Here is a 71651-nt window from a genome sequence, read left to right as displayed (position 1 = left end):
GCATACAAGAATTGCTCTCATTAAGATTTGCTTCTTTAAGTTGGCAGAATAATATTACTTAGATTCTCTTAGTAAAAGATCAGACATGTCAAGGGGATATGGGGATATATGTATAGGAATAGCTGATTCACTTTGTTATACAGCAGAAACTAACACACCATTGTAAAGCAATTATACTCCAACAAAGATGTTAAAAAAAAAAAAAATGTAGGATCTAATTCCCATCCAGAGGAAAGACCTTAAACATTTAAGTGTTGTTTCAGATAGCTACCTGTCATTTTATTAACTGGTGGAAGATGAGTCTTTTCAAGTTTGGCTGTTTTCTCTTGGTTTAAGCTTTCCTGTTTACTTTTTCATGTGATTATCATAAGAATAGAGCTTGTCAGATGTTTGTTTATTGGTGTTGGGTTGCCTTTAGTTTGGGGTGCTTTTTTCTTTCTTTCTTTCTTCTTTTGTGGTTGATGATTGTTTTTTTTACTCAAAATTAACCACATAGCATGAGGAATTGCATGTTGTGTAAGGTCTGTCATCAACCAGGATGGGGTTCAAATTTCACCCTAGCAGTGTTACTCTAGATAAACCAATTCCTGTGACTCTCTTTCCTCATCTGTAAAATGGAGATATAATAAATTTGGCTTAATCTGGTGAGCAGATTAAAGGAGACATGACTATAAAGCATTTGACACATTACCTTTTATATATTAAGCAGAGAATAAATTTTATCTATTATTATAATTCTGCATATTTTGCCTGTGTATTTGTAATCATTAAGAGTGCATATCCTATTTCAATATTATTACAGCAGCTGCATAACAATGAATATCAAGAAAATATTTTATACTTCCATTTCCTGTTCTAACTATTATAAGCAAGAGTTTGATGAACATTTTCGAGCATAACCTTTTTGGTACTGAGAATGGATTCCTAGAAGTAAAAATTAATTGGTCATGGGTTATAAAAAAATCTCATGGCTCTTGATACACATGGTCAAATGAGTTTCCAAAAGGGTTTTGCCAACGTACCCTCATCTCAGCTATACAGGGTGTCAGTTTCGCTGCTCTTTGGTGAATAATGGGAATTCCTATTTACCAGTAATAAAAAGAAAAAAATTAAAATAATGAAAAGACTCTGTATACGTAAGCCATTGTGTTTCCAGATCTAGGAAAAAAACATTCTTTGAATGGTACACATTTCCATTCCTTCAACATCAGCAAGTTTCCGTCCAAGTGTTTTCTCAAAGTGTTATATTCAACCTCTCAGGAACTTTTCATCCTACAGTCACACACCTTGTAGTTTTCTGGCTGAGCGAAGTCACAGAAGGGAAGGAGAAGTTTCCTGGTTTCCTGCCAGCTGTCCAGTTGTCCCATGAAGACCAGCGATTCACTGCCTGCCGCTGGCATGAAAACACTGCACGCAGGACCATTCCCAGAGGAAATGGGACCTAATGAGACTCATACATAAATATTTTCTTGCAAAGTGGAATACTATAGAATGACACAGCACACATCAGACCACAAAACAGGGAAGGTATAACCCAAGGAGGCATATCACCTGAGCCCTGAAAGGGATAATCTGAGGAGGAACAGTTGGTTTGTGCCGCTTTGCAAGAGACCTAAATAAGAGCTGGTTTTGTGGCAAGAGAGAAAAAAAAAAGGAAAGAAAAGAAAGAGAATACTTTGGCCTTTGGTAGTGAATTTATACACGTGAGATGTGAGGGATTGACAATGTTGAAATGGAAATTTTCTAACTCGAGGAGATCAAGTAGAAGCTTTTTCTTCCCTTTCTTCATTAATGTCCTGCTGACCCCCTCTTTCTCTTTAAACAAATCTTGAGGAGCCCCAGAATTTCATTTGAAATCTATGTGGGCATTGTTCTAATAAGAAAGCATCTGACCACCCTCCACACCAAACTGTCCGATGAGAAATCTCTTTTAAGATGCTGTCACTTAGAAGGCTAGTTCAACGGCTTCTCCTGGCTCAGTTACAATGCAGTATTCACATAAGGCGCAAATCACAGTTGGGCTCTTTCGACATTTATGGATGGTGTAGCATTATTTATTAAATTCCAGAATCTGGTGTTGGTTAAATAGGCTAAAATGATTAGTGACTCCAAAATGGAGACCATTGGCATGACATTTTATCCTGGCTCCATGGATGTCTGCACACGTGGGTGTGAAGCACACCTAAAAGCAGGCAACAGGGTAGAAGGGATAAAGACTCAGCCTCCTATCGCTACTACCTGTGTGACCCTAATCAAGCAATGAACCTCTCTGGGCCTTTGCTGCTACTCTGTTAAATGGAGATAGTAACACCTGCCTTGCAGAGTTATGTGAGGAAAGCGCCAGTTCCCAGTACAGCGGAGATTCACTGTTGTGGCCTCTCCCGTTGCGGAGCACAGGCTCCAGACGCACGGGCTCAGCGGCCATGGCTCACGGGCCCAGCCGCTCCGCGGCATGTGGGATCTTCCCGGACCGGGGCACGAACCCGTGTCCCCTGCATCGGCAGGCGGACTCTCAACCACTGCGCCACCAGGGAAGTCCCCGGGGAGATTTTTATGTCTACACACATGAGCACACACACACGCATATGTGAATATGTGTGCGTGCACTTGAGTTTTTGAAAATCAATTACACCTCTCCATTTTTATAGCTCACAAGGTGAGTTTTGAAAAGTCAATCAAGAAAGGAAGGAAAGAAACAGATTTTCCTTTCCAACAAGAAAAAGCAATTAAACGTCAAATATGAACTGTTCCTGGGAGTAAATTTTTTTTAATGGATTAAAGACTTGGCCATTATAGACCTCCAATATGTAATTTCTAAGAAAGGACCAGGTAATATATATATATATATTTTTAATTAAGTGGAAGATAAAACGCTAGAACCAGTGGATCCATTCAGAAACCACTTTTTTAGCCATTTTCCAGAGCTTCCCGATTGCATCATGCCTTTTAAGAGGCCCGATTTATTTAACAGCACTTTATTTTAAACCTTCATTTGTGAAAAGCATTGATTTACGATGGGCTGATTAAAGCAATGGTATCTTAAGCAATAATTATTTCAATTATTGGACTTTCACCAATGTGCATTATTCTGGCTTGCTCTCCATTCTTTCCCCATTTTGATTCACTATAAGAGAATATGGTAGGTGACTTAATTTTGAAAAATTCCTGTACAAATGTAACATGAGAAAGAAAGGTATAGACAGATGGACCGCTGTACCCTTTTTGATGATGTGAGGGTATGGTATTTTAATATGCTCTGACAAACTTGAACAAGTCCCTGATGGGCTCCTACTCAATATCATTTGGATTATTCCAAGCTCCAAGCCTGCTCTATTCTCCCTGGAGCACAGAGGAGTCATAGGAATGTACATACTAAAGATGACCCCTCGAAGCCTAGTACTTAGAATCTTGCCTTCTCTTTTCATGGACCTGGAGAAAACAGTTAAGCTCGCACTCAGATCTTTAACTCAATTCAAAATTAGCACTGATATAATGCAGACCAGATATTCTCTCCTGATCTGAGAGCCTGTCCCGTGGACCAGGCTGGTAAATAAAAACAGTGAAATTGGCCTGGAGTCATATGCTAGGGAATAGTGGCAACTTGGAAGGGACACTGTATAATGGGGGCAGCTGCTCCTGGGACCCAGCTAATTGTCACCAGCTGTGGCCCAAACGGTCCCACATCTTTAGATTTTTCAAAAGAATCCAGAAATCCATACTGTTGTGTGAAGTTGAAGTTTCTCAGTTTCTAAAGGTTAGAAAAGCACAGGCCAAATTTAGCCTGTAGGCCACCTCTGCTCTACTTCCTAGTTGGTGCACAAGTGGTCAATCCATCTAGTTACTGGGGAGAAGATATGCCACACATTTTTTAAATTAACAAAGTATTTTTATTCCACTATTTCACAAACATTTAATGGAAATATATTATGTGCTAAGAACTACATGCTGGGCACTGGGAAAGCAAAAAGAAAGTAGCACCTAGTATCTGCCATCAAGGAATTGACAGTCTAGCTTTTATGTATATGAACCATGAAGGACTTGGGGTTTAAAATCTTAAGAGGAAAAGCAACCTAACATTGGGGCTCAGTCTATCACATTCCTTTTTGTACATAGCTCCTTTGTTATCCTTCAGGTAAGTTAGTTTGTCCCTATGTTCTGCTTTGAAGCTCTCTTTTAATTTCAGGACTACTCCCATGAATATTAAAGTCCACGTCACGCACATTCCCATTAAAACCCCCAACAGCAATTGGAAGGGAAAATTCCATTTGTACCTTGACAGTTTATCTCCATCAAATCAACTTTACAGATTTCTTAGTTTGGTGCTATTAACTAGACTCTTGCATGATTTGAATCTAGTTATTCTATGCTGCTGTAGTTTTTATGAGAGCTGATCAGCAAATGCTTTATATATTAATCCCTCTGGAAAATCACCTTAATAACTTTTTTAAGTTTTGGGGGGGAATTATAGAAGTCCCAAGGCACAAATGAAAGCGTTTGGGTCCAGCCATTAGAATTTTCAGTTTAGCACTTGAAAAATGATGCACCTAATTGCTTTACAGAAGAAAATCAGATCAAAGTTAAGATTCTTTCTTCTTAAACTCTGTAATTATTTCTCAGACTCCTACTTGAAGTGCCTTAAAGTACTTCCATTGAAATGTATATGGGCTTTTTCCCTCTTTCTTTTAAATATGCCTTGACTTTGCTGGGTCGCTTTTCATTGCCCTCTTTGATGGCACGACCTGAAAGGAAAGTCCTCAAACATCACCATCACTTGCATGGTATAGAAACAGACAAAACAGGTGGGGTGCAGTGCTAAGAGCCAGGCATTGCACCAATTTAAAAACAGCATTTGATACAGTCTGCAGCTCAAAAACAGGCAATTACAGGTGGTCTCATTTCCTTCTTTGCGTATAATTCCCAGTCAACCCTTTGCATATAGATCCCCTTCCCATCCTCTTTTTCCCAGCCCATCCCCATAGCAAGCTCAGGTATGGCTTCTCAGGGAGCATTGAATCATGGGTAACATGCTCTGACTGCTGTGGGTACTGGATGTTGGGGGACATTTGACGCTTCTCATTTGCTTAACACAGCAGGCAATTCTTACAAGGTCACTGACTTTCTCAGTTGAAGCTACTGTGCTGATTCATTGCCAAACCCAGTATTTGACAGATGAAGGAGAAGAGACTGAGAGAAGGGAGGTGACTTGCCTCGGGTCACAGAGCTGGCCACAGTGACTTCCGTCTAGCGCTCTCCCCACTGCCACTCACGGCCATGGTACTGTACAAACCTCGTCTCAAACAGAATTTTACTTAGGCTTCACAATAAAAACTAGTGTATGATAAAAGCACAGATGGGCTCCTGTTTTGCGCCAAGAGCCTGCCCATCGCCAGAGACTCAACAATGAATGGGAAGCAGCCTAATCCTGATTCAATCACCTGCTGATGATTTGTCCCCCCTGAATTGATGCACAGAGGGATCATTGACTGAACACTGCCTAGATTGTAAAAGGAGGAACCTTAGAACTTTCTTCCCAACTTTTGTTTTACAGAGGAGGAAACTGAGGCCCCTAAAAACCTTAAGAGCTAATTCACACCAGAGGCAGGTTTAGAACCCATGATGCTGATCACTGAGCCATGTTCTCTTCACTTCCGTGCATCCATCTAATTCCGAATGCAACCTAACTTGGGGGCCCAACCTATCACATGGATCCCAGATATCTCCTTTGTTATCCTTCAGGTAAGTTAGTTTGTCAAGTGCTCTGCTTTGAAGCTCCTTTTTAATTTGAGAACTAGTCCCATGAATACTAGAGTTCATGTAAGGTACATTCCATCAAAATCCCCAACAATTGGACAATGGTTCCTGGGACCCAGAGTTTAGCATGCAGTGACTGGCACAGTACACATGGGTCCCAAGGGGCAGAGATTGGGGACATCTCAGTAAAGAGGGGCAGGTCATGAATAGAGCCTCCATTCCCAGCTAGGGGCTCTTGGGTTCTGCCAAGCTCTGGGCTTAAACGTGAAAACTGGACAGTACACAGAACAGCACGTACCCATAGCTCTGGCATATTCAAGACAAACCCAGAGAAGTGGAGTGATAAGCCAATGTCCACTGAGACCCTGGGGTTAGTGTTTGTACCTTTACCAGACTAATGGGCTTTTTAGGCTTCCCATAGATATATTTAAAATAGTAGCTGCAGTTTATATATATTTTCAATGACCTTGTAAATCAATAGTATTCAGTAATCTTAGCTGAAACTATAAATGGCTGCTGGACCCATTAAAGAAGTAAGTTAGATCTTCTATTTTTTTTAATATGGTCTTCCAGGAAGCTGCCTCTGGACATAAGTACAGAAAATTAACACAATAAGTAAAGCATTATAGAACAGCTATTAACAGATTACACTAATAAAAACCAAATGGGGGCCTTAATGCTGCCCCTCTGGGAGAGAAGGACAGATAAAATAAACAACAGGAAAAGAATATGGAGTAAAGGAAATTGATTTTAAACAATAATAATACAGAAACCTCCCACCACGTTAAAAAAAAAAAAAATTAGATCTCTAGCTTCATTTTGGGAAAGATAGAAGGAAATTTTCACTCTGCCTTGGTAAGACTTAAGTTTGATACTAATAAGCGTGTTATCCAGGCTAACAAATTGGAAAAATGAAGACGTGCTGACAAGGAAGTTCTTAAATGCCAGGCACATGGTCACAAGGACTATTTACTGTAATATCAAAATGAGGAGCCCTTCCGGTCTCCTTCAGCAGAAGAGGAAATCTAAACATTTGGAGCTCATGGTCCGTCACGGTAGGATGAAAAGTCCGTTCCAATGATACTTGGCATTCACAGCAAAGGCCACGCCACACAGAGGAGTAAGAGTTTCTATCTCCTTGGGAGGTGTTCATGGGGATGTGTAGTTTAGAACTGCACACACACACACACACACGCACCTGCCCCAGGTACAGCACTGCCTGTTGGCTAAATCCTAAAATCCTTGAGCGTGCTCGGGGTTAACTCTATGTAGAAATTTATAGTAGGGAAGGGTCTCTTCTTTCCATTTTGTTACCTATAACATGGCCCATATCCCTACCTTCAAACCTAGCCGGAAGCTAACAGTTCGTCTTTGTGAGTGCCTGCTAGTTGCCAAGTGTCCTCCAATATGCCTTACACATGTTGTCTCTCATTCCTGTATTTTGCTTGCAAGGCAGGTAATGATCCACAATCAGAGTTGAAGAAATGAAGGGTCAGTGTGATCCAGAGACTAGTTCCATTTCCCACCTTGTAGACACTCACCCTTCTTCCTTCCCATAGGTAACCCCGGCAGGATCCCTAACTGTTGCTGTTACTCTTTTCCTTACTCCGTCTTCACATATTGTTCTAACCAGCTGAACCCATGGAGCTAATCCTTTTTTGCATGGCATATGCAAAATCCCAGGTTATTTTTACTTTTCACTGGCAAAAAGTCAGCAAATTCAAATGAAATGATAATTTCTATGTGAGAAAAATAGTTTAGCATTTTCTTAAAATGCAAACTTAAAAAAAAAAATCTTACACAAGACTCTAACTTTTAATTTGGCAGAAAATAGCCCGGTGGTTTCGTGGGATACACTAAGTAAAACAATAGTGGTTTAAATGTGTTGGTCTCAGAATTGAAGGTGAGCTTTACCACAGTGAAATGTGGGTGTTTCAACTAGAAAAGAAGCGTCGGTAGGTAAGAGATGGGGTTGTCTGTATGGAGATAGACTACTCGTGTATTAAAAGGGGATGACTTGTTCAATACTGGGCAGAGAGGGGCTGGAAGGTATACAAGGGAACCAGTGAACAGAAGGTTCACAAGGGAGATTGAAATTTGAAGCTTTGAACACATTCTAAAAGCTGCAGCCCTGCAAAAATACATTGTTTTCAGGCCACCACACGTGGTAGTAAAATATTGGAGTCATTCCGAATAAAGAATATTTTAAATAATGTGGAAGTTTACTCTTTGGTAATAAGACAGGGAAAAAATGAAGAAATTATATAATTTGAAGGAAAGGGACAAAATTATCATTTTCTACAGATGATAAGATTTAATTAGATGGCTCAAAAGAATCCACTGGCAAACTCTTTGAATAAGAAACCAGTAAAGTGGGAAAATACAAAATAAAAAAGCAAAAATACAAAATAAAAATCACTTTCCTCAGAAAACAATTATAAGATTTAATAGGGAAACTGTATTCACAATAGCAATGAATAAATTTGACACCATGCACATTGAAAAATACATGAAGAAACTACAAATTTAATAGAAGTTCATGTGAAAAAATAAATTAGAAGGCATGCTTTACTTCTAAATGAGAAAACTCAGTATTAAAGACCTCAAATCCTCACACAGTAATGTATCAATTGTCTTTTCTTACATTTTGAACTTGATGAGTTCTTATGGGATAACAAATAAGGAGGCATAACCCAGAAAACTAATTGTAATGAGAAAAAAAAAAAAAACTTTGCATTACTGGATATGAAAGCATATTCTTAAATTGTGATAATAAAAATGGAGGGTTTTGGCAAAAAAAGTGATGAAGACAGAAAGATAATGAATAAAATTTTAAAATACAGAAATAAGCCCAATAGCATACAACATTTAGATCAGTGAGGAAATAGATTCTTACCACACAGACCAAATATGTGACAGATTTAAATCCTTTAAAAAGAGCCACAAAAGCACTAGTGGAAAATATAGGTTAACATTTCTCTGACCCTGGGATGTGCCTTTCTAAACATAAAAGTAGAGGAAGAAAGACTAAATGAAAATAACTATGTATTTAAATTCATAAACATATACATTAAAAATCCATTCACAATTAAAACTTAAGTGACAAAATGAAGAAATGCTTGCAATGGGCAATAGTGAAAGGGTTAACAAATTTAATAGGCAAAGAACTTTTACAACTTTATATGCAAAGAACTAACACAATTGAAAAATTGAATAGAACTTCTACAATTTTAAATAAATAGAAATTAGAATAACAGACAAATAACATACACACAAGACAGCCAAGAAACATGAAGAAGCTAGAATCACAATCAAGGAAATACGAATCACAGTAGGTTCTAAGTTTCTTATCTTAGTTTGGAAAGAATTAATGATGGTTTGTGAATTCTGTATTCTCACTCACTGCAGGTGGGAATATAAACTGGCATAAATACTTTGGAGGGCAACTCTGCAAATTTTAGCCCCAAAAAGACTTTGACCCAGGAATTTCACTCACAGTAATTTCCAGAGGGAACAGAGATGCACACAAACGTTTTAAAAAGGCAAAAAGTTACATGAATATCTAACTAGAGGTCAAATGAATTATGATACCTTCAAATAAGGGAATATGATGCCAACATAAAAATCATGTTTTATAATAGTTTTAACAACATGAGCAAATATATATAAGGACTTGTCAGATGGGAAAACCGGATTCCAAAATAGTGGATGACAGCAAGGTGTCAGTCTTACCTTTTCAACATACAAATATATGCGTGTAAAAAAGGAGAGGAAAAAGATGAGAAAATGCATATCAACACGTTGACAATGATTATATACAAGCGGTGGGACTAGCAATTTGTATTGACTTCTTTGTGCTTTTCCATAATTTCCAAATGTTCTGTGATGAACGTGTATTATTTTTGCAATCAAGAAAAACATAGTTTCATGTGTGTTTTAAATCCTAGCTGGCTGGAAGCGTGGAACTGTGAGGTAGGCTGTCCAGAGAGAATGCTGCGGGAGTATAAAGGGAACTTCTCAACCCCGTGAGTCTATGCCTTTACCTTATCCTGGCCTTTTTTTGCTCTTTTTTGTCAGTTCTCGGAAAGTTTGCAGCTTCCAACACCATTTTACATGCTCCTCCTGTGACTGACAGAGCAGTGTCCCAACAATACTTAATGTATTTTGGGTCAGGGGCCCGTGGGTCAGCAAGGTTATTAATAAACATCGCCTCTTGTTCTAATTTGGGTCCCTTCTCTCCTTCTTGTCTCTCCTCCTGCCCTGCTTTTCCTTTCACATCTCTTTCTGTCTGACCCTTTTCCCCTTCTCCCTGATCTCAAAGATTTGGCCTTCATTTTAGCTCGACTTCTGGCACTTTTACCGTAACACTTTTCTGATGTATTTGTTGGTCCTGTTAAGTTTTCATAGGCAATTTCATTTTTGAGGAAAGATTTCGTGTCCTAAATCGATTTGACGTGGGTTGATATGATTCTCTGATCTGACATGCCTGGGAGGTGGGGGGATAAGTCAAATTGAGGCAAATGTGGATGAGCAGGGGAAGGACCCTGTTTTTGAAAAAGAATTTTTGTTAAACAATATTCACTGACCACAGAATTAGCCAGACTTAAGAGGCCACTACTACGATCAGCTCTACACAAAAGGAAGAGAGCTGGAAGGCAGAAGTCAGCTTAATTTTATTATTATTTTTTCTATTATCTTTGATGAGACAAAAAGAATTTAAAGAATTTATCATGTATATTTGGATGTATGTACACCCATTTTATTTTCTTTTTTAGAGCTTGATTTATGACCTTAGCTTATATTTAGAGTAAATCTTGTTGTATTTTTTCTGATTTTATTACACAAATAGAAGTGGCTGCATGGTCATCACCACTACCAAATTTTTACACATCAGCTCTTCAAAGCCCCTGAATTTGGTACAAATTCAATTTTTGTTTTTACTTTCAACATTTTCTAACTGCAATTTCAAACCAGACAAGATTCCTTTGTCAACTGAAAAAAGTCAATTCCTACACACACACAAATTTGCATGTACTCTTTCCAAATTTATTAAACTTCAGTTGCTATTTTCTTCTAATAACATAATATTGCATCTCCCATCAGAGCGTTCAGAGTTAAATGTGCCAATGGGAGTTACTTAACAATGATAGAGCAACATATTTATATCAGAAAACATATAAAAAGAAATGTTTGAATCTTTACTTAATTACTCATACTTTTCAAATTTACCTATTGCACTTTTTCCTGTTCAAGAACGCCTTCTTTTTTAAATGTGACCTAGACTACCCTTTTTAGAATGACTGGAAGTCTTTTAGAGTGATATAATTTTTTAACACATGATTAACATGATTAATTCTACTATAAACTAGGGTCCTCATATTGAAAAAACTGAAAAAAAAAATGAAGAAATGGCAAGGAAGCTAAATTTATCCAGAAGAAAGATAGTTTTCTATACCTAAACTTATTATCATGAAACATACTAGTTTTGTTGCATTACCAGAATTGCACCTGAGTTTGGTCTTTCACAAACTAAGACAATCTATGTGAACTTTGAATGAACGATGCATTCCGCTTCTTAATATGGTCACCCCTCACCACTGTACATTAACAGTCAGACAGGCAGGGATCCTGAACTCAGTTCAAATCACCATTGGAAGTAGCCATTAATCAGACCTGACTAAATGTCTAATTTGGTTCCTTGCTTACTCTTTAGTTTTTGATTTTCCTTTTGAATGGATTATTCTTATCTGTTCTGTAACAACTATCAAAGGATGAGAATAGCTTTAAATGTGCTCTGTCACATGTGTGGCCATTTGTCACAAATGGGATAATATTTATTTTCTTTAAACGCCATATTTTTCTTAATAGACCTAGGTTTGCATGAGCAGTAACTTGTTAGGCTGTCTTGGGTAAGAAGAGAGGAAAAAGAAGGAGGAGGAAGCTTTTCTTGAGTGCCTACTATGTACCATACAGTATGACATGTGCATCCATCCATTCGATGGAGCTTTTATGTTGTGCTAAGTGTTTCACACATCTTTTCTGGTATTGTCTGCACAGCATCACAGTGAAGAAGAACTTGTTAACCTCAGGATACAGATGAGAAAATTGGGGCTTAGAGATGTTAAGCAACATGTCTAAGACACACAATTAGGGTGATATGAAGCATGGATTGGCACCCAGGCCCTGCTCGCCAAACTATGGCACTTTAACTGATTATGAATAGACTTCATTGTCTGCAGTGGCAAGGGCTCAGAATACAGATTAAACCCTGGAGTTTATTGCAGGCTGGGCTTGAGGTCAATGACACCTGATCACTTATAAGGTATGACTTGGGGTTGTCTGAAAAGCCAAGAAAGACGTCCCAAAGAATTACATTAGATAACATGGCAAAAACGTTATGAAAGGACTAAAAATAAAATATAACACCCATGACACCGTCTGACTCAGACTAGTGGCTTTCAAGAGGTGGGCATCTATGTACCTTTGTTGTACCTATTTTAAATATTCTCTATTTAAAGAGGGTCACTGGTTCCAAGATGTTCCTCGAAATTTTGATAAATAAATGTTCTGAGGATCATCTATGTATGGGGAATTTTTCCCTCACATAATCAGGTTGGATGCAGAGCACAGTTTTATGCCCTGTAATAGGCCTTTTTTTTTTTTTTTTTTTTTTCCTGATCTCTCTGTTTCGGCTGCTTCCAAGTCCCAGGCTGGGATCCGCAGGCTGTGGGATGAGGGTGGTGTGGCAGGTGGCAGGCTACAGTTCTTCATGCTCTAGGGGTAAGATTTCTTGTGAAAACGGACAGCTTTTTTGTTCTTCCTCAGCCTTTTTAACACACAGCCACATCTCTGGCTGCGCCTGCTGTGGTTGTGACTGTACTGAGCTAAATTTACGCTGCTGACAACTCGCACTGAAGTACATCGGTAGCACAGAGTCAGTGGGAGTTGTGTGTATATAAACTCGGGCAGCCCTTGGCCCACTGAGTGTAATAGCATCTCTGCCTTGGCAGATTATGGGTATGATACGGGTGATGCGTAATGGATGGGGCAGTCTGTGTACAAATTTCCAATGACTTGCCACACCCCTTTAGGATGGTGGCTGTCAAAAGTGTTAGCAGGGCTGCCCTGGTGGCGCAGTGGTTGAGAGTCCGCCTGCCGACGCGGGGGACACGTGCCCCGGTCCCGGAAGATCCCACATGCAGCGGAGCGGCTGGGCCCGTGAGCCATGGCCGCTGAGCCTGCGCGTCCGGAGACTGTGCTCCGCAACGGGAGAGGCCACAACAGTGAGAGGCTCGCGTACAGAAAAAAAAGTGTTAGTACTTTACACCCACAACAACCACGGATCCTATTACCTACCGGTGGCCCCTGCGCTCACAGACCGCCTCTTCCTCCGCTTCTAGTAGGTAATTGCTGCAGGGGTACCTATGGAACATATACAAAGGAGGAAACACGGGTGAATTTTCTTCCTTGAGCTCCACTGTATTAATAGAAGGAGGAAAATACGGAACGTGTTTGAATTAGCCTGGACGGAAGTTCAAAGGGAATTCCATGTAAAAGATATCTCGGAAAGATTTCACATACAGAAACTGAACCAAGGGGGGCATTATGTTGCTATGCACTTAAATCAAGACCTACCCTGATGTCAGCGCTTCATTTGGGGTGTTAATGGAAAGGTACACAGATGTGGAAACTTCCACGCTGTGGATGATGTTTAAAACATTTAAATTGTTTATCATGTCTTTTTGAATGAGTCTGACGATGGCTGGGGAATCTACAAAAGTTTAAACATGAAGATCTGACTAAGGAACGCTAGCATTCTTGGGTTAAGAGGCTTTTCATGCTAAAAATAGACAGTGTCACCTCTCAGATTGGGGCAGGCAAACTAAGCTGTATCCTTGCTCTTTTTCTGAGCTGAGACTAAACTTCGTAGTGTGATTTTTCTGGTCTTCCAAGCTAAACTGAGACATAACAGATTAGCATCAATAAAGACACTGGTGACAATGATGATCGTTCCTAGAAAAATTGGGGGCAAAATAACCACCCCGATGATGACCTGAGATTGAATGTGGACAACTTCGTTTTTATAATAGTATTGAAAATCTGTTAGCATTGGAAATCATAGCATTGATTATATTATCTGTCTGCATCTAGTGTTTAGAACACTATGGAAACTCACTCATCCATATACTCAATTTACTAGCCCTAAATATATTCCAGGCACAGTGCTAGTCTCTGGAGACACAGATACAAACGAGAGACTGTCCTTGTCCTTAGGGACCCTGTCTTGATTTATTTTCATTGTATAATAAATAGTGTATGCTATGTATCTGTCACTTGTCTAAGTGCTTTACATATATTAACTCATTTAATCATCAAAACAACCATAGGTATAGTTATATTATTCTCCCCCATTTTACAGATGAGGAAACTGAGGTACTAAATCAGCAGGCCCAAGGCCACACACCTGGTATGTCAGCAGACCCAGGATTTAAATCCAGGCAAATCTAGTTTCCAGAAACCTTACTATTAATGGTTGCTTAGGAGCTAATTAAAGAAATAAAGCTTTAACTATTTTCAGCGTAACTACTAGTGACATCAAAGAGCCTAGAAACCCCAGAAATCCTGGCTTCTGCAATATTCAGATCAATGATTGGGCAAAACTGTAAGAGACATGCTAATGCAATTTGTAAAGGAACAAAAGATGAGAGAGATAGACTCTAAAAGCCACCAAAAGCCAAAACAAAATGCAGTTTAATGGGGATAAACATGAGACGTTCTTAAATGCAATAAATCCCCCATACAAGCCGTAGATGACTGAAGTCTGACTCCACGGTATGGGGGCTCCTCCCTGACCAGGGCTCTGATTAAAGTCACGTGACCTGATAGATAGCACTGGTCACGAGACTTCTGAATATTTTATTTTTTTCTGGATTCTTCTTAAGAGACTCTGGCAAACTAAGGCCAACTCAGGAAGACAAAACTTCTGTGTCCGTGTCATATGGGGCACTGGGGAACTTAGCCAATAAAACAAAAGCAGTGGCTTGAAGGGGTGGGGGAGAATGAAAGTTACCTTCAAGGTTTTGAAAGTCTGCCATATGATGTAGGGATGAGGTGTTTCAACTCTGTTGCTTCTGAGGACAGACTCCAACTCTGTAGAAAGATGCTCCAGGGACACCGTTCTGGTTCCCACAGAAGGAACAAAACTTTCTAAAAAAAAGCTCCCAATAGTGGTAGCCTGGGGGAAAGGGAACCCTATCCCTCCCATCTGTCTTAGGTGGCTGGCCAGGGCTAACTGGCAACCTTCACCCAGACCTTCACATATTTACATTACCTGCCTTGAATTTACAACTCTTGAAAATGCTGAATCGGTGTCTGCCTGACCATCTGCCCATTTCCAGACCTCTGGCTTCAGTGGGAAGTTGGACCAGTGTCCTCCAAGCTTCCTTCCAAGGGAGCCGTTCATGACTTCTTGATTCCATTATGGAGCCTTGAATTCCACAATGTTTTAGAAACCGGTTATCCCTGTTATATAGATGAAGAAATATCAGAGGGCTTAGTAACCAGCAGAGTGAGAGGCAGATAACATCTCCCCCTCACACATAGATTCCTGCTCACACTTGAATAGCTACTTCTACACAACCAACCTTAGCGTTGTTACAGAGCAACTTAGCCCTAACCTTATTCTAGAAAATTGGTCTGGTCCCCAGTGGCCACTATATCATTTAGCTGAGAGCTTACTATCATTTCTAAGTTAATTTGTGAGTTAATTGTAAATGTCAGGAAGCTCTGACACTGCCAAAAATGGTAAATTATTGAGATAGACCAGGGTCAGAAGAATCCAAAATTGAATAAATTTGGTTGTTGATCAGTTTTTATCAAAAAAATATGTTGACATCCAAGGGGACCGGAATGCCCTCAGATATGAGTTGCCTCAGAAGACAGCCCTCCATGAAGTGGACCCTGGATTACGGGGTAAAAAATGTTTTCCAAAACAAAAGAAAATGTTTTCCGATCCTAAGATTTCCATAATACTCCACAATCACAATGCCAATCACGTTTTCATCTAAATGACTATCCAACCTATAGAACTTTAAAAAGAGCTCAGTCCCTGCCTCTGGATACATCCAGTTTGATGGTCTAAATGTGGTATTGAAAGTGGTTAAATTCTAAACCTCTGAACACGTGCATTACGGCCATTGGTAAAATAATGACTCGTCTTTTCCACACCACTGGGTTTGGCAGGTCTGTGCTTCAGGAATAGATATGCCTCCCATTCTTCTTGCCTTCTGACCTCTGTGGTTCCTTTTCCCCCGGCAAGGTCAAGCCCTTAACATCAGGATTATGTTGAAAGAAAGACGAATATTTTCCCCAAACTTCTGAAATTATCAGGATTATATAAAGTGGGGGCTGGCCTCCTTAGTAAAGGGAGAAAACGAAATCTCATTCCCAAATGATTCTGACCTGTATTGGCCTCCAAGTTTTGGCCAAATGATGCCTCTTTTTTGCCCACATAGCTGTATTTACCATAATCTGTGTCTCTCCATTCTCAGCAGTACAGTCCTCATGGTAATGATGCCACTAACTCCCATTTGTTACTGATTAATACACAGCATATTGGAAAATGGAGTTAAAGTGGAATGCAATGGTAATTAAGCAAAAGATGTCAGAGAGCCTTTACTTTTAACTTCTTTTGCAAAAATCATTTTTGAGGAGTGGCAAACTGAAAAACCACATCCTGACACAGCATCCACAGTCAATTAGCCCCTTCCCTGAGTGAGAAAATGCATGCTTTCCTTGCAGAGGATCTGTGTTAAACATCTTACCTGGAAGACAACATTCAGTTCCCCATTCATTGACATTTTAAGGCAAGTAACAACAGGGTTTTTCTAGCTGCTTTTCTCTACCCTCAGACACACAGGTCAAAAGAGAAGGCAATGTTAGGCTGAAATTTCTGTAATTTACAATCTCCAGTTTGTGGGCCAGAGCCAAAGGGCTCTTGGCTACAAAGTGTAAACAGCATTGTTGCCTCTTAATCTGGGTAATTGGTCCCAAATGCTGTTGCCACTTTTCAGATCAGATGCTTTACATACTTTTTAAAGAACCTGGAACTTTTCTCCTTTGGCAGAGAAAAGTTTGGTGCATTAACTCAGTCTTTTCATCAGCACTAAGACTCCTATAAACAGCCATGTGATTTCATTTGGGGGCCTGTAAACACAGGAGACTGGGGGCCCGCTTGGAGAGTTCCAGTCCATGTTTGAATGTTCATCCATCTATCGTTTGCTCCCCCATCCAAGCCAACTTCAGAGTGTTTACTTAATATACATAGCTTCTGCAAAAGTTGAGCAGACAGGCCACCTCCTAGAGGGTGCCCCCAGTTATCAGAAGCCAGGTTATGTCCCATTGCAGCAGAACGTGTTCTTATCAGTACATGCCTTAAGTGTGATGCACCGCAGTAAATTTGGCCTAAAACCAGTTGTTCTGTGACATCATCTTCTGGGAGAAGTCCTGGGGATGCTGTGGGAGAGAAGACAGTGTATGGTGTTCTGGGAGGAGACGAGGCTTGGGACGATGCAGGGGGACCACAGGCTGCATGACCCTGGGCAGGTAACACAACCTCCCTGAGCCTCGGTTTTCATATCTACAAAATGGAGCTAATAATATAAACTTCACAAACTCATCATGAGAATTAAATGAGAAAGTGAATATAAAGGTTATGGGGGCATTCCACATACTATTATGAGGTAAAGTAATTTTAAAGCCATATGGCTTAAAAAATACTTTACATCATAATAGTATATATATATATTAATAATTGTATAGTATATATATTACTATCATATAGTAATATATGTAATAGTATATATTATATATATATATATATATATATAATATATATATGCCTATCTTTCTGCTTCAACCTACACAAGGCAGGGAACATATTTTTGTTTTCCTGTGAAATCTCTGATTTAGGCTTCAGTATTCCAAGAAAATATAGCTTTCATTACTGGTCTTACAAGAAAATGACAAAATCTGAGTTCCCTTAATTTGTTTTTCTCTTAGACCTTCCTCTTTACCTATTTCCAATCTCCCTGGTGACATTTGTAGGCCTTCATTTTCCTTCTAAATATTTCTAGAGTGCTATTGAGTTCTATATTAACTATTGCTTCTCCAAGTTTCCCTTATTTAGTTCTTCTGATCTTTCCTCCCAAGTCAATCTCTCACCCTGTCATTTTTGTACTTTTTTTCTTTGAATTCCAGTCCATTTATCTCTATCTCTTTGGCATTAAGGTATTCTACATATGTAGCATTCCAAGTAGACACTCAGCAAAGACTTCAGGGAGATTTGGGACTTCGACTCCCTTCCTACTTCTGGGTTAAGAAGATTAGACAAGAATGAGCTTTCTCGACCTTGGTTTCTGCCATTATATTTACTTCTGTTCTCAGCAGTTAAAAATGGGAAAATACTTCTCCTATGTATAGTCTGTAGCAGTTTGTTTTCCAAACAACATTGCAATTATATTTTCTCTAGGGAGGCAGTATAGCATTGTGCTTAAGTACAGAGATTCCAGAACCAGGCATCCTGGCGTTCAAATCCCTTTTAGGAGCAGTGTAACCTTGGGCAAGTTATGTAATTTCCCTGTGCCTAGTCTTTCTTATCTGCAAAATGGAGATAATTGTGTTTGTTTGGTACTGTTATGGTCAACTAAGTTGAGTTAATACATGCAAAGTACTTAAAATTGTGCCTGGTTACAGTAAGCACTCAAGAAATGTTGGTTACGGACATTTCATTTAGATTCTCCTTTTTTAAAAAATTGTATGTGTATTTAACTGTCAGTTTCCCCTCTGGTCTCTCATATGTGGTCACATTTCCACATATATCATTGAAAATGGGCTTCATATACTGTTCTTCCCGACTTCAGAATGTTACAGGAAATACGAAATAAAATAGGACAAAACAGCAATTCCCAAAACATCTAGCTCTCTTCCCCAGCCCATCATCTCTTCATCATTAGCTAAAGTGGGATGAAAGTTTTATTATGAACCCAAAACACAACTGTAGTTTACCCCAAAGTGAGTGAATCTGGGTTAGCTTTAGGAAAATCTGGTTTGAATTTTAGGTGAACCTCCTTTTTACTCTCAAATGCCGAAAAGAGGATTTACAGTTTCAGGTGGATACCAAATGAAATTTGGTAAGTTCATCTGAGTTTTACTTTGGGTTTGTCATTTGAATGAACTCAAATTTCATGCAGCCTTAATCCTTATATTTATGGTTTTCCTGCCATTTTCACCTCAGTTGATAAAAAACATTTTTAAATAAAAATTGAGACATACTGTTCAATATTTCAGCAAATTGCAATATTTTAGAGCATATACATTTCTTTGTCTCAATAATATACAACTATGAGGAAAATACAGTTTTGGTAATATATGCTTTAATGAGTCATGTTATTTTTGCAAATATTCTCCTTTACTTCATACTGTGTTTATTAGCCACAAAATTCCAAGTTGACCAGACATTAATTAACAAGATTATCTATTTCTGTCAACATTTAAAGATCTGCAGCTGCATCAATTTTTAATCCCTGGCTCAGGTAAACCATGACTTTAAAATCAAATTTGTATAATATAAGCTTTCTCCATTTTTACATTTCTTCCCCCCAGAAGTCAGAAGCCCAGACTTTAGCTAATTTCCTCAAATTATATGCTAGAGGTTTGAGGAGATTTAAGGATAGATCTTTTATGTCAAAATGGTAGGTTCACAGTTTGTGACTGATGATCTTGGACATATAAATGATATATGCCCATTAAATAAAGAGGCCTTTGGGATGAGAAGATTAAGCAAAAGTGAGTTTAGGGAAATTTCCAAGTCCTACATTTGCAGAGATATGGGCAACATGCTTACAGTTTCTGTTTTATTATAAGGCAAAATAATCTTAAATAACTTATATATTGAGACTAATATATCAATGAGATTAAAAAGATTATTTGCCTAGAAGTGCATTTTTCACTCCAATAGTTAACTAGAAGCTTTGCAGTTACATTACTTTGAATACCTACTTTTTTTAATGGAACTAAACAAAGTTACTCTGGGATTTAAAAAAAACAAAATTCTCTTAAGAAATGTGCATTAGATAAAATTTCTCCCAAATACTACTGATACTTTTTCATAAATTAACCACACTTTATATTATTTAAAAAATTAAAACCTGAAAACACACACAAAAAATGTCACACGTTTTTTCTTCTAATCTGTAGCCCCCAAATGACTGGTAATAAAAATAAACTTTACAACATCTTTGAGAATACCAAAGAACCCCAGTCAAGATTATTTTGGCTAGAAAAGAAAGCAATTTTTATATTCAAAAATTTGGCCTTCGGACATATATACGCTACCAAATGTAAAATAGCTAGCTAGTGGGAAGCAGCCACATAGCACAGGGAAATCAGCTCGGTGCTTTGTGACCACCTAGAGGGGTGGGATAGGGAGGGTGGAGGGAGGGAGATGCAAGAGGGAAGAGATACGGGGATGTATGTATATGTATAACTGATTCACTTTGTTATAACACAAAAACTAACACAACACTGTAAACCAATTATACTCCAATAAAGATGTTAAAAAAATTTTTTTTTGGCCTTCCTTAGTCAATTCCCAAAAGGGAAAAAATCAGCTAATCTTAGAAAGGTGGTAAATTTAAGTGATTCTGTAATCCAAGTTAGTCCTCAATCATGTTTTGAAATATGATGAAACAGTAAGGACCGAGAAAAGACATAGAAAGTTTCAAAAGTAACTCCAAATAGAAACACCGAGCATTTCTTTAAGAGGCTTTCGGCTTCTAAATTAGAGGATGAATAGCGTCTAACTGGAAAATAGCAGCAAGTTTGTGCTAGCGTGCCCGCTTCATGGTATTCATGGCAACCAAAAAAGAAGAAAAATACTCTTAACGTATTCTATTACCGGATCATTTAAATCAGCATGAAACATATTTTTGTCGGTCACGTATTCCAGGTATCACCCTAGACAGCAAGTCAGCTAAATATGGACACATCCATACACAGGTTCTAACACTCATACAACAAACAACTGGGCATGCACGTACACTGGCATACGCATGCGCACACACAAACATATACGTCCGAAACCTGCCCAGGCTTCCCTCTGGGTCCTTGAAAACTCTGGCATATTGTAAACCCAGGAAAGAATTTTAATCTACATGGTTTTAAAATAGGAGCCTTTTAAATATGCTGCATACAATTTGTGATGGTCATCTCTAAGATGCTGCTCCATTATCCTTTTCCATTTGGAATGAATGAGGCTAATTAATTTCAGACCATACTTGATGAGGTCAGCACCATACGAGGGGTGCGTGCTAGACATTGCTAATCTCTTTCAGCTGAGAGTGATGAATTAAAGATGAAGCATGCCTTTGCAGGCCTAATTTAGAATGTATATCAAAAAACCTACAGCCAATAACACTATACCCTACAACAAAGAAAAACTGGTTCACTCAAACTCCCTGAGTTGTGTTGATTTTAAAGACATTTTCAGTCCTCTTTCGAATTCCATCTGTGGATGGGTGAACCATATCAAGAAAATCAAGCCATCTCTCACACATAGCCATGTGGACAAAAAGTGGGATTAAAGGAAAGAAAGAAAGAAAACAGAAACAAAATACAACAATCAGGGTTTGATCCCTTATGTATTAAAATTCCACCTACACATTAGACGTTTTTTTTTTTTTTCTAGAGCTACCAGACTGACAAAGATCCCAAATTAGCAATACCTGTATTCAAGCAATGACCACCCAGCTCTGCTGAGACATTTCAAAGCAACATGCTAAATGAGGCAGCCTGTTGTTTTTAAAGCAGGTATCTTAATGAAGCTTATTAGGTTTTTCCATGTCTCTCTTTTGAAAGCCAATAGAGATTGACCAGGTAGATAATGTGATACCTTTTATAAAGCCAAGAAAGAAATTGTAATACTGATGCCTCCAGGCCAAAATGTTCTTATGAAGTTAATGCTGAGCCAACTTCCGAGTTGTGAAAATGGAGATACTCGCTGATCTAAACTCTAAAAAGAAGAAGGAATTAGTCTAAATTTCTCAAAGGTAACTACTCCAAGTCCCTAAGGGTGGCAAGAAAGGTGTTTCAGCCCAGAGAGTAGAGAATACACCTTGAAAAAAGTATTTCAACATACCTAGCAAGAGAAATCCTGACATTCTAATGAGTGGGCATTTCCTACTGGTGGCCACAATAACTCCTGCCTCTGTATCTCGGTAGCCTTCACTAGAAAAAAGCTGCTTCGAATTAGGTCCAATCTACATGCTGAATCAATCTTTCATCCCTTTGATTGCTTCTGAAAATATTTATATTTCTTAATAATGCACATTTTGTCTTGCAACTTCTGATTAAACCCAGACGGGGTTTCCCAAAGCAGCCAATGTATGTGGAAGGGTGATTTGGGACAGGAAAAGGAAGATAAAAAACACAGGTTTTTCCCATTGGGGAACCATTAGAGAATATAAATCTAGCAATTTTGGTTATGTAAGCATAAGAGGAGGGTTGTAATAAATACAGATTGGAATATTACAGTGACCTAATGGAGATTACAGAATATTTTTATTATTGTGTGATTCTTCATTGCAGCTTAAACTCTTCGGCTGGTTAGCTTAACAGATTTTATGAAAAATTATTGTGGGAGAGATTTAGGAAGATTTCATATTACAACCAATAATAACCCACACAAATTATCATATCAAAATAATTAGAGCAGCAAAATAGTTATAATAGGGACACGACGAGATCATCTAAAATTTTTTTTTTTTTTTTTTTTTGATGAATAAGGAGCATAGTTTGGAAGATATTGGGGGAGGGAGGGTGGATTCCTGGTTTGGGGCCCAAGAGAAAAGGGGTCTAATTTCAACCCTGTCACCAATCAGCTGGGAGAACTTACAGAAGTCACCCAACCTCTCCAGACCTCAGGTTTTTCTTCTTGCTTTTATCTGGGAAATAAGGGAGGTAAAGTTCTCCTTGTAAGTTTTAAATTCTATGGTTTTGTAAAGCATTATCCTTGTCCTTAAGCATTCCGTGTTCTCTGAAAGCAGAGAGGAAGAAAAGAGACTTTGTCCAATGCTGTGTCCCCAATGCCAGTCTCTGAGAGATGGCAGTCACAACTTCTCAAAGTACCTCATTTGTCACTTGTCCCTGCTTGCCTCCTCAGACATGGCTGTCACTTTTCTGTTCCTTACTTCTTCTCTCTTAGAGACCATGACAAAAGGAAGCACCCAAAAGCAATGCCCATAGTTTCATTTGACCCAACCACCCATTTTAGAGATGAAGAAAATAAAGGCCAAAGAAGTGAAGGTCACATACTTAGTAACTGGTAAAGCTAGAATTTAAATCCAGGTCTATTTCCAAACCAGGATCTATTCTGCTATGACACACTGCCTCAGAGTCTGAGGGATTTTTATATTCCACAAATAAGTGGGTTTCTTGTGACCACTCAGTGCAGTTGAAGACTCCTTGCAATTGGAAACGGGAACATAGGATAGGGAAGTGGCTTTGAATGTAGACTTCCTGGATTTGAATAACATGTCACCAACTTACTAGCAATGTGAGTTTCAGGCAAGTCCCTAACCTCCATAAGCCTTGGTTTGCTTTTTATTTTTCTCTTGGATAATGGAAAATAACACCAACATCTACCTCAGAGTTGTGTAAGAGATTAAATAAAATACATGTGTATGTTTACCATAGTTCTGGTATATAGTCAATGTTGGCTGCTGTTAGTATCACCACCCTTTTCTTCTTCATTTACATAGAGAAAAACCCTGAAAGGATCCTAGGAAACCTAGGTATGAATTCTGACTGTGCTCCTATTAGTTCCATGGCCTCAGATAAGTCTTTGAGCCTCAGTTTACTCATCAGCAAAATGGGAATTTAAAATATCAACCTTGCAGGATTTTAGTAAAAACCAAATGAGTTATGCATGTGCGAATAACTTTCATAAATAGGTAGAGTCCTATAAAAATACAAGGGTTGATGGTTTTATTAAAACATTATTATTCCTAGGTCAGAAAGCCTCTGGATGCTTAGAGCTGGTTAACAGATGATAAAAGAGATAACGCCACTGATTTGTTTCTCAAATAAATCTCCTTAGAAATGAGATACATGCAACACCATGTAATCATAAAAGAATAAATGCGTTTCTTCAGTTATCACTGTTATCCATTTAATCCTATTCTACTGCTCTCTACCTAAACTTGCAATTCTCTCATAATTTTATCTTACCAGGGAATTAGAAGATGATTAGGTTGCAGGAGCAGGGTTTAGAACAGGAAAACAGCACTCTCTTCTTTGCCTTCCAAGTAATTAGAGAAAGAAATATCTCAAAGTAAAGAAAACACACTTTATGAAATATTCAATGACAGCTTCCAAGAAGTCTTCATACCTTTTTAAAATACTGTCAGACTTTGCCATTGACCAGCTGTCCATTGCACGTGAACTTAAAAATATATACATTATTGAGATACAACTTTTTTTAAGCTAAAGAAGCATCATGGGACGGGAATTGTTTTCTGAGTAGGATTAGTAAAGAGTTGGGGCCTAAAGGTGTATGTCTATTTTAAAAAGAAATTTTCTGATTGCAGATAACTTCTCAATTTGATTTAGTGTCGAACGATAGTGATGGGGTTGATAAGTGAGCATTCATCGGTAATTCATCTTGTGCTGGTAGAAATTTACAGCAAAGCAGTGCTTTCCCAACAGTGACAAGCCCTATTAATCTTCTTCAGACACATTTCAATAGGTGTTCCCATCTGTGGCCAGCATCTAAACATTCTGGCATCACTGGCGACTTGAAGACACCTTCATTTCAAGTTACACTCGTGAAAATGTGATACTAGATTGTACTCTATTTTTTAACCTAATTCTCTCTCCTCATTCAATTAGCCTTTCTTGCCTAGATTTTCTGCTCATGTGTAACATCATTTCCCAGGGAGAGCTCTCAAAGATTTGGTTTCTCAGAGATGCACAATCTCCCCCAAGGTTAACAACTAACAACTTTTTTACAAATTAAAATTGCATAGATTCCTGTTCTGGCAGTCACTGGCCTCAGATTGCATATGTCCTTAGAAAGTAGAACCTGCTCAAATACAGCATTGAGAGGCCTGAGGAAAAGAGGAAGGCTAGAAATTCCATTGTGTTCATATTCGGAATGCAATTTGTTATACTGAACTATGATGCTTAATTTCAGTGCAGGGGAATGCCGGGAAAAGGAGAAGCAATTAGGAAAACCGAAAAAAAAAATGAAACAGCAGCCAAGTGTTCAAAACAGCCACATGTACTCAACATAGTCAGTCTATAGGATAAAATCCCTCTCCTGTTCTTTGCATCTGCTGGAGGACCTCCAGTTAAGAAAGAAATACAATAAGCACTTTAGGGATAGCTTATTTCACTTAAATTGCCTTTATCTACAAGCAACATGCTCTATCTGGCTGCAAGGTTAGTCTAGGTGAAAAATCTGGAGGGGGTGTTTGATTTTGGATTGCACCTAAGTGCTTTTTTGTGCCATTTCATCCTCATAATGGATTTGGTCTTGCAAGGTGGATTTGAACAGCATTTTTCTTGTTCACTTTAGAAATCATTCAAAAGAGAAAACTGGCTTACGCATTCTTAGTTTAGAAAGGTTAGATCTACCTGCATCATGAATGGATATTTTTAACTTTACTGAACTTTTTTGTTTGCACGTGATCTGACATGTATGTGTGTTACTAGTATGTGTGTATGTATATATGCATATGTATGTGTGTGTATATGTGTATATATATATATGTAATAAAGATATTCATTCTCAGAAAGATCTCCCGCCTTCACACAAACTATTTTTCACAATAATCATCTGAGTTTTTTACAGATCTCAAAAACCTTATTGTAGGTGGCAAGTTTAAATGTGCCATATTAATAACTTGTTACCCAAGACAAATTAAGTCCTTATATGTCAAAAGCACTTGGCACTGTATTATCTACAAGACAAGTATTTATTGAATAAATGTTGAATCCAATTTCATTTTAATGTGACTGACTGTATGTTTCAGCCTCTTAGAGATAAAAACACTCAGACCCATAACTGTGTTGCAACATTACACCTAACTAGTCTATTTCTATTATTGTCTCCTAACTTAGAATATGGAAAGAAGGGTTTTTTTGTTTTGTTTTTTTGGGGTTTTTTGGTTGTTGTTCTGAAGAGCAAGGGAAGAGATAGAAAAACGGCTGGCATTCAGCCTAAAGAGAAATCATTGAAACAAATTAATCCTATGCCGTTTAAATTGACGTGGTAATCCATCATCAGAGAAGGCAAACTCTGAAAGCAATCTAGAATCTGCCCTGCTCTTTCACTAGCCCTGGAGGCACAAAGATGGATAGTAAAGGAAAGGGGGGGGGATCATAAAAGTTAGCGATGCCTTAGAAAATAATAAAATTGGTTATATCAGCTTTCACTGTCGTGCCTCTGAAAACCTTCTTTGGAAAGGAGAGGTTAACTTTCAACAGTTGCTTTCCAAACTTTACCTCAAAGTGGTAGGTCATCTGCAGTTGAGCTCAGAGAATCTGCCTCCTTCTTGAGGCTGCCAGGCTATGGACTAGAGTCTAACCACTGCAGGACCCACAGTTACACAGAAACTTTCCTTATAAGTGGTAAGGGTGGGGGTTAGGATTGGGGTTTCTTTGGGGTTTTGTTGTTGTTTTGTTTTTTGGTGGCGGAGAGTGGGAGGGAGTCTTTTCTTCTTTTTTCTCCTATAATTATCTTGTTTTGCACCCAATGAAAAAGCATGTTATTGTAATTTTTAAAGTAAAACTTCTGTAACATCCCTAAAAACGGAGGCAAGCCATCATGCCCTGTCACTTATCTGTGTTCTTTTTAATTCTGGAGGCTTATTTTTCAAATTTTCTTCACTTCAAAAAGCCTGTGATATGTTGTTAAAACTTGCTCAAAATTCAAAAATCATACAAAACTGAAGTGTCCCATCTTGGTAGATAAGATGAAAAAAGCCTTGTAAAGAGCTCCATTGTAAAAACAATGATTCTGTATTTCCAACACACTGAAGCCTAAGGTTTTTGTTTTTGATTTTGTTTTCCTCTTTAGCTTGTATATGTAGTGATGTTTTATTTTTTGTTATTAGGGTTTTTTTGGGGGGTAGTGCAGAAACTCACCTCTTTACTATTGTCTGGACATAGAAATTTGAACACAGAAGTGAATATTATTTTCCAATTTAATAATGCATTGAGCTATAAAGGCAAGACAATTTGAAAATATTTTTTAATCTCAAAATCTGCTAACAATAGACAGTACGTGAAGACAAAAACCCAGATACCTTAGTGCCAAAGGCAAGAAGGCAGAAGCACACGAATATAAACCATACCCAATAGCTGCCCTATTTAAATTTATCTAGGATAGAGTTTCTTCTAGTTTATTAAAACTTTACATGTTCCTGAAACTTCAGAGTAAACATCACACCTTTTCTCTATAATTAGAATTTTATTCACTTTTTTTTTAAAGGGGATGAGTAATTCTTGCATATGGACTAACACTTTTTTTAAAAGTATTTAAGCATAAAAGACAAATTAGAGGCATTTCCCTGCTAAACAAGAAGAGAACAAAAGGCTCGTATATAAAATATTCATTCACAGCCATGCCAGTTGCAATTTTAAGAGTTGTTCGGAAAGAATAGATTCAGGTGTTTGTAAGTGTGTTTGTTTTTAATGGAACCTGGGAAATTTAAATAGTAGCTCTTCATTAACTGAACATTCAATTGCACTTTCTGAGAAAGATCTGATGCCTTTGAATTTGTTTTCTATGTATAAACAATGACTTCAGCACAATAGTATATGATTTTAAAAGCTATTAAATTAATCAAAATCATATGAAAAAAGTCAATGAGTAACTAAGCATAATTATTGAAGACTATAAAGAAAAACATTGTTTAATATTTTTTAAACCCCATCCCCCCTCGCTTAAATTTCACTTCTTTCTATTTGGATGGCAATATGGCAACAAAGTATATGCAAAATAAAAAATTCCACCATAACTTTTGGAGTCAGTAAATCCATTATTAACATGCATTCTGCAAGAAATAGGGTTGCCTAAATTTTTAACTTCTCCCTGACATGCGATGTAATGTGGTCCTGTCAATATATACCCAATGTGACATTTATCACTAAAGTCAATATTTTCTTCCTTCTACATTTTCACTTTTGTTTTAAACTATTTTAAGTGATATCATCTCAGTCAATTTACCTCAGTCAAGCACATTGTACTCCCTTTGATAAGGTTGATTAATTTATTATAAATTGTAATGTAGGGATAGGAAAGGTACATTTCTGTGTCCTGTATTCAAAATAAAAAAGATCAGTGTAAATTTTATTTAAACATTACACTTTGTAAAGCCTCCAGTTGATACTTCCTATGGTCAAAAAAACTGAATATTATGTTAGCCTCCTCTCACTTTTGCACAGAAGTCCTTTATTTTTAATGTGTATGTTCAACATTTCAAGAAACCATCCATTTAAGAAGAGAAGTGCAGTTGATAGTTAATTAATTATGTTTTCTAAATTCATACATTATGTTTTTCTATTATGGCAGTATATCTGTCTTTGTCCATTTACTTACTTCTCTAATTATATGCTTTATATTGAAACTGGGGTTTTTCTAAAAACCAACAGAATGGAAATTAGCCCTTGTTTTCTCCTTCTGAAATTCACCTTGAGTTTGTGGCTAAAGAAAATTAAGCAAGATAAATCTCCTTTGTTGTTCTGTTTGTATTTTCTTTAAGTACACTGATGCAGCTAATTAACAACATAAATTTACCTGGATATTTGCCTTACTAACACCTGCACATTTAAATGACTGGCACTTGATACCATTTGATTAATGCCTTTTTTGACATACCAAAAATGAACTGTCATTTTAAAGGTTTCATTACCAGTCTCCTAAGAGAAAAAAATACAGAATCAGACAACCTTTCCTCACCCTGTCCACTTCTAAATAAGAACTGATGTCCACATGGCTTTAGATATCTTTAAAACTTTCTCAGCTGGAGTTGCCTTGCAATATAATATTAAAAGCATATACAGCCCACATCAGACTTAGTTAAATGGGCAACAAATCCCTTATGCTAGCATCTATAGCTAGAGCCTATTCTCTTTTAATTCTTCAATTCATTGAAAAGTAAAATAAACAGAGTAGCATATTGTTGAATTTTAAAATAAATGTATTAGGCAAAAGATGTTCACCTCTTGTTTAAATGCCCTGCCAAAGCTACCAAACTGAAAACTGACGTTTTTACCTTGAAGTATCTTTCCATGATTCTGCAAGGCACAACAGCTTTACCATTACTAAGTTGCTTCAGCTTGTATTTTAACAATAGAGATTCCAAGGAACTCATTCAAAACTCTTTTTTGCACTGTTTTCTGCCAGACCCTCAGCATGTACACATGAGTGACAGCCTCTGTCTAGTGCTTGAGTATATAAACCTTTAATCTATCATGGAACTTCTACCACCATAAGAATATATACACACCCATGTGCATATACCTTCATTCACATAACTATTATATAACTACTCATTAAAAATGCCACCAGGTGTGAAAACAGCAGAATGGATTTTCCTAATCTCATCTAGATTTCATGGCTATAATTTGGCTACTGACAAGATTCTAAATTAGCTTTTACTTAAATGAAAGAAGGTAAAACGTATATTAGGATTTGTATTTTTTTAAAAACCTCTCCCACAATAATTAATTGTTGCATATATGTTAGAATTATTTTTCAAGTGAACTGGGTGGTCAGTTAAATAGAAGAAAATATTTCACTACATTGTGTTTTCTTATTCCCTAAAGTCCATCTCCGTGGAGTGAGCTGCCTTGATGGATGAAACTGTTGTCTCTCAGAATGGAAACCCGCTTTCGTAGGAAGGGTGGGGGTGGGGGAGGACCAGTGAAAGACAGAGCTCTAAAATCCTTGCAACTAGAGTGAATTTACCTCCCCTCTCTCCCCCTTCTTCCCTTTCACCCTTCCTTCCTTTTTTGCTACAGCCCCTTTGGTACATTAGTGTAGTTAACCTTCGCTCTGGCCGAGACCAAGAAGGGTTAATGGAGACCCGGCTTCTGACAGCCTCCAGGTCAGCGATGCTCTCGAGCTTCCATCGCAGGAATTAGAGGATTACCGAGGAATGAATTCGAGGCACCAATCGCCTCACACCTGAGCACATCACTCCAAGCCACTGGGATTCATACTTAAAAAAAAAAAAAAAATTCTCCCTTCTGAAAAACGGTTAATTAGATCTGCAGTTATATTTCCTGTTGCACCGAGGAGCCAAGTAGGGCAGCCTGAACTGAATTCCTCAATCTGCCAAGGAAATCGAGCAATTTGGGGAGAGGGAAAATAAATAAATAAATAAATAAATAAATAAATAAATAAATAAATAAATAAATAAATAAATAATAAAGCCAGCAAGCTATCGGTTTCTTCAGCAAGGGCAGATTTTTAGGAAAAGGTTAAGAGCGAGAAAGGGAAGAAGAAACGAAAAAAATTCTTCCCTTTCCTCACCTTCGGTCTCCCCTTTTCCTCCCGAAATTAGTGCCTTCTTGATTATTTGCAGCTGTTTCGAACCTCAAGGTTTGTTCACAGCAGCGACTGATGCCTCCCGCTTCCAGAAGTGAAAAGCCATTTTCGCGCCAGGACTTTGCTGCTTGAGTTTGGGGAGAAGGTTTTCTTCTCCTTCCTAGCAAACTCCACCCAAAGCCTTGCTAACTTCAGCGAGCCCCGCAAGCCTTTGCGCCCTCGCACTTTAGGCTTCTGCACCCAGCCTTGGGGCCACAGAACCATTTCCCTCGCTGGACTGTCGCTTGAGACCCCCAAAAGCTGATTTCCCGCCCTGGAGAGGACGGGGACATCCAGGAGGCGTCGTTGGTGTGTGTCACCCTGCCTCTGCCTTCCTGCTCCCCCTCAGACTTCCTCCCACCTGCCTAGGAGCCCCGAACCTGGAATCCACTTGCCCTGCGGTCCGCAGCGGGTTCCGCCACCCGGCGGCCGCCCTTGACACTGGGTGGGTGGGATGGAGAGGCAGCCCGCTGGGCTGGGCTGGGCCGCTGCGTCCTCTCTGGAACACTAGGGGAGACGAGGGGGCAGAGGTGCATCCGGGAGAAAGTTCGGGGATGCTGCGTGGCGCGCCGGGGGAAAATGCAACCCGTTTGGGCCACGTCGTTACTCCGGGAAGCTGCCTGGAGAGCCCGCGCTGTGCGGGAACCTGCCAGCATCTCCACGCCGGGCCTGCGATCCCCTTCCGTGGCCACCTGACCACTGGCACTCGCGACGTAGAGCCCCGTGGCGCCCAAGCGCTCTGCCCCGCGGCGGCCCGCGCAGCTCTCACCCAGCGCCAGCCCAGCCGCGCCGGGATGCGGCGGACTCCCTGCCGCTGGCTGCGCCCTCGCGTCTCCCGTCGAGGAGGGAGGGACACAGGCTTGCCCCCGGATGCTCTCTGGCGGTGGTCGGGTCGCCCCCCTCGAGGCTCGCTCCCCCCTCTCAGCCTCGCCAAATCCCTGAAAGCCCCGGCCCCCTTCGTCACCCCGGGGGCTTCTAATCACTCCGTATCGATTTCCCTAACTCTTTTCATCCAGTTGAAGACACATCTTAAAACACTCCAGCCCGGAGTGTGCTCTGGGCTTTATCCACACTAATAAAATGATTTACCCTTCTCTCTGCGCTCTCCTCACTGAGGAAAATCGTTCGAGCCCCGGCTATTTGTGTGTGATCAGTAAATATTTAGTGCGGTGACATCCTCAGCTAGGCTTCTGATCGATTCGGGGCCCACCGGGAGGTGCGCACGGTCAGGGCGGGGCCGCGCCGAGCCCGCCGAGGGGGCTCCTCCCGCCCTCGCCGCTAGCCGCTGATTTACGGCCTCTGCAACCAGCAAAGGGGGGCGAAAGCGCGCCGGGAAAATTGGCTTTTCAACCTTTTCACTTTTGACATTCAGCTGCCTCCCCAGGCTCTAATTCTCGCCCTACTCCCCCCTCCTCACCCCAACCAAGGGCGCCCAGTGCGCCCTGCGCGCCCTTCCTGCGGCAGCGCGCTGCGCTCGCGCCCCCGAGGCCCGGGGACCACCTAGCACAAGCCTACGCCTTGACGCGGGGAGGCCCAGTCCCCTGCCCTGGGAGTCGTCGCCTTCGGGGCGAAATGCACTCTGCCCGCCCACACCTCAGAGGGTGGAGGGGTTGTGGAGAAGCCGAGAGCTGCGGTGGCCCGGACGGGGAGCCACTGTCCTCGCTACCTTTTCTCCGACCCTCAGTCTTTTCCCCACTTCTGTGGCTGGTCCTCGACGCCCCTCGGGCCGGATGGCGTCGGGCGGGAACTTTACTTTCCTCGCAGAGATGCTCCCGTTTCCTTAGAAGCGGAAAAAGCGCTTAGCTTGGAGGAGTTGGAAGGGGGCCTCCTACCCTGATCTTGGCTGCCAGAGGGTTGCGGCCGCGGCAGTGAGAGTGTCCTCATCCCCACTGGCCTCCCCGAGGCGCACACTCCTTCCTTATTTCAGGGCCGCGCCCTGAATCTAGACACCAGGCAATGGGCCGACCTGGAGTAAGGCATGACACGCTCTCGCCCCCTCCTACAGACCCACCACCTCGGGCCGCTGCCTTGTCAGAGGAGGAAGATGTGAAAGATACTAACCCCCTGGGCTCCACCCCTCTGCAGTCGGGGGCACGGGCCTGAAAAACTCCAACACTGTTGCCCACCTGTTAGCGGCCCTGATCCCCTCTCACCTGAGGCCGAGGCTTCTGCAATTCCCCCCGGGTCCAGGGAGGGAGGTGAGCCACATCGCTGGTTCACGCACCCCTCCCCAGCGCTAGCACCCTCTCCTTTGTCGCACACGTGATTTTCTAAACCACTTTATCTGCAGACTATATCTTTATACTAATGCATACTTAATTGGTCCGTCTTGACTGTCCATATAAAACAATTTAATTAGGGTGCTTTCTTGCTTTGGAAAGCAAAGAAAAAAATCTGCCCAGTGCTTATTGTATTTAGCACCAATACAGGCAGAAAATGTAGCACAAGTTTTTGGTTGAAAGAGCACCTCTGTGCCCATTGAAGGGCGTTGATCCGAAAAGACAGAAAGGACAAGTAAAATCGATTTGAAGCGACCCTCTCTGTCCCTTTCACACCATTCAGAAACTCCATTCCTTCTAAGACAAAGACCAGAGCCTTGGGAATTCTCAGGGAAAAAGAGGACTCCAGTCCCACAAGCCTAGGGCACTTTTTAAAAACCTTCAATATTGCACTTAAAACCCGCTCTCGGTTCTGTGCCCCCCCCCATGCGGGTTTCACTGGCACCCTCTCCAAAGCGTCAGGCGGCGTGGCTGACAAGCCCCCACTCCTCTGCGGGCTCGGCCTTCTGGCCAGGCCGGACCAGGCTTTTAGGGTTAGTGCAGCCCTCACCTTTGACCCCCAAGATCGAAGTGGCTGCCACACTGCAGAGTGCAAAGCTACAACCCAGGCCAGAGTTAAAACGAAACAGCAAAATATTTCTCTACTCCCAAACCCAGGGAAACCAGTTCTGGTTCAGCCGCCTGAGCCACCTTACCCAGTAATACCTCACTCAACTTTTTTTTCTTCTTCTTTTGCAATGAACTGCCCTAGCCACCTCTAAAGCAGGGAACTTGGGTTGTCAGGGCTGCATCGCTGGGTAGCGGTGAGTTGTCCTCCATTAGGAACCCAAACACCAGGTTATCCGACAGGCGCCCTGGCTGGGGAAGGCAGTCATCGATCAGACCTGGCAGGAAAGGGAGGAGGGAGAGGAGGAGAGAGGAGGACGAGGGGAGGGGAGGAAACAGGCTGAGCTGTGATCACCTTCACCTGCCCTGAGCCCGGCCCCCCTGTTCAACTATCCCTCGACCTTCTGCTGGGGTTAAAGGGGGCGGGGGTGAAAGGGAGGGGGGCATCCCCAGTTACACAAGTGGCCTCCTTCTATAAGAGAATGAGTTCATCACCTCCCCAGAGAAGCCTCACCATCCATCCACTCGTATAACTGATGAGACAAACCACAAGGAAAAACTTCTGTAGCCCATATTTATGGTATTAATGAATAGTTAAAAAAAAATTTACACTTCTTATGATCAATATTCTGAGTTATTTCCCTCAAAGTATATAATTACAGTGTCTTCAGAGTTTTCATCATTGTTTGAGGTGGCAAAACTATTTGTAATTTTCATTAGCCAGTAAACATGTAATTAACATTCAGCACTGTGTTTAACTTAATTCCTGTTTAAGACAAGGACAAGAAGCAGCCGAAGAGGGTTAGTTCCATTTGTCAAGTCTGACATACATCTTACCATAACAGTTTCCTAAAATAAAAGATCCGTGTTTCCCCATTATTCTTCTCTTAAAACAAAACAAAAAAATTCCATTAGTTAAAACGGTATTAAACTGCGAGGGGAAGCATAGTTTATTCTCAAATTTTGCTAGTTACTGTATTCCTGCTTCCTTTATTCATTTTGGGAGGTGGATGTAGAGAGGGGGTGAATTAAGCATGCATTATCTGAAGACAGAAAGTGGGGAAACTCCTCCCCCCAAAGAAATAGGTTTCCTCTTCAGGAAAGTTCTAGAAGGGGAACTGGGAAGGGGGGACATGAATCTGCAGGGGAGAAGGAAAAATCACTTGGGGGGGTTGAGTTAAAAGTAGAAAATGAGGATTTCAACGGATTCCTAGGAAAGATGTTGCCCTCCTGTTTCAAGTTCTATCTTTGATCTAGGGTGAGGGGAGCCTGTCTGCCAGTCTGCGAGGCTGCTGCTTTTTTCCCCTCCTCTCCCACCTCTGTTTTTTTCCAACTTGCTTTAGGATTAGCCTCCATCCCTCTCGACCCCAAACAGTGGAATTTGGCTGTGCCTTGGGTCGTCTTTGCTCTGCAATATCGCCTATAGTTGTTGGCGGTTTTCTGCTGAGGCTGAGCCGTTAGCTCCAGCCTCCGACTAAACTCATTAAGTTGGGAGATTTTTTTCAATTGGACGGGTGTTTTTAAAGTCTCGTCTTTCCAGCCCCAAACAAGGTGTAACAACGCACTCTTCCTTCTAAGGAATGAGATGAGAGACAAGGATCACTCCAGACATCTCCTACCTACGGTTTGGGGTTTTTTTTCTTAAAGGCGAGGCTTGCATTCCTCAGCAGCTATGTACAAAGCTCCCTGAAACCTCGTCTCTCTAAAGTTACTGTGCAGGGCTTTCCAAGGCTGAGAGCGCCTAATACATGGGGAAGCACTTCCCTGAGGTGGAAGATCTCTCCCTTCACCTTTCCTCTTTTTCCCTGCAGGCTAGTGCCTACTTTTTATCAGTTTGCACAATCGCTTAGATAAACACCGAGGAGGAGATTCTCTTTAATTATCAAAGACACATCTTTTCAGGGGGCCAACAAAGCATTTATTTCACCCGCCAAACTAAAGGAGAGTTATTCCAGTTTAGAAGGAAGATGCAAGCGGTTTGGGACCTTGAACAAGGCAAATATGGTTTTGGTATGTTTACTTACAGTATTTTTTTCTCTCTCTCTCTCTCCTTTCTCACTTTCCTCCTTGTGCTGTGTGGGGTTGGGGATGACTTGGGGATTTTCAAAAAATCGGATTGCTAACGTGTATGAAATGCCTAGGACTGTGGTTTAAGGTGTTCGGGGAAGGGGGGACAGTCAATTCAATGCCTTGCCATATTTTATTACATGTGTGCGGTAGGAGAGGTGGTGGGGGGCGGGGAGAAGGGGAAAATACAATTGCGAAGCTGCCAAAATATGATTAAACCGAAGCGTAAAGACTGCGGTGCCTCCCATCTCCTCAAACTCATTTCCTTCGCTAGAGCAAACTAAAAACCAGTCCTATAAGCGTGTTTTTCCAAGCAATAGACGACTCGGTTTTCTAGCAAAGGAGCTGCTAGGCTCGCACTAAGCGTCAGAATTTACTGTTCGATCTGCCTCTGCGCTGTATTTTGCAACCTTGTGCAACTGACATCCAGCCAGGCAGGGAGGGAGAAAAGCTCTGCCCGGCGCCCTCGCCCGCGGCTCGGGGAGCAGAGCGCTCGGTTAAGCTAGGAGAATCGCAACGAGAAGGGTACTCACCATCGGGCGGGGTAGTGGAGCTGGCGTGCGGATTTCAGGCAAACGTTTACCTTTTTGCTGTCTATTACAACCGTGTCGGGCTGACTTAAGCAATTCTGTGCTCTGTCCAGAACGTTCAAGGAACGGTTCCTCATTTTTAAAAAGCCAGCGAGAGAGACGACAGAGACAGAGAAAGAAAAAAGAGAGGAGGGGGTGAGGGGGACGCGCATAAACCCAGTTCAGAAAAAAAAAAAAAAAAATCATCACCTCTCCGGCAGTGACTCAGGAAACGCAGAGGTGGCGAGATCGGAGTCCGGTCCAACCAAGCCAGAGCCAATTAATTTTAAACCCTGAAGAATTATTCAGATTAAAATGTACAGAAGTTTCATTCTGCTATGCCTACGTGAGCTCAAAGTCGTTTCCCTTTAAGAGCTCTTTTCTTTTAAAGTTGCGTTTTAGGCAGCGAGGACTCTTACACTAGGGGGCAGACAGATACTGTACTTGCTCCAATCTTAAGCAATTTTTTCCCTCCCAGCATATGCTCTGATTTAGCACTGTAAATTTTTCAGAGGACCCAACTCTGACAGCCCCTGGTGATTTTCAAAGTACCACAAGCCAGTGGTTAAAAATTGCATTGACTTGGAAGTTCAGAGAGACACAATGGAAGCCCCTTTCTCTATTCATGGAGCTCCAGTGTGGTGGAAGAGAAAAACACACACGGACTAGATTGAGGGGAAGGAGGAATTCAATGAATCCTGGTGGACAGAACTGGTTTCTACTGAGTTCAGAGTTAATCTCGACATTTGCTGAGGTCTGTATTCATATTATGATTTAATTTGTGGAGAATTACAGCCACTTTCTGGAAGAAAATCATATTCCTGGGTGGCTTTTTTTCCCCCTACAGTAAAACAAATGTTTTTTCAACTTTCTCCGGCCAAATTAAAGCTTGCCATTCTTCTCATTAAAATAAATTTACATCTACAATAAAAGACTGGGCTGGATTTTCTTAAAAAAAAAAAAAACAGTAACAACATATTGATATTTATCTTTTAGCCTTAGAGCTGTTTTAATCAAGGAATATGAGCATCTCAGAAGAAGACATTTTAAAATATTTTCTCCTTGTTTTTCTTCTCAGTCTGCAGTCTTCTCTCTTCTTCTATACAATAAATTAACTACAATTGAAATGGTCATTTTTTGTTGTTTTTGTTTTTTGGCTTTTTAATAGCACCCCCATAACTGAATGAGTCCTAAAATACAGAGTAAAACACCTCTGACTTATTGGCAGCCCTGTGGTTGTATGCCTATCAGGATCCAGAGCTGTAGGAGATGGTTGGGAAATCCTTCATTTTAAATCTGAAGCCATCAGAGCGTACTTCAAATACCAAAAATCTCAAAGTGTCCTGGAGAAGCTCTTCTTCCTCAAAAATTTCCAACTGCATGTTTGTAAAAGGTGATCTTGCCATGGAAGTGTCTGCACCCAAGAGGCGAGTTTAGGATTTCCTTATAATCAGTTATATCTTCTATTAAATTGAGATGGGGATGCCCATTAGATTTTCTATCTCAACCCCAGCCCTACCACATCTCTGCTGAGTTTGCCCCTAATCTACTGACATTTGTAGCATTAGGAAATTCCTCAAATCATAGAGGTTGAAAAGAAAAAGAGTAAAAAAAAAAAAAAAAGCACAGCCTTCTCCGAAATGATTTCTTTTCCATCCTTCTCGTCCTCTTTAGGAGAAAGTTATATTGTGTCTCTAATCAACCTGAAATTTTCTGCCTGGCTTTGCTCTATGGCAATCTCATTACACACCAGGTTTATGATAGCTCAGTGTCCACTATAGTTTTTTTTTTTTTTTTAACAACTTCCAAATAATCCCAGCACCTGCAGCCTTAGTGAAATATGTGATTTCAGCGGAGGAAGGGTGAGGGCTAAGGAGGTTTCAAGAATGAAGCATAAGGAGAATCTTTCCTTCCCTATAAACTAGTGCCTATCTGCCTACATCTTCATTTAGTTCCTACCTCGTATTCTCCCCATGTGTGTAAAGGGTATTGAGTGCAAAGTGCAATCTATACATGTCAGTTATATGTATGGTTTATTATTTTTTAATCCTTCATCACTCCGATTTTTTAAACTATCAAGGATGCTTTCCTATGGTCATTAATTTACTCTTTGTGTTCATGTTTCCTGAAGCTCAACATGTTTTGTGTAAAATATCTTGTTCATAAACCTGGTTGCATACCAGTCTACAGTTTTTTCTTGGTGCAAAGAGTGTATGATGGAGTCACAGTTTTGTTCTATAAATTTTGAATAATCATAATCCACTAACTCGTCAAAATCCAACAGACAGGTTACTGATTTGGAATACAGTGTGTTCTGAGGGGCAATTCTAGATGTTTGATGTTTAAAACCAAAAGCCCTGGAATTCAGAGACATAACTGGCTTGATTTTAGCACATTGAGCAGAATGGCACAGGAGATGAAGTTGTTCTCATTGCAGTGAATCTCCTGAGGAAGAATATGGCTTGTGCGTGATTCCTGTGAGTTGTACTTGTTATTATTCCCAATTTGGGGCAGAATCTCTGGGTGTGTTTTAATGACTGTATGAATGCTTAAAAGGAACTTGAGGAACAATGAAGTCGTACTCAACTGTTCTATTACCTAGAAGCATAGTCGCTGAAGCCTTTGTCTGTGTACATTGACAAATGCGCATCTGATATATGTGCGCTTACATATGTGTACAGAGGGTATGCACAGGGGACGCTGGGAGGCTGCCTCCGCTTGTCCATCAGCGGGCAGAAAGGTCTTTTCACCTCTCACCACGACTGGGTGTGTGGCAGGACGTGGGCTTGGGAGTTAGCTGAAACTAACGAGAGAGGATAAAGTTGAAGAAAATTGATTTTAATTGCATCATGACAATGAGATGAAGTCTATTTCTGCTTCTCAGCATCCGAGATGCTTTATTTGAGCAATTAAAATGTCAGGCCACATTCCTGTGAAATGTTAACCCTACAAGGAAAACACAGCCACTGACGGCTCCTTTTCTCTAAAAAAACGAAAGAGAGAGAAAGAAAGAAAGAAAGGAAGGAAGGAAGGAAGAAAAGAAAGAAAGGAAGGAAGGAAGAAAAGAAAGAAAGAAAGAAAAAGAAAGAAAGGAAGAAAGGAAGGAAGGAAGGATGGAAGAAAAAAAATAGCCACCAAACCAAGCAAGTGATCAGAGTAGACTAAGGGAAGGGTCTACCATCACCCGGATTTGACCAAATGTTTCGTTTGGAAAATGCCTGCAAGCTCGGCTCGAGGCACCTTCCCATCCTCACCCACTACCCCTCTGCAAAGAAACCGGGGAACTTTTCTCTTTCTCTGGTACTGTGGGCATAAAGATGCGCTGGGAGTCCCGGGTGGTGCGCGAACAACGGATTTGGTGGCATCGCCAAGTTGCGAGAGTCGAAGTCCTCGATTCCATCCAAAGCCTCTCGCGGAGCCTTTAAGAGGCGTTGTGTGTGCGCGCCGCGGTCCTCTCCCCTCTGGAGCGGAAACCTCGGGTGCGGGGTGCGGACAGAGCCGTGGCCGCGCGCCCAGGGCCAGTGTGGGCCCATCCCCCGCTTGGCAGTGGCGGCGGCACAGCCGCCCCCTCCCCGCCCCCCTTTGCCCCCCGCGCCAGGGCCGCGACACTGCTCGCGCTAGGACCGGGCTGAGCCCGCGGCCGCCATGGCGGGGCCGCCGCGCTCCGGCCAATGACTGCGAGGGGGCGGTGCGCGCGCGCCTGGCCAGGCCAACCCCGGCTGCTGCCTTATAAGGCGCGCCGTCGCCATGGCAACGTGCGCTAAGTTGCAGCAGTCGTGTCAAAGTTCACTATATAGAGAGCTCAGTGAGCTGATCGCGGAGAAGCCACTTCTGCCAGCCCCGGCGCCTATAAATCGCATTCCCTCCCGCGCCCCCCTTTTTAGCATATTTGATCACTTTGATTCTCTGTTCTTTTCTCTCCGCGGTGTGTGTGTGCGTGCGCGCGTGTGTGTTTTCTTCTCCTCCTCCTCCTCTCCCCGAGTTGTCTTCTTTCTCCGGGTGCCGTGCTGCCTTTTTTCCCCTCTTTCATTCTTTCTCTCCGTCTTTTCCTCCCCCCTCTGCGCACGAAGGATGTGCTTCTAGGTGGTGATCTGCCCTCCTCTCTCTCTTTTATCATTTCTCCCCCGCCGCCGGCGAGTTGACTCTTTCCCTATGTGTGTGAGGCGGCGGCGGCGGCAGCAGCAGCAGCAGCGGCTCCGGCGGCGGCAGCAGCGGCTTCAGCGGCGGCGGCGGCGCTAGACGCGGCGGCTCCGGGCCCGACCCGGCGGCTTCGGCGGCGGCGGCGGCGGCTCCAGCGGCGGCGGCGGCCCAGGCGGCCCGCAGGGAGCGGCGAGCGGCCTCTATCCGGCGAAAGCGGGCGGCGGCGGCCGGAGCAAGCGAGGCGCGCGCCGGGCGCCTGTGGCAGGCGGCGGCGGCGGCCCAGCGCCAGGACGACGCCGCGCAGCGCCCGACGCGGACCACTTTCATGCTGATTCCCCCGGACCCGGGCAGCGCTCCGGCCACTCCGTGGGCCGCCGGCCTCCGCCCCGGCCTGCCTGGCTCTCTGGGTGCGCCCGAGACCGGCGCCTCTGCTCTCCTAGTCCTCCTGATTTCGATGGCTTTCCTGAATGGCTGACTGTGGGCTGCCCTGGACTTGGCCCCCGGACAGTCGCCTCTCCTCCTCCACCTCCTCCTTCTCCTCCTCTTCCTCCTCCTCCTCCAACTCCTCGGCTGCACACCAGCTCTGAGAGCGAGAGAGTGAACGAGAGAGGGAGGGAGAGAGTGAGAGCGAGGGAGATCTTTGGAGAGATTTTTTTTTTTTTTTTTTTGCCTCTTACTTCTGTCTTGAAGCCAGACAATCGACTTGCAGCTCTCCCTCCCCTCCCTCTCTCTCCACGTTCTGCTCCCACTTGCTCTCCCCCGGCCCCATCCCCTCCCCTCCTGGCGGAAAGCCCCCCGAAAGCAACAAAGCTGAGCCGAGAGAAACAAACAAAACAAACACACCGGGCCAGACAAGCAATCGACAAAACTTTGCAAAGCAGAAACAAAAAAGGAAAAACTAACCAACCTCAACCAACCAGACCCCGAGCCACCCGGGGCGCCCTCTCGCACCCTTGCACACACAAAAGGCGGCGCGCCGGAGCCCGAGACCCGGGAGCCGCCGCCGCCAGCAGCCAGGGGAGCAGGAAGTCCGGACGCGGCCCCCATAGATATGGCAATGGTAGTCAGCACGTGGCGCGACCCCCAGGACGAGGTGCCCGGCTCTCAGGGCAGCCAGGCCTCGCAGGCGCCGCCTGTGCCCGGCCCGCCGCCCGGCGCCCCGCACACGCCACAGACGCCCGGCCAAGGGGGCCCGGCCAGCACGCCGGCCCAGACGGCGGCCGGCGGCCAGGGCGGCCCTGGCGGTCCGGGAGGTGACAAGCAGCAGCAGCAGCAGCACATCGAGTGCGTGGTGTGCGGGGACAAGTCGAGCGGCAAGCACTACGGCCAGTTCACGTGCGAGGGCTGCAAGAGCTTCTTCAAGCGCAGCGTGCGGAGGAACCTGAGCTACACGTGCCGCGCCAACCGGAACTGTCCCATCGACCAGCACCACCGCAACCAGTGCCAGTACTGCCGCCTCAAAAAGTGCCTCAAAGTGGGCATGAGACGGGAAGGTATTGGCCTCTCATTTCTACCCCCCTCGCCTGGGGTCCCGGGGCCCTGGGTGCGTTTGGCTAGCCTGCTCTGGGTAAGGACACGGAAGCCCCAAGCTCTTCTCTTCGTATTGCAGCTGAAAGGGGTTTTATACTAGAAGCAAGTTCTGCATTGGAACCCAGATCCCCAAATCCGCATGCTTTGGCCGACTGATTTCCTCTTCTACTCTCTCTTCGGGCTCTTTTAATTTTCTTTGCATTGACTGCCAGTTCATTCGAGTTCGCCTTTCTGCAAGTGATGGGGTGTTGTTTGTTGTTGTTGTTTTAAAGCCTTGTTTACTTCTCTTTCCTCTCAGTTTTTTTTCTCTCTCCTTGTTTTTCTTGCATGTTCAACACATGTCCCTCCTCCCCACCCCTCTCCCCAGCCCCCACCCGCTCAAAAAAAAAAACCCCAAAAAAAAAACCCCAACAACCTGAGATTGTACTTTTGTACAGGAGGTTCAAATTACAAATGGCAATTTTACGCACTTCGCCGTATTAACGCTGCCGCCCGGGCAGCACTCATGTGACCCTCAGTGGATTAACATTCGGCTGAAAAAAAAAAAAAAAAAAAAACCTCTGTTTTCTTTTTTCCTTTCACTTTTGAAAGGAGGAGAGCGCGATAGGGAGTTAGGGGAAGGGTGGGCGAGGGGCCCTGGGCGGCTGCTTTCGCTCTGAGCGAGTTGGGTCTTTGTGATATGAAATTCGCCGAGCGCCGCAAGCCGTGCTCGGCCAATGGCGCGCTCTGCGCCGGGCGCGGGCTCCGGGTTGGGGCGAGCGAACGCCGCGGTTTCTTTGTGTTTCTGCGAGAGCGACTCTCCCCGTCCGGCGTCAGATAACAGCTCGTGCCCGAGCCTGGCCGGCTTTCCCCGGCCCTCCCCGGCCCTCCCCGGGCTGCGCCGGCCGCCCGCTCCCCGCCTCTCCCCGGCTTCCTCTCGCCTCGGCCGGCCTGTCTCTCCGCCCTCTCCCTCCGTCTCTCTTCCTCCGAGCACACCGATTAGGAGGCCGCCAGACCTCGGTTCTCAGCTTGTCTCTCACCGGGGGTGGCCCGCGGGGCTGGGGTTGCGGGGTTGGGGGAAAGCGGTTCCGGGGTGGCCACAGGCCGTCCGGGGTGCAGCTTGATGTCTTTTGCAAAAGCGTCTCACCCTCCCCCCAGCCTCGCCCCTCCCGCTCCCTCTCCTCCAATCAATAAAAAATATCAGCCGTTTAGCAGTAAGGAAGAAAGATGCCCCCAGAATGCTCCATCCCTCCCATCGTGCCGGGGACCGCGAGGCAAAGCGGCCAATTCTGGGTCCTCGGCCGCCCAGCCCGGAGTGGGCCTCCGAGGCCAGTGTGCCGCCCTGGCCGCCAGAGCTTGCCTGGGTGGTGATTTGAGAGGAGTGCAGCCGGGCTCCCGGCGACTCCCAGGTCTGTGGCCCTAGCGCGCTGGTGAGAGGGGCAGGCCTGCCTGTTCCTGCGCCCCGCGGGGTCTGGGTCAGGTGGGGGTCGGGCTGGGGCAAACCCTGACGGGGGAGCAGGGGAACGAAGCTGGTCATTAACTGCGGAGTGTCTCCTTTCCTCCCTGCAGCGGTGCAGAGGGGCAGGATGCCGCCCACCCAGCCGACCCACGGGCAGTTTGCGCTGACCAACGGGGACCCCCTCAACTGCCACTCGTACCTGTCCGGATATATTTCTCTGCTGCTGCGCGCCGAACCCTATCCCACGTCGCGCTTCGGCAGCCAGTGCATGCAGCCCAACAACATCATGGGCATCGAGAACATTTGCGAACTGGCCGCGCGGATGCTCTTCAGCGCCGTCGAGTGGGCCCGGAACATCCCCTTCTTCCCTGACCTGCAGATCACCGACCAGGTGGCCCTGCTTCGCCTCACCTGGAGCGAGCTGTTCGTGCTGAACGCGGCACAGTGCTCCATGCCCCTCCACGTCGCCCCGCTACTGGCCGCCGCCGGCCTACACGCCTCGCCCATGTCCGCCGACCGGGTGGTCGCCTTTATGGACCACATACGGATCTTCCAAGAGCAAGTGGAGAAGCTCAAAGCGCTGCACGTCGACTCCGCCGAGTACAGCTGCCTCAAGGCCATAGTCCTGTTCACCTCAGGTAGGAAGGAGCCCTGCCCTCTCATGCCCATGCGCTCCTAGCTCAGAGTTAGGGCCTAAACTCTTCGGAGCCCCCAGAACTAGCCCAGCCTCCCCCTTAAAAAGCCAAACTGTCTGTGCAACTTGGAATGGGAACTTTGCATAGCTGTTGGGGCCCCACCAGGCCTGTCCTGGGGAGAGGGGAGAGGAGAGGAAGGCTGGGTTGCAAGAAGGATGCTTCAGACACAGACTCTCAAAATAGGCCATGGGGAAGCCTCTCAGGCCTGTTCCCCTCCCACCAGACTAGGATGCATGCTTCTGCTCCTTCCCTTAGCTCAGGCCCTCTGGGCCAGCTGAGCCTGTGGAATCTCCTCTACCCCATGGCTGTCTCTGTCACCCTGGCTGAACCTCTAGAAGATGCCCCTAGGCACTGGAGCAGTCTTGGTATCATCCCTGCAGGGGAAAGTTTGCCCCTGCAGGGGAAAAGTTTGCCTGCTAATTCAGTAGGAGTTGGAGCTCCAGGCACATCCAACCTGAGGGCAGCAATTTTCAAAATCATATTTTTATTAAAACAATGCAGACTGCCAGGAGAGGGGAAAGAGCTGTCAGAAAGGGGCAAGAGGAAGAAAGGGGCCATCATAACTCTTCAGAATGCCTGTAGGGGGTTGAAGACTCTGGCCTCTCGCTTCCCCTGCCCAAGCAAACAGTTAAGGCAATTTTCAAATAACCCGAAGTGTATGCCAACTTGGGCTGGGTATGAGTATTGCTTGAGATATAAAACCATCATTGACTGCATTATGAAATCTAATTAGTTTGCAGGTAGTTTAACCTGTGTGAGTAATAGACCTAATATTAATTAACTCTTGAGGCCAAACGATTGTTGAAGGTGTCTGGCTTACCACTTTGGGCCACACCTGAGCCTTTTGGCTGCCTCCAGGCTGAGTTCAGCAGAGCCCAGGTGGGTGGAAATCACCCCTTCCACATTCCTGTTCTAAGTTGTCAGCTGATCCCTTTGTCACGGCTGAGAGGGGAAGGGGTTCCCAGTTCAGGATAACAAACATCTGGACCTGGGTAGGGCTTGGAACCTAGTCACCCACTGCAGGTTTTGCAGCTTGTAATCAGGACACGAGGAGAGCTGTGGAATTCCTGTGGCAGACAAAAAGATCCACAGTCTCTTCCTTACTGTTCCAAGGAATTCTGGGGGCCCAAGTCATTAGCTGAATCTATTGCAGGTTCTGAGTCCTTAACCCACTGTCTTTTACATATTGCTGCTCTTCACATAAAATCCACCGCCTCCACTGCCACCCCAAATTCTACCTTTGAAAGTCCTTAGGTAATCAATTAAAGGACAGTGTCTGGGCAAGGAAGAGCTGTATGCAGAGGCTTGGATCTGGATTATTTTTCTCGGGGGACCTGTCATAACTAGAACATTTGCCTGATGCAGAGGTACAGGCAGGATCTTCCCCTAGCCTATAGCCACCTTCACCCCTTCCCAAAACCCTAACCCAGCCCAAGTTCCCAGACCATCTGGGTGGTGGTTCATTTCTTGATATCCTTGTTAGCTCTTAGACTTACCCTTGGTCTTCCAAGGAAAGAAATGTCTAATACTGTCGTAACAGTTTAATTTATTACTATTTGCAAAATGTAGAGGCCTGTGTGGAGAATGCAAACCACCTCACAAAGAGATAAAGGTTCCTGTTATCTGATTCTGAGACAGTCCGCTGTAAGAAGGAGTCCTATGCAAACAGATCTTTTAATTCCTGATCACAGACACCAATGCATTCTGTATACATGCAAAGTCCTAGATCCACACATGAGGAGATTGTATGTGTGTTCTGTTTCTTGGGGTGGACGTGGTGGCAGCTCTTTTTGAATATCTGCTTTAAGAATTCACAGTATGCATGTGTTAGCCCTCATCTTGCCTGGGGAGCCCCCAAAGGTCAGGTCACAACCTGCACTGCCTTCACTGAGAAGCCTCTCATTTCAAAGGCACTTATTGTATTTTCACGTATCCGAAAAAGAAAAGTGTTTTCCTGAAGATAACGGGGAGGGGTCTCTTCTTGCAGGGACCTGGGTGTAAAAAAAAATAAATAAATAAGGGGGGGCTGGTAGTAGGAGAAAAAGGGAGAGAGAAGAAAAGGAGGGAAAAGAAACAGCTCAAATGAACAGAGAGATCACAGTTTGCATGGCTGCCCTTCAATAGGCTAAACTGACAAGATCAGTTTTAAAGGGCCACTTAAATCAGTTTCAAAGACTGGAGAAAAATGAGTCGCCCTCTTTGGGGAGAATCTGAGGCTGGGTCGTGGGCGCCATTACCCGGGGCTGGGCCAGGTTGTTGCCCCCCCACACACTGTATAATTATAAGCCAAACTATTATTTACAGAGGAGGAGGGGGCAGAGCACTGGCAGTTTTGGTTTCATCTGTTTGTCTGTCTGTTTACTGACCTGGGCCAGATTTACCCAATGCACTTCGCTTGGGCCTCCCAGTGACCAAGCCTGAGGACTCGGACAGGGAAAGCCTGCAACGCATTGAGCTGTGTTTTTATTTTAAAGCAAATACCCCAGGACCATCTCTTGCGGTCCCCACCCCCCCAACCCCCTCCATCCCAGTTTTCAGTATGTAGGCATTTGCTCCAACTCCGGTTGGGGCAGTTTGACAGAGCACTGTACACACACCTCATGTGACCCATTTCAGACCTCTTAATCTGATGACTGAATTCTTCGTCTTCTTCTTCTTCTTTTTTTAAACTTTCTTCCAGATGCCTGTGGTCTCTCTGATGTAGCCCATGTGGAAAGCTTGCAGGAAAAGTCCCAGTGTGCTTTGGAAGAATACGTTAGGAGCCAGTACCCCAACCAACCAACGCGATTCGGAAAGCTTTTGCTTCGTCTCCCTTCCCTCCGCACGGTCTCCTCCTCAGTCATAGAGCAATTGTTTTTCGTCCGTTTGGTAGGTAAAACCCCCATCGAAACCCTCATCCGGGATATGTTACTGTCCGGCAGCAGTTTTAACTGGCCGTATATGGCAATTCAATAAATAAATAAATCAAGATAAGAAGGGGGAGTGAAACAGAGAGAAAGAAAAGGCAAAAGACTGGTTTGTTTGCTTAAATTCCTTCTATTAAGAAAGGATATAAAAGGATGTTACAAGTTTGCTAAAAGAAGAGAGGGGAAGAATTTAATGGACTGTGAATTTCCAAAAAAAAAAAGACTGTCAAATGAACTTTTACAGAATGCATTAAAAAAAACAAACTCCTGTGTCGTTCAGAACAACTTGCTACTTATCATTTTTGTATAAAAAGGAAATTAGTCTTTTTCTTTTTTTGGTAAATTTTGGAAAAATATTGCTAAAAGTGCATTTAAGGAGATTGGGAGAAAAATTAGCAGAATGGAGAAAGTAAGTCTTTTTTTTTCCAAATTATTAATTGTCCTGTGTCTATGTACCTCTAGCTGTTCTTTTTTGTACTTTTCTGGTTCCAAACCAGTTTATTCTGTGGTTCTATAATAAGTTTTGATATAATCTTGGCTTCTTAAAAACTGTGTATCCTTAAAATATATGTTCTGCAAGAATTAAAACTCAGTCCATGAAAATATCATAGGAAGACATAAAACTTTAAAAGGCAACTCAAAGATGATGGAAACGCACTTACAAGTGGTGACCAAAAATTTTAGGTGAAGTTGAGCACTCTAATTTGAGAACTGGAGGAACCACATACAACACTTAACTTCCCCTACCCTCCCCACCCCCCCAAAAAAAGATACCATGACAAACCTAGCTTTTTAAAAATATTTTAAGAAAGAGAATGAACTGTGGAATTTATTGGCAGCCAAGGAATGTGTCCAAGACACATGCTGAGGTTTTGAATAAAAAGTGAACTTTTGTAATTTGAATTGGGTCCCGCTTACTTCTTGAATTGTTATGAAAATCCTATATCTGTTTGTATATTTGCAAACCCTTTGTATTATAATTGTTGATATTTTCCCTTTTTAAAAAATACCATTGAAATCAGCATGACAAAATAACACTGTTGGCACTTATAGGTAACGTGATTGATTCAGTATCTTAGAGTTTACAGTTTGTGTTTTAAAAAAACTGAAGGTTTTTTTTTAAGTGCAACATTTCTGTATACTGTAAAAGTTATAATAACTGAACTGTTTGGTCGAGTCTTTGTGTGTTATATTCCAAGGAAAATTGAAAGTATTCAGAAATTAAAATATTATTTGATATCTGAAACCTGTTTGGCTGTCCCCACTCACTGTCTTTCCTTCGAGAAGCCCCTGTGAGCTCTCACTGAGCTGGGCCGGGGGCTCTATTTGTTTACTCCCCTCAGCCAGTTTGTTCAAAGGTAGACTAGTGTATTTGCCTGTTTAATTTGGGTGTGTGTGTGGGGGGAGCTGAAGTTAATGGTTTATCTATGGTTTAGGAAGTGCCATACTGATATAGTAAACCACCCCTATTCACCTAATCCTTCTTTTAATTAAAAATGGATTTTCCAGGAAAAAAAAAAGGCCCTTATATTTGTCACACTTAAGTGCCTGCTTAGGGAAGGTATTGTGAAAAGTATTAGAAATCTTGAGATCAGTATCTATTTTATGATCAGGAAAAAAATACTGTTTTGTACATTTCTGACAGTTACGCAGAAGACCGTTCAAGCAGGCTATCACAGCCTTGTAAATAGAAGGCAGTTGTTTGCAATGAGTTTTTCCTTAAGTAGGTGTGATTTTTAAAAATATTCTGTGGTTCTCATCTAGTGTGGTTGTTGAGAGGATTTCAAATTCAGTGGTATAGCTTAGAGCGGCTGAAGGGTTTATTTTTAATGTATATATGATAACTTGCAGTTGGCCTTCCTCCCCCCTCCCCCCGTACGTTCATTCTGTGAGAGCATGACCACAGGTCAAGGGAATCTTTTCCATTGGAGTTCTGTACATAAAAACACGTCGACATTTTGACATTTCAGATTGTGTAGATGCAGCCTGTACTGCTCTTGGGATCCTTTGTCCTTAAAAGCCAAATTAAGAAAAGGAAGAGAAAGAAAGAAGGAAACTTTACAGGGTGTGCGGATTTGGAAGTATCTTGTTTTGGAGTCTTTTCCTCTTTCTCTTTTCCTGGTTCGGAGGAAGCTCGGTGTGTGGGAGCTTTTGCAATTTTTGTTCCTATTGAGGCTTTGCAGCAGCCCCACCACTATCCCGTGCCGTGGTTTGATTTTAAAAGGGGGTGGTGGGTAAGGGGATGTGAAAGAAAAGGGATCATTTTGTAAAGTGTATTAAACTTTGATACTCAGTTCCAGTCAATACATGTAGACCAGAAAAATCTGTCTGATTTGTGCATTTGAGCGGAGTTCTCCATCTGACCCTCAGCTTCTTTCTGTAGATATATACATACATAAATATAAGTATGTTCTTATGGCAGAACATCGCTGACCTCTAGATCGAGGTTTTGTAGGTTGTTGTTTTTTTTCTCCTCTTGCAAGTGCTATCCATGTGAGTGTGTGAAGTTTCTCTAATAAGTAAAACACAGGCCCTTTTCCTTGTTTGTTTTGTGTTAGTTTATTGTAAACAGCCATTTGTTGTAAATTATTATTGGCATTAAATTATAATTTATGATTTTCAAAGCAAAAGACAGTCCCTGTTTTATTATGCTTTAAGCATGTGTTCTAGACGTTGGAAATCTCTCTCTCACTCTCTCTAAGTTTCAGCAGTGAGCTTGGGGTCTGCGAGGTAGAAAAACAGGACCCAAAATTTTTCAAACGGTTAAAACAAAACCCCTTGTATATGTTTAGAGTGGCCGGAGGAGGATCTGTTTAGAGTCTTGAGTTTGGTTTAAGTTTATTGCATTTAAAGAAAGTTTTTCTTTTCACGCTGAGTTAGAACAAAAGATCTTTGCTGCGACTGAATTGGACAAAAGACGAGGGCTGGGACCCAGCGAGTGCGTTCTGTGTGAAATTGACGAGATCTTTTAAAAAGCTGCTAAACATGGCGACTCTTTCCCTTTAAGTGTCTCTTTTTCCTTGCTGGTTTTTTTTTTTTTTTTTTTTTTCCTCCATCTGATCTGAGCTCGCTTTATTTCTTTTCCCAACCCCGCTCCCCCTCCTCCTGTTGGTGCTCGGGGGAGTGAGAGAACCCAGTTAGAGGCGAGATGCAACAATAGTCTGAGGAGGGAGAGGGAGAGAGAGAGAGAGAGAGAGAGGGAGAGGGTCGGTCGCTGCTTCTCGACACTTTCAAACAAACCTGGGGGGAAGACTAAGCTGGGGTGGGGGACGGTGAATTCTAGCCTGTTCGCTCGGCTCGCGGTCGTCCTGCCTCGGCCTTTCACCAAGAGTTCTCTCTGGGCCGCCAGGGACTGGGGCTCAAAGTTAGCGGGCGACGTCCGGGGCTGGTTCCGCGGAGACCGCTGGGTTAGCATCCGGCCGGCTGCGGGGACGGGAGCCTGGAGTTGGCAGCAGCTGCTGAGAAGTGCCTGCCCCCCCAGCCCCCGCCCCCCACTTACGTGCGGCGGAATTCCGCCCGCGCCCCCGGAAAGTCCGGGGTGCCGGGCGCGCGGAGCTGCACTCCTGGGATGTGCATTAAGCGGCGACGGGCGGGGGGCGGTCAGGGGGAGCTCGAGCGTGTGAAACTCTGCCTCGAAGCTCGCTTTTGACTTGGTCCTATGAGCTGAGCCAACATGGCGTCTCCCATTGCACCGCGAGCGCCGGGCTGCCAGGCACGGCAGGGCCGGGTAATAGAAAACACATTGGTTACCAAAAAGAAAAAAAAGGGGGGGGGGCGGCTAAAGGCCATTCCATCTGCAGGCAGAAAACCCTCTTTTAAACTCTCTGGCGAGTGAGTGCAGTCCTCGATTATTCTGTAATTAAAGCAGCAGAATTACTAGGGAACATATTGGTGACACAGTATCCCCTTCTCTGTTCGCCCCCTCCCCCTTATAATCCGGAGAGTTTATTTCAGGCCTCCCCTCCCAACAAGAACCAAATGAGAAAAAGTCTGTATCCTCAACCGTGATCTTAAATGTTTGAATGGTATAGGGGGAGGGGGAGAGGCCAGTATTAACAGACCTCGGTCAGTTCTCGCGCTCATTAATGCAGGGGCTGCGCCGGGGGGTTGTGCCGGGGCCTCCTCCGAGCTGGGGGGTGGGGACCGGGCTGCGATCCCCGCCGGACGTGGGCACAACTTGCTGCTTGCATGGCAAACTTAGAGGAAAGCTGGCTTTCTGGGCGGAGGGCTGACTTGGGGGTGCGCAGGGGCCGAGGGCGGGTTCCGGGCGGGCGGTCGCAGGCGCTAGAAATGTGTGAGCCGGCGTGGACGGCGCCCCTGACAGGAGCACTTCACAGCGGGGGATCCCCTTTATCTAATAGGTTTGAGAGGAGGCGAGGTCGGCCGTGGGACAGACCTGGCCGCCCAGAGAGGGTCTTCTGAGAGCCTCTGGAGAGACAGTGTCTTGGCCCGGGATGAGCCTTCAGTCGACGGGGGAATCGCCCCTTACGTCCAACTGCAACTCCAGCCCAGGCCTGGAGACCCTTACCCTCAGCCGCCTGGGAGGGGAGTGAGGTACTCTGAATTCTGGGCCGCGTCAAGATTTATTGAAGTTAGGTTTAAAAAACGTGCTTCAGATGATTTTTCCCATTTTCTCAGATTTCAAAGGCTCCCTGCAGTGCGGCTGCCTAATTAATGGTGAAATTCAACTAAATCTAATTATGCAGTAATTTTAAAGCAGTTAGTGCTGGGCGTTGGTTTGTAATAGGACCCCAGTTTTTTAAAGTTTGCTTACTCTGTTGGTTTAGGGGAAAGCTATCTTTTGTAAGGCAAAGAAAGACGTGGAAATAGTTTTACTGCGTGAACTGGAGGGCTGAGAACGGCCCCCACCCCGTCCATTTCCATCCCCACTTCTATCTCCCTTCCCCTCTCTCTCTCTCTTTTTTTCCTCTCTCAAACTCACGCTCAAAAACTGAGCGAGGTGCTAACCCAGCCAGGGGACCCGGTTTCATAGCCAAAGGGGAAAGAGAATTTTTCATAAGGAGACACAAAGGGACTTGGTATCTGCCCTCTTGGACGCATCTGTAAATGCCCGAAAACAGGGAAGCGACTCTCATCTCTTCTAATAGAGAACAGATTTCCTCTCCTTAACATCCATTGTCATTAAGGAGAAAAGCTGACTCTTGGAGTTATAAATCTTATCGTCCTTCTGATAACACACTTGTAATAAGCGTCTTATTCAAAGTGAATTGTAAAACTGCCTCATTTAATATGGCATCTGTGTCATTAAAACTTTTCATCCCCCCCCCCCCCTTGCGTCTTGCAGGCTTGGCATTCGAGCAAGCGCCTAGGTGCCATGTGGGCCTCTGGGGTAGGACCAAGGGAGAGAGAGGTGTAAGAGATGGGCTACCCGGATTTAGCCTGTGGATCTTAGTCTGGGGTGAGAGACCCCTGAGGCAGAGAGGGCCTGGTGAGGGGGGGTGCTGTGTCCCCCTTTCCCATCCCCCGGAGCAGCCCCCTCTAAATGACGTTCCTTGAAAGAAACATGCTTGTGATTAGCTAAGCAAACACATCTGCTTTCGGAGTTGGGCCTTCGTTAATTAGCTGAACAAAGGGCCGTTTTGCTTTTTACCTTTTGCTGGGGGAGAGGGTGTTATTTCAGGAGTGTCGCGGGCCCTCCTCTTTTCAATTGCAGCCACGACGTTAATTTTATTGGGATTACTGATGGGAAATGAGGTGGCGCAGGCTTCCGAGAGGAAAAGCTTGATCATTACCCCCTTTGGAACTATATTTTTCCACCCAACCTCCTGCTCGCGAGGAGGGGGTGGGGGGCGAACTACGCAGCAAGTTCGGAGCAATTGGAATCAGGTTCGCCGTCCGCTGATATCGGGTGACAGAGCGTGTGTTGAAGCTGAACTCTATAATTTGCGCCTGTTTCTTTATTAGGCCTGGACAACGAACTAATGAGCTTTGGCCCAGCACAGTGTCACTTGTATTTATTTTCTTATGGCAACTTTGAGATAGCGGAAGTGTTCCTTACCAGGAGCCAGAGAGGGCTCGGAGTCCTGACTCAGGCTGTCCCCGGCCGGGGTTGGTGGCTGCGTCCCCGGGGAGCGAGGGCCTGCGCAGAACTGACGGAGCCCGGAGACTGGGCCTTTAGGTGAGGCCCTGGGGCGCTCAGGAAGGGGTTAGGCCCTTTGTAGGCCCAGACATTCCCGCAGGCCCAGCTCCCTGAGGTTGAGGTCGAGGGGCGCGGGGCTAGCCTAGGGCAGGTCCCCAGGCAGGATGATGGTCGGAGGTGCAAAGGTGGCTTGGCTCCCTCCTGGCGCCGGGCGGAGGAGGGATCCACAAGCAGAGCGTGTCGGGCCAAAGAACCCTTGGAGCGAGCGGGACTATCCCACCCTGAGGCCAAAGCGTCTGTCTGCTTTGTGTTGAGGGAGCCCTGGCTCAGCTCTCTGGTTAACTGGTTTGGGGGGTGGGTGGGGGAGAGGATGCTTTAAAGGAGCTCGCGGGGTCCTGAAGTGCGGGGGCTTCCCTTCCCTCTCTCCCTAGTTTGCTCCAAAGAGTCTCAGTTGGAGAGGCCTGAAATAAAGTAAAGGAGGAGCTGGGGGGTGGGGACCGAAAAGGGTCAGCGGAGGCAGCACGAATATCCCTTGTGCTGTGGCAGAGAATACGAGCCCCCCACGCGGAAGGGGGGTGGGGTGCAGGGAAAGGGGAAGCCCAGGGAACTGCGAGGCGAGCCAGGACTTCTCCGCTCCGCAGCAGTCGGAGACTTCCCGCGGCTGCCGCCTTGCTCCCCACCAGGCAGCCCTGGCTAATAACGCCCAGGCTCTGTGTCCCCGCCCGCCCCATCTCTCCTAGCTCCATCCCTCTGCCTTACTAGCCCCCTCCCCACCTCTTCCTTCCTTCCTGCAAATGGGTGTTAACGTAGGTCTTTATGTTCTGTCTATAACTAGGATGTAATCACGCGCCCCATGCCTCTCTCTAAAAGCATTTAATAAATGTCTATTAAAGCGCTACAAATGTAAGATGAATTTAGTGGCGCGGCTGCCTCCCTGAATCCGAACGGTAATGATGGATTTATCAACGGGGATTCGCCTTCAGCCCAGCAAGGGAGGTTTACTCAGCAAATATGTCGTTGAGCACCCACCCAAATACAACCATTTGACCCCCTGCAGGCGTTACCCACCTCACCCCTTCCGGCCCCTGCCTGGTGGGCCAGGGTTGCCCCGGGGCCAGCGACGGCCCGAGGACCAGAGGGGCACCGCCCCTCTCCTGGCCTCTCGCCCCCTCCTCTGCCTCCTCTCGGCCTGCGGGTCTCATCTTTTGGCGAGTGGGGGACCTGGCTTGAAGGTTTAGATGTGGGCAGTGGGTGATAGCAATATTAGAGCACATGACGAAGCGTGGGCTGTCTTGGTGTTGCCGACTCACATCAGTGGGCGCCTTCGCGCTCCTGTTGGTTTTTAGGGGGTAGCAGTTGTTCCTGAGAGTGGGCTCTTGAGCACTCAGGCTTTGACCAAATCTTAGGTTGTGAGATCCTCGCTGGGCCCCCAGCCCATCCCTGGGCAGCATTCTAGGCGAGATGGCTCGAGGACAGAGGCCTCGGCCCCCAGGCCCTCCGAGGGCCCTAAGTGTGTCCAGAGTGGGTGCCTCTAGTGCCCACATTCTCCAGGCTCCCCGGACCCGGCCAAACCAAACTAGAGGCGGCTATTTTCCAAGGTTAGGGTGTAGCCCCCAAGGCAGAGGACAAAACTTCCAAGTCTCTTCCCCTAAACAGATCTGGCCTCTCTCCCACCTGCCCTGGCAGGGCCCACCGGCCATTTTAAAGTTTCTGTGGCTGTGGATTTTATAGAATTTGGTTTGGACTGTGATTATTAACGCGCACAAACCCCGGTGACCACCACTTCTTTCTTTTTGTCTTTTATCTTTCTTTGCGAGGGGGAGGAAAGTGCTGGCCTGTTCCGTCAAGCCCAGTTCGCATTTGCTTTGGCCTCTGATTTCTTTCTTCTTTGGAAATTTCATTGAGATGTCTCTGTACTTCGCTTGTCAGTTATCTTTGTTCCTTTTAAATAAAGGGCTTTTAAATGGACTTATTGCTCCCAGCGTGGGTTCCTCTCTCTAAATGTTAGAAAATTGTGCCATCTACCCGCTATGCTGAGTACTGTCACACTCGGAGACCTCGGGGACCTCCGGGCCGGCTTCAATGCAGCGGTGTCAGGGGCCGCGGGCGGCAGGAGGAGGGGTGGCTCACGTGGATTTTTTACAGATCTCCGCCTGCAGTCGGCCCGCGTGGCCACGGCAGGGCACGACCAGCAACGCGCGCAGCCGCCGGCTTGATGGCGGCCGCGAACTTGGCGGCTGCGGCTGATCCGGCACCACATCACAGGCGTGGCTGGGACTCTTCCCTTCTCAGAGATGCCCCGGGCCGCGAAGGGGAGCGCCGGGGCTGCTTTTAGACCCGAACAGCCGCTGGGGGTCGGGGATAACAGTGGACAATGTGGGGGGAGGCTACCAGGGAGGGGCCGAGGGGGGGACTTGGCCACGCCGCTTTGGAGCGCTCCTACCCGCCTCCAGCCCTGCTGTCTCCCTCGGGGAAGCCGGGCCGAGGCCTGCGGAGAGTCACAGCCGCCAACTGGCTTCCCAGCCTGGGTGAGCGAGAGGAGGGCTCGGGCCAGGCAGTTCGGTTGCAACTTTCAGCTCTGTCTTCTGGAAGGCCACAACTTGCTTTGCTTTAGGGGAGTGTAGTTTAGTTGGACCAAGTTTGAACGAATCAGAGGTCTGACGTGGGGTCTCCTCGCCCCGACCCCTTCTCTGCAAAACATCCCACCCGCAACCGCAGGTTCTTTTTGAATGAGTTAGAATGGATTAACAGTTCCGATTTTATTATGTGGCTACCCCTCTCAGATGCCTTTCTTTTTTTAAAAAACCCATTAAAAGTATTAGCTAAGATCTTCAAGTGTCATTTGGGTATTTATGCTTGTGTGTGGGAGGGGGTGGGGAAATCTCCGATACGGTTTATGACTTTTATTACATGTTTCACACTGTTCGAGAAATGGAGTTTTAAACAACATACAATTAAATCTATATTGCTCTTTGGAGAAGGGCCAAGGAACTCGACAGTCAATTAGTTTAGATCTTTTGATACTTGTTGCTAAAATCAAAGTGTGAAACTACAACCCCAATGTAGAGCTGCTTCCCCATTTTTCCTAAGGTCGTGGAGCTACCACATAAGAAATGGCAGTGGCTTTTTTCCACCCCGGGTTGTTTTTCCTGATAATTCTGCACAGATTATTCTTTTAAAAAATCAGACTATTTTCTATGTTTTTCCCCCATTTCTCTCATCTCCTGACTTTATCAGCCCGATTTAGTTTTTAAAAATACATTTACTTTTAATTTGTATTATTTGAAAGTGAATTTTCCATTCACCCTCTCTCTCATCCCTCCTCTCCTTGCCTGACAGTAAGAAGGGAAGCCAGGTTGTTTAATAACCACAATAATACAGTGGTTTCCAGACAAAGGCAAAATTAAATTCTTTATAACCACAACAGGACGAGAATCGGGGATTCATTCTCCACCCCCACCCCCCCACCCCCGCTTTCTCTCATCTCTGTCTCTTTCAATAAGCAGTTTAGGAAATAATCTGCATTGAACAGAAACTGCTTCCTCCTTGAAAATGTCACCGTTCCCACCTCCCTGACTCTCTCTGGGCCAATCCCCTTGACTGCCTGGTGGCAGTCTGCCTGTCCTTGGCCCGAGCAGGGGCTGATGGGGGTGGGGGCACCTATGGAGACAGAGCATCACGAGAAAGCGGTGGGGTCCAGCTCGCCTGTACCGGGCCGCTGAGGCAGGGCTGCTAGCAAGTTCCAAACAGGGGCTTGCTAATTGATTAGATAATTCTTACTTCCCCTCAGCATCTTCTCCCTATAGACACCCAGGTTTTCAAAATGAGGGGGAGGGGTCTGAGGTCTCATATCTGTCCCCCCATTTTCTTCTCCATTTTCCAGGCTGGGTTGCCCTTTCACCAGCTTCATCACTGATTTTAATACCCTGTGGCTTTGGGACTGAACAGGCCAGTCATTGAACTGTCATCTCCACCAGGTTAGAACATCCAGAACCTCCTCTCTTCTCCAAAAGAAAGGTTCTGAACCGAGTGAAGTGATTGGGTGGAATGTCATTAGCCTCTCTCCAGAAGCCTTCCTTTTCCTCCCAGGGAATGAGGACTCCCGGGTGGGGAGGAACTTTGCCTCCACCAGTGCTGTGGCCTTGCAGGGTCTGGGCCTCGAGTTTCCACCCCGTCTTGTGCCCATCCCTATGCTGTGGCCCTAATTGTAAGGAAGGTCTGGGAAACATTTTCTCTGCTAATTTTATATTTCCCCTTTCCCCCTTGCAACATTAAACATAATTTTGCGCTGTCACTGTCACTAAGATTGTGGTTTGTTGATGTCTCTACTTGGAAACATGACCCCTTCGCCTCCAACAGGGAGTCCTCCCTGTGCAGCTTCTGGGAGGCCCCTTCTCCATCCGGGACTTCAGGGTTTCTGGAAAACCCTGAGAGAGAGAGAGAGAGAGAGAGCGCGAGCACGGGAGAGAACTGCAACAAAGGCCAGAAGGGTCCCTACCAGAACCCCACAATCATTTCAAATCCCCTTTCCCTATGACAGCAGGGGCCAATGTGTTTTTGATGTGCGTTTGGTTGTTGGCTTGTTTGTTTAATAAAATCTGTGTGTGTGTGTGTGTGTGTGTGTGTTTTAATGTCTCAGTGTCTGTGATGTGTAACCATAGCCACTCCACTTTAAAAATTTCCCTTCAAATTTCTTTTTTGCTTGTTTGTTTTTGTGTCTGTCCTCTTCAACCTCTCTCTGTTCTTTATCCCCCCACGCCCATATATTTTCTTTGCCTAAGCAATAATCCCCTGGCCCAGTGACCACGTTCCTGGAGATAAAATCCATTTATCCCTTGTGTTGCTTCACCAACGCCCAGTTATCCGGGGCATTTGGTGACAGACTGGAGCAAGAGAGATGAAGATATTTTTTATTTTGCAGGCCCTGCTCCTTTCTTTAATGTGCCAGCCTGGAGGGGCTTGGGAGTTAAGCAAATGCACCAGGGTCTATGGGTTTGCTCTCTGTGCCTGGTTGTGGTTCTGGTTGCTTCTCATCTGTTTTCCTTTTCTTTGGAAGAGCTGCTAGCTACTCTGCACTTTCCACAACAGTGTTTCAGAGCCTGTGTGCACCAAGGCTGGTGAGTTTCAGGGCGATTATCTCATTTCGCTGGTGCAGAGTGAAGCGGCTTGCAGCCCCTGGGTCAGGCATTCAGCGGAGGGCCCATGTCACAGACCCAACCCGAAGGTTAATTTTCCCTCATTAGCATGTCCATAGTTTGCTTCTAGCCCAGGATCTCAGGTCCTTGCTGTGTCACCTCCCTGCTCCCCTCTCAAAGTCCCTGGTATATTCTGTCTCTCTCCTGGACCCTTCTTCACAACCTTACATTCTGCCAGGTTCCTACTGGGTTCATAGACTCTAATCACTGAAAACCCATTTCATCAATTTTCAGTTTGTCTATTTTTATTCTAGAGCCTCTTTCCTCCATCCACCTCTCTCTCTCTCTCTCTCTCTGTCTCTCTCTCTCTCTCTCCTCCATGCACTTCATTTACAAAGTATTCTGCTTTATTTGAATTAGTTCACTTCTCCTCTTTTACTTTCTCTCCCCCCCTCCACCCCTTATCCTTTCATTCACTGCTAGTAAAAGCAAAAGATACAAAATGGCCAAGTTCAGCTGCATGTGCGTGGGGGGAGCCAACCATCCCAGCCACCTAAAGTGAAGCTGGAGGTTTCTAATGACAGAAGAAACAACAAAGAAAAGAGAATTGCATTTGCAGCTTAAGTGGGGGCGAGTGTGTTTGTGTGTCTATATCTGTGTGTGTTTTTAAGATTTTTTTAAACTGCTTTTGTGCTGACTTGACAGAGGCGTTTGCCGAAGCTAGTCACAGTATAGGAACTTTGAGTTAACCTCTTATATCAAATGAATCTTCTCATTTAGAGACCAATACATCTCAATCTCTAGCTACGTTGTGTAGACCCAGCCTGAGCTCAATGATACAAGACTGGGGCTTATAATAAAGACCAGATAAAGTTTGCCAAAGTTATTTTTTCCCCTCCATCCTTTTTTAACTAATCTAAAAAATTCCCCCATCTAACAAATAAAAGTTCGAGGAAGTAGCAGCTTTTCCTCAGTGAGCAGAAGGTTGGGGATTTCTTTACCTTTTCACAGCAAGCCTGTTGACTGAAGTGGTTTTCCAAGCTCAGACGCTGAAATGATTTATAGTTTTTCAACGTCATTATTTTGGTGTGTTGTTTAGGTGGGGCTGAGACAATCTAATAATCAATGTAAGGCTGGGGGGAGGGGATTGTCTGTGACCAAGAGGAGAGTTAACACCAGAAACATGAAAGCCAGTCCGGTCTCCAGGGATGGAATTTGGGAAAGAGCCTGCACACGTCTGCTCCTGGGCTATAAAGAAATACATTGTTAACAACAACAAAACAGACAATGCCCTGAGCTCTGCCTTGATTCAGAGCTGAGCTACTTTCAAGATTTTTTAGCAGCACTGTTCATTTTGATGGGGTTTCTGGGCCATTTGAAATTCAACCTTTAGCCAGCCTGCTCATGGGGTATGGTTACAGAATTCATTTTCTGATTTACTACCCCTCCTCCTATATTTTCTTTATTTCCTGATGGCCTCCCATGAGGCTAATTTTTTTCCTTTCTTTTATATTTTCCAGTTTTGTTCTCCCCACAAACGACTCAGTGTTTTTCCTGTTTCTACTGATCACTCATTTGCTTCCTTTCTTTCCTTCCTCAAGAGACAGAGGAAAATAAAAAGCATGGGAGGGGGATTTCCAAATCGTTCCTCTCTAAGTGTTATTAATTACTGTTACAAGGCAGGCGATTCTTAACTAATAACAAAGTTGTAAATTATCCCTGACTTTCAAATATTTCTCATTTGTCAGCTCTGATTGATTTGATTAATATTCCGTTCTTTGAAATAATTTTAGCCACACTTACAATCAGCTCTACTCATGAAGCACTGAGCAGATCATCACCCCTGCACAGGACCCTGTCCCTCTGGTTTTACTTTTCAAGTGAAGTGTTGGTTTTCATCCTGAGGTCCATGATTCTGCCTGCAAAGCAGTGCTGGAAAGGCTCACGGGTAGTTAAACTGCAGAAATTGAGTGGATGGGGTACCTGCGTATGTTCAATGATTATATGTAATTTTGAAAACATTGTTGGGGAAATTAATTGTATTGAAAGAACCAAAAAACTTCATTTCCTAGGTCTCCTAAACATTTTTTTCCCCCCAGATTCAAGGCTGAAGGAATGGATGTTTAAACGATGCCTAAACCCGGGACATTCACCCAAGCTAAGACCTATTTCTCCTTATTCTCCTCCATACCATTTCTAAGAAAGAGCTGGTCTACTCCTAGCTCACCTAATCAGAGATGGGAATTACTGATGGGGAAAAAAGGTGTATGTTGGGAGTGGGGGGCAGAAAAGGTCAAAAGGTCTCCCGGGACAGGAGCACTCTGAAAACCCCACCTTTGGGAAAGGGGGGTTATATTTTCCAAAGGTCTTTTTCCCTTGCACCATCATATCCAGAATGCGATTTTTGAAGCTATCAATACCTGCTGCCTCCAATACCTCTGGAGTTTTAATCTTAATTATATTATTAAGTGAAGTACTGTGCTGTCAAGGAATTGAACATGATTTATGACGTCTGCCTATTAAAGAATCGATTGTGAATATCGCTACCATCATCTGTCAATATTCTTAGGCCGGGGGTATTTCTCGCTCCACGGTTGTTATTTGTAATACCGAAATGATAGACTGCAGGATAAGGCTATTTCTTCTTCGCAGGACTAGCTTTCCAGGTGCGGCGGGGAGTGAGCGTGCGGAGACAGGAAACTCCGCGCGGCCCACCACTTCTCTCACCCAGGGAGAGTTTTAAGTGTTTTTTTTTTTTTTTTTTTCTTAATGTGAAAACCAGTGAATTCTCCTTCGGGCGCGTAGTAGAAGAAGGAAAGCCAGAGTCGTTTTTAGGGAAAGAAAGAACCTCTGCAGGTCGATATCAGGAGCGAGCATTTCCGAGCTGCCAGGTGATTTGCAATGAGACCAGAAGCAAAAAAACAGCGACGAGGGAGCCCCTTTATAGGAGAATGGCTGGATGGGGGCTGGTGGAGCGGGCTAGGGCAGATACCCGGGTCGTGGCTATGCCCTTGGACTCGGAGGTGTTCAATTTCTGGGATCAATCAAGGCTCTCTACTACGAGCCACCCCTACCACGACACTTCCACCTGCTCCCGGATGCTCTGCATAGGTGGAGGCGGGTGCGAAACGCGCAGCGGCTGAGCCCGGAGGAGCCTGAGCGCAGAGGCCTTTTGTCTCCAGAGAGCAGCGCCTGCTTTTTTCCACCCTCGCGGGGCACGGCACGGGGTCATCGGCGAGTCTCAGCCCCTGTTTTAGGGGGATGGGAGGGAGAGGCCATGCATGGCGCCAAAGTCTGGTTCCCGGAGAGGCCTCGGAGCGGAGGCTGGAGCACCAGTGCGGCGTGGGGCGTGGAGAGCAGCCCGAGCGCGGCCAGGGGGCGGCACGGCCTGCGCCCCGTTCCTGCCCTGGGGCCCGCACCGGGCCGCGAGGGCTGCGGAGGCCCCGGAGCCGGTGCAGTGTCCCCGGCCCCGCGAGGGAGGCGCACCTCGCCTGGAGCAGCGCCGCCGCGCCCTGGGCCTGGGCGGGAGGAGGAAGCGCGGAACACGGGGCCTCGGGCTTGGCTGTGGGCCTGGTCTCGGCGCGCCCAGCACTCGCCCTGACCCTCGCCTGGCCTTCGCCGTCCTCACGGCCCAGTCGACTTGCCTCCAGAGTTCCAGCGGGAACAAATGAGCACATCACTGAAACTGTTGGTATTCCTTTTCCCCGGCCAGAGATTTGGGGCCCACACCGTGCGTGGCCACGCGGGGCAGGCCGGATATGGGAAGAGGACCACAGACAGGGAGGGAGGATGCCATGACCCGGCTCCTGGCAGCCCGCAGTGCCCCCTTCTCACCGGGCAGAAAACGGATTGCGGGGCAGAAACCTCTATCCTCAGCCATGGGATCCCACCTAACTGGCTACCTGCCTGCTCCCTCCTGGCTTCCCTGCTCTGAGGCCTACCCTTGGCCACGATGGTGTATCCTCGGCCAAGGGTAGGCCTCCCTGGGGGGATGGACACGATGTCTGGTACATAGTAAGCACTCAATAAATGTTAGCTGTGGTTCTCATTATTATGAGGCTCGTCTGGTTTCCTCCATGAGCATCTCCTCTCTCCTACACGTTGATCCCAGATCAACCACCGCATAGCTGCGGTCCCGAAGCCCCCAACACGTGCCTAGGTGTCCACCAGCTGCTTCTGCCCCCTCTAAGCCCCAAAGGCACAGCCCTCCACCCCTAACATACGGGGAGAAAACCCGAGGCCCCTGCCCTTCCTCCCCCAGCGTGTTTGTTCAGGCCTGGACCACTGTGAATGGAAGACACGGAGGCCTGAAGCAAGTGTTAGCAGGTTTCTAATGCGCCCTGCCCCGGTCAGCGCCAAGGGAAGGGAATGTCTGTTAAATAAGAACTTCCTGGGAAAGGGGGTGGTGGTTTGTTTTTTAAAAGCAAACAAGAAAAAAGAAAAGACACTTCAGTGTGGGGTTTGGGAGGAGCAAGGGCAGGCCGAGACAGGGGGAGCAATAGTAGCTGGGTCAGAAGCATCGGGATGACACCTTTTTCTTCCAGAAACAAGTTCTTGGGTAAGCCTTTAATCGGCCTAGGCCGAGGGGAATAAGTTGTCAGAGACAGGCCACTAAATATACATAGGACGCCTTGAGGCCGGAATTTATCTTAAGACCTCAAATAAATATCACCCCGCCTTCTAGATTCTTCTTATTATCAGTAATACTCCGAATATTGTCGTTATTGTTTTGCAAACGACGTTTCGGTCCCGGACAGCCCCTGAATCCTCAGCAGGAGCCACGCCCAGGACGGCGATCACCTGCAGCGCTGGGGCTGGGACTTTGCCCCCATCATCGTCCCTGCCCTCCTCCCCACTCCCCTTAGGCTGATAGATATTCTTGGATGTGGACCCCTTTGAAAAGGACAAATGTCTTGTCAATACAGACCATCCATCCCCTCTTGCTTTCTAATTGTGTGTCGGAGCGAGGAGGGACCCAGGCGCAGGCCCAGCGGCGCGTGTTACGCGGCCTGCGTTGTACTGTAATCACCAAAACCTTGGCCTAATTTACAGCTAATAGATCTCGAGCTAGGGAGTCGGGAAGAAATCAGTGGCCCAAGGAGCTGATTTAAGCTTTGGAAGGATCGGAAATTAAGGGACTGGAAGGAGGATGTGATTCATATTATTCTCTCCCCCCTCCCCCTCCCACACAGGACCAGGCGTCTCCCGGCTCGGCTTTTGGGGATGCAGCCCTTAGCTCTCCGCGGCCCGTGTCCCTGTCGCTCGCTTCCCTCGATCGGGACCACTGTGCGTCTGGGGCGCCCTTCCGTGCGCTCAGACCCCGCGCCCTCCACCTGGCTTCTCCCAGCCCCCGAGAGGAGGCGCTGGCGCCCGGGTCGGCCTCTGATCCCTCCCAGCCGGCGTCCCGGAGCCCCCATTCACAAAGCCCCGCTTGGAGGAGACGAGACACACACACACACACACACGCACGCACGCACGCACGCACGCACACGCACACGCACACAGCGAAGAGGGGAGCTTGATCTTGTCTCATTGGTGTCTCGGGCCTGAAAGGAAAATCGTTTGGGTAAACAGCCAAGCTTCCAGGCTTAACGCCCGGCTCCCGCCTCCGCCCCCTCCCCCTCCCCCCTCCGCCTCCCCCACTCCCCTTCCACCCCACCCGCCACCCACACTCCGCGCCGCAGCCGGGCCCCGAGCGAGCTCCGCGCGGCGGGCCGGGAGCCCAGGGCTCCCGGGTTCAAAGGGCCGCGGCCCTGAGGGGATGCCCTTCTCGCTGTGCTCCGGGGGGCAGAAGCAGACTGCAGGGCGGTGGGACCGGCCCGGGCCACGGTAGGAACCGCGAAACCTCCCGCTTCCCTAAATAGAGCTGGTCCCGCGGGAGGGCGCCGGGGAGTTCGGAGCCCGGAGGGACCTTTTCGCCAAGACCAAGCGGAGGCCGACCCCCGGGCCCAAGCTGGGCCTGGGCGGCCCCGGCGGGTACCCTGAGCCCCAGCAGGCGTTCCCAGGCAGGTGTGCAAGTGTGTGCACGACCGCGGGCGGGGGCGGTGACCCTCTGCAGGCCGCGTGGCGCTCCGCACACCCCGGGGTGATTACCGGGTCCCCACCTCCCTCCAAACGGGGCGGCTCCTGGAAAAGCCTTTAATCTGATATGAAGCGTTTTCCGAAGTTAGATTCTTTCCGAAAGGAGAGTTCTTCACTTAACTGACTGTAAACATAATGAATAGTTATTAACATGCAAAAAAAAAAAAAAAAGCAACCTTTGTGGTGTTTAAAAGGTTACTGCTCTCTCCCTAGCTCATACTCTCAAGCATGGAAAGAACCTTGAAATCTGAAAATATTCTGATTAGATTATTAGACTTGATTATACGGTGACCCCCCCTTCTTCTAATGAAATTCCTCTCTCTTCTCCTTTCCTCTCTCTCTTGTTCTCTCTCTCTCTTTCTCCTTCTCCCAGTCTCAATCTTGCTCTAATCCAGGAGTCATTAGCAACACCCTCTGGCTACATGTTTTGCATCAGTGAAACATTGTGACATAGTTGTAATACAAACTCTGTCGCCTTGCACTGCATCTTGCGGTAGGAAGTGTAATAGCAATAAAAATCATTTTTCATCTCTAGGCATTATTCGGTGGAAAAAACAAACCCCAGAAAATCTTAATGTGAGAAGTGGAGGGGGTGGAGGAGAGAGAAATGAAAGGAGGGAAGAGAAGGAGGGAGGGAGAAAGAGAGAGAGAAGAAAAACCTTTCCAATTTAGACTGCTCGAAACTAGAGACACATCGATTCAAGCATATTATTTTCTCTGCTTTCCTCTTCTCTGGTTTTGTCCCTGGTCCCCATGGCTGTCCCTCAGTGGACCCCTGGACCCTCTCAGGAATTGCCTCTTAGTTCCCAGGATATCTAAGCAACTCCCTTCTCCCCCAGCACAGCATCCCTTTGGGCGAGAAAGCCCCAGGACTCCCAGGGTCTGGGCCACCCCTTCTCAACTGTCTGGGGTGAGGAATCCTTATTCAAATCCTGCTAAGAAATTGGGGCCTCTTTCCTGTATTGTATCTCAGGAATGTTTCCTTGCCTGATGAAGAAGGGACAAACCACCCAGCAAGCCAACCTGTCTATTTTCCTGACGCAGCCCTATAATTTCTGAGCAAGGGCTCTCTGAGAGCCTCCTAATCTTCAGTGAGGAGTACTGCCTCCTTTGCCTGCTGGCCCTTTGGGAACTCACCCTGCCAACTTAGGGAGGGCAGAGTTTCAGAGAAATGGTCTCTATGTTGGATTTGCTTAGGCAGGGAAATGCAGGGGCTTACACACCACCACGTGCACACTCCCCCACCCCCCCACACCATAGTTCCCAGTTCAGCAATCATTCCATATGGGATCCACCGAGTTCCTTTAAACAAAAACAAACTTGCGTCAAAACTAAATTAGAAAAAGTTTCTGTACCTGCCTGAAAACAAGGAAAACACACAAATTTTATCAACATAAGGTATACACTCTTTTTAACAGGAAAAATCTTTTTTGTGTGTGAAAATATTTTACTATAACCCTATCTCTGGGACAGTGCACTTTGAAAACAAATTGAACAAATTCACATATGCGTTAAATTTTCTGTATATTTTTAGTCTTGTGGGCTTAAGAGTAGGGCAAAACTCCTAAGTTACCAACTGGATAAAATAGGGTCAAACTTGCACCTTAGAAATGCTGTGTGATTTGTAACTCTTGCCGTTCCTGTTTTCACTGGCCCACAGGTGTACAAGTTAGGGGCTGCATTTTGTGGTTATTTTGTCAGCAGAGCCAAGGGCTGCAGGGAACAAGTCCCAGTAGGCTGGCGACTGGCATGGCGCAGCCCCCCTGATGTCCGTCTGATCAGAATGAGTGGATTTCGGTGGAACTCGTAATTGGGAAGGGATGACTTCATAAGCACCCGCCTCATGGGAGATATCTGCATTGGCCACAGCTGAGTGGCCCGAAACACACGGCGGCCCCAACCCGTGGCAACCCGTGGCCTCCGAGAGGACATCGCTCATTTATTTTATCTTTTCTATGAAAGCAGCATCACAATTTAGACTTGGAGATATTGTACCTATATATTTGTTCCTCTTTCTCCTGTTATTTGCCCTTTATCCCAGTGCAGACATTACGGGATATGTCGGTCACAGATCACGGGTTTTAATTGGTGGGAAGAAGGCCTGCGCGTTTCGGCTTCTCTTAAGGTTTAGATGAAGGAAAAACTCCGGTGACGGTCAAGTTAGGCAGGAGGCTGGGCGGCATGTCCGCGTAATTCCAGTTTCCGCAGCGAGGTGGCGCTCCAGGGTACGGCAGCGCGCCGGGCTGTCCGGCGCCGAGCGGCGTGGCCGCGTTCCCGCAGTGAGGCGGCGGCCACCGAGCATCGTTCACGTCGGCTTCCTTTCGCCTCGGCGTCAAAAGTCGGGGAGCGCTCAGACCCGCTAGGCCGACCTGTCCTCGGGGTGGGCGAAGGCCCGAGGCCACGACGGGGAAGCTGGCGGCGGCAGGGAACGCGGCGGGACCCAGGCCGGGGCACATTCCGGGCGCCTTGGCTCCGGGGAATCTCTGAAGTCCGTATTCGCGGTGGGACCCGGGCGGGGCCGGTGCAAGGGTGCGGGGCCCGCAAAGCCCGGGGACCGCGCGTGGGGTCAGCCTTGGTCCAGTCGTGGAAGGCCGAACCCAAACACACCGAAGGAGTCGCCCAGCTCCTTCTCCCCGGGCTCGGGAGACTTCGCTTCTTTTTTTTTCTCCCCCCGCTTTTTTTAAAATTAATATAAAATAAAGGAAAGAAAATCTAATGCATTCGTTATTGGTTTGTCCCCAAACTAGGTAGTTTTCCAGTTTGATAGGTTTTTCTTTTTCCTTTCCTTTCCTTCTCGTTCTTTACATTTTTCCCTTTCGTCCCCCCCCCCCCCCCGTTTTTCTTTCTTTTCTTTCTTTATTCTTTTTAAAACCTACTTCTGAGAGCTGGTACCTTGTGGGTGGGTGGGTGAGAGAGAGGAAGAGAGAGAGAGAGAGATTAACACCAGCCCTGGAATACCCAGAATTGGGCAAATGGCAGCGAAATTGAAGAAGAAACTATTTTGATTTATTGAACTACTTCCATACATGCGATTTCATTTTCACACAATTGCCTTCCGTGGGTATCTCACAAGCTCTAAGTCAAAGACGACTGGGAGGAAATGCTTTTCACCCTGTCACTCTCAACTTGTGGTTGTTGGGCCCATTGCGACCAGTTTGGAAAAAATACTAGAAATAATAATACTAATAAATAGTCACCATGAACAGCATTTCCATCCTGCATGAACTTTCTCCTACGTAGCTCTGTGCCTGGATCTCTGGGACCCGGGCGACACGCGCAGCCATTTAGGCTGGGCCCTCTTTCAACAGTTTGATCCACTGGAGGGCCCTGCCCCGAGATCTGCCCCCTTACCCGGTGGCTTTGGGTGCCCGGCCTGGGCCCTGGCTGCCACCGGGAAGCTTTCCTGAGGCTGCACCCGGTCGCTGACTTGTCACCAGCTGCACTTCTTCTTTTAGTCCGTACTTTTGGCCACCTCACCTTCCTTGAAGTTTCCTGGTATAAACGCAGGAAATTTCGGCATTAGGAGTCTGCAGAAACTCAGAGGGTCAGGTCATGAGGAATGTTAACGTGGCGACCAAGGATTATAAACATGATCTAAAAGTCTCTTCCAATTCATTTCTTCAAGTATTTATTTGAGTTAAGCGATGAAAAGTGACAGTTGTGAAATAGACAGCTTTTAAAAGTAATGAAGTCAGATGAGGATTTAACCTGTCGATTGCTATAAATCAACTTTGAAAAAGACAAATTAAGAATATTACTTGGGCGCCTAACCGCCAGCATTCGCTGTGCGGGCTGCAGACCCTGGAATCTGCTTGCTATTGCCCTGGGAGCAGCGGCCCCGCAAGGCTCTGAGATTGGAGCTTGGCCCTTGGGTGACTGAGCGGTCCTGGGACTTGCGCTGCCTGAACGTGACATTTTGGCAGAGGTGGGTGTCCACTTCCCCTCGGACTTGGGCAGATTTGGGCCACCGCAGTGTGTCTTGGGCAGGTGACCCCAGCCCTCAGCACAGCTGGAAGTTCAGAGGGGCCGCCACCCACAGTAAATGCCATGATATAGATGGGCGCTTAGCCCAGCTCCCCGCCCAGCTGAGGGTGCCAACTTCCTCCAGCCGAGCGGAGAAAGACCGGGGCCTGCCTGACCCCCAACCCCTGGCCTGCCTTAACTAACCCTTTGGAAATGGCGGCAGAGGCAGGGAGGAAGGTGAGGAAGAAGAGCAGGAAACTAAATTTCCCAGGGGCCCAGGGATCCTGGGGGTGGGGTGGGGAGGGGAGGGGAGGGAGGTGCTTCGGGTTCTCAGTGACATCAAATGGCCTTATCTACAAGGGAACCCGGAAAAGAAAGGGACCGAGACAGGCATCCGGAGGTCTTGTGATGGGGAGAACGATCTTAGTTCTCCACCTGCCCCAGTCAAGGGGTTCAGATATGGCTTCTAAGGAAGGTGAACTGGTGGGGTGTTTTGAAATAAACTGGACACAATTTCTTGGAGATCTTAAGTTTCCCACAACTGCAATTTTAGTCAAAGCCAGGCTTGGGGGGACAGTCCCCTTCCCAGTGACTTCACCTCCAGGTCCCCATCCCACCCCAAGTCTGAAGGAGCATGCCCGGAGCTTCTGGCCCTCTGGGTTAGCTAGGGTCTCTTTCCTCCAACACTTCTCCCAGATGAGGAGGGCATAGAGGTTCCCCCCTTTTCCTTTGCCCCTCTCCGACGTTGCTTCTTGGAGAAGTCGGGCATCCGATATCCTCCCGGAAGAGGCGCCGCTCTGCTGGAGCACCAGCAACAGGTCCTATGCACTTTATCCCCTGAGTCCTCCACCTCTTTCCCTCTCCATCCTCACTTCTTGGGTCAACTGAGAAGAGAGGGAGTACCTCTCTTTTGCTCTGTCCTGGGACCACCGAGCGCAACCCAAGGAAAGTGAGGAGACGGCGCCCGAGTTTGGGGGCAAGTGCCAGGCCACTTGGCTCTTAGAGACGTTCTGTTGCCCCCGCCTTAGCCCTGCTCTGAATTCTGACTCTAGGCTGGAGGCTGTGACTCAGAGGACTGAGGATGAGACCCAGGAGAAAGTGATTGGGAGAGAGAGCGAAGAGGACCACACCCTCCCCAGGGACAGTCACTAGCGACGTGGGGGCAAGTTGGGCTGGTGGCTCCACTCGGCCCATCGTGGCCTGCGACGCCACCTCGCGGCCTGGGGGCCTGCTGCCGACCTCGTGCAGCGTCCTCTCCCCCTTCAGGTCGATTTCCCTTCTCTACAGACCGCGACTCGGGGAAGGAGGCGCCCCACCCGGGCGCACAGGGCTCCCGCACTTCTCGCGCCCAGCCCGCCCTCCGGGTCAGCCGGGCTGGAACCCGGCGGCTGGGACCCCGCCGTCGGCTGCGCGGCCACCACCCTCCGCCCGCCCCGCTGGCGCCAGGGTTCCCAGTGTCCCAGGCTGGGGCATGAGGGGCACAGGGCACGTCCGGACCCGCCGGGGTGGAGGGTGGAGAGCGGGGACGGCGACTTCCAGTTTCCGGCCGGGCGGAGGGAAACTCGTCGGAGGGGGCAGGTAGAGACTCCTCCTCCACTCCGCCCCGAGGCAGCCGGACGCGGCGAGCAGCGCTTCTCCGCCCGCCCGAGCGTTTCCATAAATTAGGCTGCTGGCAGGCTGCTAATTAGCTCAGGCCGAAAAGAATAGGAAGAGGGAGAGTCCAGTAGCGCTCGGTGGGGTGGGGTGGGAGCTCAGTAGGTGGGAGATCAGAATTTCCCGGGGACCAACAGGAGAGTCCTTGGGACACGTCAGCAGCCCCCGCGGAGGCCACCGCAGGTCACTCCCTCCGCCCCCCACCCCCAGCCAAGGCCTCCAAGCTGGGCCTCCAGATCACCAGCCCCCAGCACTGAGCGCACCTCGATGTTCGACCCGGCCCGCCCACCCACGCCGACTCCCCCTCTACCCCTCGCTGAGCCAGCCCCGCGTTAATTAACTCTCCCCTCACCCCCTGCAATATCGCAGGACTTTCACAACTCATCCCCGAATGTTTCCTCAAGGAGGGTCAGTCACCTCAAGGCTTTTGGAATAACGGGGTTCTCCCAGGGATGGAGGATGGTGTGGGATAGGATGTTGTAAACCTGTTCTTCCTCGCCCAATGAAAAGGCTAGACGGGTCATTCAAGATTAGAAATAACAGTAAAGTTGGATTATTGATTTCCATGTAAATCCAGAGCAGAGGACGCAGCGAGTGAGAGCAATTACTGTTTATTTTCTCTCTTTTCCTCCACTACCCTTCTCCCGGTCCGCCTGGCTCTGGTCCCCCCGCTACCCCCCACCACCAGTCCTCCCCGCCCTCCGCCGGGAAGGGACTCTGCGATGACATCACCGCGGAGACGCGCGGCCTCCCCGCCCCCGGCCCCGGGACCCCAGAGCGGAGATTGACAGGTGTCGCTCGCAAGGACAATGCTTTCCAGGTGTCACCATCACAGTCTCAGCCCTCTCAACCTGCCCTTTCTACCCCCTTCACTTCCAACTCTGCTGCCCCTCTATTTCTCCTCAGAGAGAAGCCCTCTCATCCCCCCCTCCCCCGCTCCAGCTCCTCGCATCTGGGCAACGGGGCCCGGGTCTGGAGATGCGGGCAGGGGTGGCGGGGTCTCTGCCTGCTGCCTGCCGCGGGGCGGCTGGGAGATGCCAAGACCATCAGTAAGGGGCCAGGCGGCGATAGCCCGAGTGGGCAAAGAGGGAACGTGTGTGTATTTTAAAGGAACCAGAGCGGTCTCTGGACTTCCCTGCCTTCGCTCTCCATCCTCTCCCCCACCCCGACACACACACACACACATAATATAACAGGCGCGAAGATAATCCTGCCATCTGGCAAATCCCAAATTTGGCGACCAAGCTCTGAAAGCCACGGCGAAGTGTCATCCTGGGAGTAGATGCCTAGTGCTGCCCGGCTCTCCGGAGCTGGGACGAGGGCTCTGAGGTCTGCGCCTGCACCTGCCCGTAGCTCGGCTGGATCCTCTATCCCTGCCCGGACCCCACAGATTTTGTGAAGTTTTCCTTCCTCAGTGGACAGAGGCTCTGGGGGTCGGGAATGGGGACGCAGGAATTTTGCCCCCCCCAGTTCCCACCAATACTGCTTCAATGAGCTAAAACCCAAATTCGGCTTCATTATGTAACACCAAATGTAATTTATAGCTGGGCAGCCAGTCGGCGGCGATTTAGATCATTTGGTGATAAGGATCACACTTATTAGATTTCTTCAAAGCCGATGGGGGTTTTCTTTTTTTTTTTTTAAAGGAGGGCATTTGTGCTAAATTGCCCAGTGCTGGTGTGATAACTGTCAAAAGTTTGACATCAAAAGAGCTAATATTATTCAGTTACTAGAGAAGCTGTCTGTCTAAATAAGAATATCTTAATTACTGCATGACAAAGGTAGGAAGGGGTCGGATCTGAAAAGGGGAGAGGCATTCAGCCACTCCTTTTGATGCTCTATCTATATTAGACCAATGTGCCGCTCTTAATCAGGCCTAGTCCGATTTCTTCTCCTCTCCCCGTCGGTCCTCTGAACTTTATAACTATATGTAAACACGTTGTCAGTGGGGACATAATCTCAGGTTCTTATTAGAAGAAATTTCCATCCTTTCCCGTTCTAGATTAGCAGTGGAGTCCCTCCATCAATGAAGGGACTAAGGTTTCGTGGACAATAATGTGGCAATTGTTGATGGTTTGTGACCCAT

At 45.9% G+C, this 71651-nt stretch overlaps 1 protein-coding gene across 1 annotated transcript; it reads left to right on the top strand.

Moving 5' to 3' along the window:
- Nucleotides 1–40422: 40422 nt before the first annotated feature.
- Nucleotides 40423–47865, top strand: NR2F2 (nuclear receptor subfamily 2 group F member 2). Its single transcript, XM_082648694.1, has 3 exons — nucleotides 40423–41557; nucleotides 43143–43670; nucleotides 46408–47865. The coding sequence occupies exons 1-3, from the start codon at nucleotides 41116–41118 to the stop codon at nucleotides 46680–46682; spliced, it is 1245 nt and encodes a 414-aa protein (XP_082504820.1). The 5' UTR covers nucleotides 40423–41115; the 3' UTR covers nucleotides 46683–47865.
- Nucleotides 47866–71651: the final 23786 nt, after the last annotated feature.

This window comes from Grampus griseus, assembly GCF_964374135.1.
Source record: "Grampus griseus genome assembly, chromosome: 2".
Classification (NCBI taxonomy): Eukaryota; Metazoa; Chordata; class Mammalia; order Artiodactyla; family Delphinidae; genus Grampus; species Grampus griseus.
The sequence above is the reverse complement of the archived record's forward strand: the minus strand, read 5'-3'. Positions and strand labels throughout refer to the sequence as shown.

What these genes read in the sequence shown, in the direction of transcription:
- NR2F2 (XM_082648694.1), top strand. Translation starts at nt 41,116, where the DNA reads ATGGCAATGGTAGTCAGCACGTGGCGCGACCCCCAGGACGAGGTGCCC. An exon ending in AGTGGGCATGAGACGGGAAG is followed by an intron (nt 41,558 to 43,142) that starts GTATTGGCCTCT and finishes TCCTCCCTGCAG; the next exon opens with CGGTGCAGAGGGGCAGGATG. An exon ending in CATAGTCCTGTTCACCTCAG is followed by an intron (nt 43,671 to 46,407) that starts GTAGGAAGGAGC and finishes ACTTTCTTCCAG; the next exon opens with ATGCCTGTGGTCTCTCTGAT.